The sequence below is a fragment of the Oncorhynchus clarkii genome, chromosome 4 (assembly GCF_045791955.1).
Source record: "Oncorhynchus clarkii lewisi isolate Uvic-CL-2024 chromosome 4, UVic_Ocla_1.0, whole genome shotgun sequence".
Lineage (NCBI taxonomy): Eukaryota > Metazoa > Chordata > Actinopteri > Salmoniformes > Salmonidae > Oncorhynchus > Oncorhynchus clarkii.
In genome coordinates, this window is record NC_092150.1 from 69,459,679 (window position 1) to 69,531,767 (window position 72,089).

At 42.4% G+C, this 72,089-nt stretch overlaps 1 protein-coding gene across 6 annotated transcripts; it reads right to left on the minus strand.

Moving 5' to 3' along the window:
• Positions 1–7,874: 7,874 nt before the first annotated feature.
• Positions 7,875–33,601, minus strand: LOC139407190 (vascular endothelial growth factor A-A-like). Of its 6 annotated transcripts, XM_071150744.1 has the most exons (8): positions 32,837–33,601; positions 31,098–31,144; positions 29,992–30,188; positions 25,934–26,010; positions 17,353–17,385; positions 12,341–12,415; positions 10,386–10,529; positions 7,875–10,136 (listed from the first exon to the last, which is right to left on the minus strand). In XM_071150744.1, the coding sequence occupies exons 2-8, from the start codon at positions 31,105–31,107 to the stop codon at positions 10,115–10,117; spliced, it is 558 nt and encodes a 185-aa protein (XP_071006845.1). In that variant the 5' UTR covers positions 31,108–31,144; positions 32,837–33,601; the 3' UTR covers positions 7,875–10,114. The 6 variants fall into 6 exon arrangements, with proteins under 6 accessions (XP_071006845.1, XP_071006847.1, XP_071006849.1 ...); XM_071150746.1 differs by lacking the exon at positions 12,341–12,415 and having other exon boundaries at positions 32,837–33,581; XM_071150748.1 differs by lacking the exon at positions 12,341–12,415 and having other exon boundaries at positions 31,102–31,144; positions 32,837–33,555.
• Between the last annotated feature and the right edge of the window lie 38,488 nt (positions 33,602–72,089).

The window sequence follows — 72,089 nt, forward strand, 5'->3', positions numbered from 1 at the left end:
TTTTTGTACTAGCTAACATGGTACAAAAATTAACCATGGCAGTACAATGAAAAAAATAATCCCCAAACATATGGAAGAAGGTACTATGGTCACATGAGACAAAAATGTAGCTTTTTGGCCATCAAGGAAAACACTATGTCTGGCGTTAACCCAACACCTATCATCACCCTGAGGACACCATTCCCATAGTGAAGCATGGTGGTGGCAGCATCAGGCTGTGGGAATGATTTGATATGGCCTAGTCAAAGCCCAGACTTCAATCCAATTGAGAATCTGTGGTAAGACCTTAAAGATTGCGGTACACCAGCGGAACCCATCCAACTTGAAGGAGCTGGAGCAGTTTTGCCTTGAGGAATGGGTAAAAATCCCAGTGGCTAGATGTGCCAAGCTTATAGAGACATACCCCAAGAAACTGTAACTGCAGCAAAAGGTGGCTCTATAAAGTATTGCCTTTGGGGGTGATAAATAGTTATGCACGCCCAAGTTCTGTTTTTTGTCTTATTTCTTGTTTGTTTCACAATATAAAATATTTTGCATCTTCAAAGTGGTAGGCATATTGTGAAAATCAAATAATACAACCCCCCCCAAAAAATATATTTTAATTCCAGGTTGTAAGGCAACAAAATAGGAAAAATGCCAAGGGGGGTGAATACAAGCCACTGTATGTGGAGGATAAGGGCTGCAGTAGGTATCTCAGATAGGAGGGAGTGTGGCCTAAGAGGGTTTTATAAATAAGCATCAACCAGTGGGTCTTGCGACAGGTATACAGAGATGACCAATTAACAGAGGAGTATAGAGTGCAGGGATGTGTCCTATAAGGAACATTGGTGGCAAATCTGATGGCCAAATGGTAAAGAACATCTAGTCGTTTGAAAGCACCCTTAATGGCCAATCTATAAATTACGTCTCTGTAATCTAGCATGGGTAAAATGGTCATCTGAATCAGGGTTAGTTTGGCAGGTGGAGTGAAAGAGGAGCGATTACGATAGAGGAAACCAAATCTAGATTTAACCCACTAGCAGCATGTGTGAAACATAAAATCAAGATACACTATGTATGTTGACACCCCTTCATTGACTGTGACAAACATTGGCAGTAGAATGGCCTCACTGAAGAGCTCAGTGACTTTCAATGTGGCACCGTCATAGGATACCACCTTTCCAACAGGTCAGTTCATTGAATTTCTACCCTGCTAGAGCTGCCCCAGTCAACTGTAAGTGCAGTTATTGTGAAGTGGAAATGCAACAACGGCTCAGCTTCAAAGAGGTAGGCCACACAAGCTCACTGAAAGGGACAGCTGAGTGCTAAAGCTCATAAAAATCATCTGTCCTTGGTTGCTACCGAGTTCCAAACTGCCTTTGGAAGCAATGTCAGATCAAGAACTGTTTGTTGGGAGCTTCATGAAATGGGTTTCCATGACCGAGCAGCCACACACAACCCTAAGATCACCATACACAATGCCAAGTGTCGGCTGGAGTGGTGTAAAGCTCGCCACCATTGGACTCTGGAGCAGTGGAAACGCCTTCTCTGGAGTGATAAAGCACTCTTCACCATCTGGCAGTCCGACGGACAAGTCTGTCTTTGGCTGACGCAAGGAGAACGCTACCTGCCCCAATGGATAGTTTTTCATGGTCTGGGCTAGGCCCCTTAGTTCCAGTGAAGGGAATTCTTAACACTACAGCATACAATGACATTCTAGACAATACTGTGCTTCCAACTTTGTGGGAACAGTTTGGGGAAGGCCCTTTCCTGTTTCAGCATGACAATGCCCCTGTTCACAAAGCGAGGTCCATACAGAAATGGTTTGTTGAGATCAGTGTGGATGAACTTGACCGGCCTGCACTGACCTCAACCCTATGTAACACCTTGAATTGGAACTCCGACTGTGAGCCAGGCCTAACCACCCAACATCAGTGCCCGACCTTACTAATGCTCTTGTGGCTGAATGGAAGCAAGTCCCCACAGCAATGTTCCAACATCTAGTGGAAAGCCTTCCCATAAGAGTGGAGGCTGTTATAGCAGCAAAGGGGGGACCAACTCCATATTAATGCCCAGGATTTTGGAATGAGATGTTCGACAAGCTGGTGTCCACATACTTTTGGTCATGTAGTGTAGTAAACCCGATCTATTATGACGGTCTGTGTCCCAATGTTTTTCAGTTAAAGTGACAAAACTATATAGTAATTTATGGTACTCACACAATGTAACATTGATTTATCGCTCTGTAATGGCAAGTCGTAGGCTTAGTACCCTCTTAAACCCCTTTAGCTCATAGTGAACAACCACAACACACATGGTTATTGTCTTCAACCTTAGGACCTGGATAGGGTATGGTGAGAATAATGAATGAGTCTGAAACCTTAGTTTATCTGGTGCTTCTCTCTTCAATACAGTTTTCAGTTGGCGCTCTCTCATTCAACTGGCTTGGCTAGTCTTATATAATTCTAAATAACTACATACAAAAAAAACTTTTCTCATGAATACATTTACCAGTAATTATCAACGTCTCCCTAACAACAGCAAGTTCCAATGTTTCCTTTTGTTTACACTGGCCTTGTTCGTAAATTCAGTCTGGATTGCCTTCCTGCGCTCAGTGTGCGTTCGTAAATTAAGAGCGTTGTGAGATTGTTTTTGTAAATTCAGAGCGATTTGCCCTCGGAGGGTTCAGAGCGCACACTGGACTCTCTGGCCCAGGAGTACGATTGATATTTTCGTAAATGTATCAGTTATTATGTGCTCGGGCACACACAGACGAGTGTTCTGAAATAGGATTAGATAGCCAGAGTGATTTTACGAACGCACCGTCTCTATGAACGTTTGTTGGTCCTATTGCCCTGACTAATCTGTTACATGTAAGGGATTACAGAAAAACGTAACTAGGATGTGATAAATTACCAGCAAACATTTTGTAATCAGATTACAGATACTTCTGAAAAACGAAATCATTACTTCGAGGATTACTTACTTTTAAATTCAGAAAGGATGTTTTCGAAAAAAAATATTTGACACTTCTCTGTTTTATCAATGACATTCAAATCAGCAGTGAAAAAGGCGCACATTTAAAATGATTCCACCTGAGCGAGTCTGACCACAAGTCAGAGACCAAGATGATGACACACCAAATGTGTTTGATGGATCGCGGGAAAATAGCAGGAATAGGCTTTTGTAGGCTACAGTCCAAACACTCACAATGGAGCAACTGCTGTCAGCATCCAAAGATGATCCAATTTGAATAAACGCGTGGAGGTAAGGATGACAACAGTGGTGTAGTCTACCGTGATACGGATATCACTTATTATTGATATCTATATAGCCACTGATGTGAATCACATGCTCTCTCATTTAGCTATTTGTGCCCTATACAGATTGTGGTTGTTGTGGATGGCTGTTCACAAGTCTAAATGTGTATTTCAACCCAATGATGGTTGAATTCAAGAAATTGAAGCTGCCTATCAATCATTGTTTTTTAGTTTTTTTTTTACCAGTGGACAGCCAGTGAAAATGCACTCTTGCAACAGCTAAATATTGCGGATCCAAGCCTACGGAATAAAAATTGTGATTTTATTGCTCAATCTAATTCATGCTGATCATAAAAAAATCCATAGGCCTAATGGACACATGCTCAAACTTTTGATAGTCTTAAAGGGGGCAATCTGTAATTGCTACATCCATTTTTGGATTTATAAATTATATATATCCATTGATTCTTGAAGAAAACAACTTATAAATGGCTCATGAGCTTACTTCAACTGTCATACTCCATGAGAACCCAACATATAAGCTTATAGACTGTTTTTTTTTTTACCAAAACAGTGGCCCTCAGCTTTTTACCAAAACAGAGGCGGGCCAAACATTTTGTTATTGTTTCATCTGTTGATTTGCCCTTTAAACAGCTGCATATTATCAAGATATCATATTGTCACCAACAAAACAATAGGCCTATAGCAAATGCAGCATATGACATTCATTTTTCACATGTAAATAGCACTTTCAGTAGTACTCAAAGCATGCCATTCCATGAGCAGAGCATTTAATTTTTAACTCGAATCAATGAGCTCAATCAGTCCTCTATGACAACAAAATCATAAACAACAGAGTAGGGCTGGCTAATAAGTCCTTGGTTTTGGCGTAAAGCTCAGGTAAAACAATTTGGATAATCTATACTTCCATATTTCAAAGTAGTATTCTTGAAGATCAAGGTGTGTAACATTTATTGGAATGACTAGAATTCTGATAAATCTTTACATTAAAAAACAAAGTCTAATTTAATCGTATTATTATATGTAGTAGAAAATGATGGGTTAGAAGCCTACATAACCAATCCATAAAGTAAAATTTAACATCCATATATGGCCAGCTATGTAAACTTTAACATTGATTTATCCTGCAATAGATGTCATTCAATTGGTAACATACATTTTTGTCTTATTCTAATGCCTCATAAGGGAAAAGTAATCTAAAAGTAACAGAATGTAATCCGATTATGTTACTGAGTTTGTGTAATCCAAAAGTTACGTTACGGATTACAATTTTGGACAGCTAACTAGTAACTTTAATGGATTACATTTAAAAAGTAACCTACCCATATACACAACCAAAAGTATGCGGACACCTGCTTGTGGAACATCTCATTCCAAATTCACGGGTGTTAATATGGCTTTAACAGCCTCCACCCTTCTGGGAAGGCTTTTCCACTAGATGTTGGAACATTGCTGCAGGGACTTGCTTCCATTCAGCCACAAGAGCATTAGTGAGGTCGGCAACTAATGTTGGGCGATTAGGCCTGGCTCGCAGTCGGCGTTCCAATTCATCCCAAAGGTTTTCGATAGGGTTGAGGTCAGGGCTCTATGTAGGCCAGTCAAGTTCTTCCACACAGATCGACAAACCATTTCTGTATGGACCTGGCTTTGTGCACGGGGGCATTGTCATGCTGAAACAGGAAAGGGCCTTCCCCAAACTGTTGCCACAAAGTTGGAAGCACAAAATCGTCTAGATAGTCATTGTATGCTGCAGCCTTAAGATTTCCCTTCACCTGAACTAAGGAGCCTAGCCCGGAACATGAAAAACAGCCCCAAACTATTATTCCTCCTCAACTAAACTTTACAGTTGGCACTATGCATTGGGGCAGATAGCGTTCTCCTGGCATCGGCTAAACCCAGATTTGTCCGTCACACTGCCAAATGGTGAAGCGTATTTCATCACTCCAGATAATGCGTTTGCACTGCTCCAGAGTCCAATGGCTGCAATCTTTACACCACTTCAGCCAACACTTTACATTGTGTATGGTGTTCTTAGACTTGTGTGTGGCTGCTAGGGCATGGGAAGTCACTTCTTGAAGCTCCCGACGAACAGTTATTGTGCTGACGTTGCTTCCAGAGGCAGTTTGGAACTCGGTAGTGAGTGTTGCAACTGAGGACAGACAATTTTTACGCGTTACGCGCTTCAGCACTCGGTGGTCTCGTTCAGTGAGCTTGTGTGGTCTACCACTTCACAGCTGAGCAGTTGTTGCTCCTAAACGTTTCCGCTTCACAATAACAGCACTTACAGTTGACTGGGACAGCTCTAGCCAGACAGAAATTTGACAAACTGACTTGTTGGAGAGGTGGCATCCTATGACAGTGTCATGTTGTCACTGAGGTCTTCTTTAAGGTAATTCTACTTACTGCCAGTGTTTGTCTATGGAGATTGCATGGCTGTGTGCTCAATTGTATACACCTGTCAACAATGGGTGTGGCTGAAATAGCCGAATCCACAAATTTGAAGGGGTGTTCATATACACTATTTTTACAAATGTATCTGACATTCTCCCACATTTCAGGTTGGCAACACAGGGAACCCAAACAAGTAAAAAACTGTATTGGTAATACATTAAGTACTTTCCCTTTTCCACAACTTCTATTTTTCTTTGATGATACAGATTAACTAGGACCAACAGTAGTAGCCTACCTCTGACTTTATCAGAAACTTGCCCACACTGGTATATAAACTCATCAATATAATACCAACCAACCTCTTTTGACCTTGGGGGATTTATTTATTTAATGCATTATACTGCCATTGTACTATGGTAATGCACAATTAATAAAGATTGTACCATACTGTAAAATATTACCATGGCATTGCATCATTTATACCATGGTATAAATCTGAATCATGGAAATGTACCAGGGTTTTAGCTTTGAAGTATGATGGTACTGCCATGCACCTAAATAATGCCATGGTATTGCATAATTTGGCATAGCTGTGGATTATGGAAATAGCATGGTTTAAACCTGCATTATACATTCTGCTATGGTTACGCACAATTATGAAGAATGGTACCAACAATTATTTAGGTACAATGCCATTACCATGGTAGTGCCATCATACTTCAAAGCTAAAATCACAGTACATTGCCATGGTTCAGACTATACCATGGTATAAGTGAAAGTACCATGGTATGAATGAAAGTACCATAGTAGTACCATCGTACATTTTTGTAAAGGAAACGGAATATTTTCTGTATTTCTGAAGAGTTACTAAAAGCAAGAAACCAGATATGTATAGACAACGTAGTAAAAGAACTATGCCTTGACTAAATGACAACAAAACAAAATAATGATGTAATTCTGGACATCCCATCATATTTTCCCTCCATTAGGGGGCTTGGATCACACATTAAACTATCCTTTATATAAATAATCCAATCTGTCACAGACTCACCATTGCTAAGCAACAGAGTAAAGTCCAGCGGGTCTGCTAGCTAACTTGTTATGCCACGTTTACATAGCTAGATAGGGGAGACAAACAGATGGCTAGCTCACTCACATCCCTTGATTCAAGAGAAAATCACAGATTTATTCGTTTACTGCATTCTTAAGGGTGTTAAACCATGCAAGGGCTATTTGGGATAAACTGGGTTTATGGTATATTTCATGAGTAGCATAAATTGTTGGGTTGAAGAAGTGTTTTCACACAACTTCATTAGCTAGCGCTCTGCGCTAATAGGTAATCAGGCGGGAAATGGTAACCTCTGGGACTAAGAGGGTGCCTGTTTAAAAACAAACATTGCCAAAGACCCAACAACCTCCCTGTAATCCGCATTTACAGAGGGATTAGGCTTTCTGGCCAACATGGGTTACTAAAATAATTAGCAGGGTTGGTTCAGAAGGTGTTATGCAAATGCTGGTGTAGTGGTTGTTGTTGGTAAGTGTATTGGATGTAATTGGTAGGTGTATTGGATGTAGTTGGTTGGTGGAGCGTATGTAGTTGATAAACTAGTAAGGTGGTGTATCAAAGCAGTTTTATATAAAAAAAACAATAGAATTTGTAAATAATATGCTTTACTACTTTACACTGTCACAGAAAAAAAACCATGCTATCATTGAAAAATAAACAATAAGTTCTAGGTAATTAGCCTAGTGGTTAAGAGTGTTGGGCCAGTAACCGAATGGTCACTGGTTAGAATCCCCTTAGCTGACTAGGCAAAAAATATGTCGATGTGCCCTTGAGCAAGTTGCTGGTTGCTTTGAATGTCTAATAAATGACTGAAATGTACTATTTTCATGAAATCATATACTCTTGAGATGGCAGTGCATTTGTAAAGTATTCAGACCCCTTGACTTTTTCCACATTTTGTTATGTTACACCCTTATTCTAAAATGGATTAAATACATTTTCCCCTCAATCTACACACAATACCCCATAATGACAAAGCGAAAACTGTTTTTTCATTTTTTTTTGCTAGTGTATTAAAAATAAAAATAGAAATAGCTTATTTTCATAACTATTCATACCCTTTGCTATGAGACTCAAAATTGAGTTCAGGTGCATCCTGTTTCCATTGATCATTTCCATTGAGCCTTTATGGTAGAGTAGCCAGACTGAAGCCACTCAGTAAAAGGCACTAGACAGCCTGCTTGGAGTTTGCCAAAAGGCACCTAAACACTCTCAGACCATGAGAAACAAGATTCTCTGGTCTGATGAAACCTAGATTAAACACTTTGGCCTGAATGCCAAGCATCACGCCTGGAGGAAACCTGGCACCATCCCTATGGTGAAGCATGGGGGTGGCAGCATCATGCTGTGGGGATGTTTTTCAGAGGCAGGGACTGGGAGACTAGCTGGATCGAGGGAAAGATGAACAGAGCACATTACTGAGAGATACTTGATGAAAACCAGCGCCAGAACGCTCAGGACCTCAGTCAGGGGAGATGGTTCACCTTCCAAGAGGACAACGACCCTAAGCACACAGCAAAGACAACACAGGAGCAGCTTCAGAACAAGTCAATTAATGTACTTGAGTGGCCCAGCCAGAGCCTGGACTTGAACCCGATCTAACATCTCTGGAGAGACCTGAAAATAGCTGTGCAGCGACGCTCCCCATCCAAACTGACAGAGCTTGAGAGGATCTGCAGAGAAGAATGGGAGAAACTGCCCAAATACAGGTGTGCCAAGCTTGTAGCATTGTACCCAATAAGACTCAAGGCTGTAATCACTGCCAAAGGTGATTTAACAAAGTACTGAGTAAAGGGTCTGAATACTTACGTAAAATGTGATTTCAGTTATTTTTTTATATATACACATTTGCAAACATTTCTAGAAACCTGTTTTTTGCTTTGTCATTATGGGATTGTGTCTGTAGATTGATAAGGGGGGAAAAAACTACTTAATTCATTTTAGAATAAGGCTGTAACGTAACAAACAATTTTTAAAGGTCAAGGGGTCTGAATACTTTCCGAATGTATTGCAGGTTGCTAGCTGTAATATAAACACAAAATGGAAGCATTGACTTGGTAGGCCGAGCTTTCTTTTAGCAAGGGTTTATTGTTATTTGCGTGGTGGAGCTTTAAGACAAGCATAAGCCTACTCTGCCTCTAAACACACACACACACACACACACGCGCACACACACACACACATGCGCACACACGAGCAGGGTGAAAATCACACGCAGCACCCCCACCATTTGAGGAATGTTTACATAAAGATTTTCTTTTCTTATAAAAGCCAAGAGCAGTGTCTCCTTGTAGCTAGGCAGAGAGGAGACGATAATGACATCACATAGCGGGGAGGGGGGAAACCCAAAAGAACATAACACTGTATATATAAATATTTCAAATTAAATACGGGTAGAGGACTGAATACTGAAAATACTCTAACATTATAAATTATCTATAGCGGACTATGACATAAGGGATATTAAGTATGTATGGTATATATACAGACAGCTTGCCATCGATACTATTGCATTCTGTATTGAGTTCAACCGCAGACAGGGTACCATCCCCCTCCCCTCCGAAAACAAATAAATAATTTAAGAAGCAGATTCAGGATTTCTCACTCTGAAGTGATCAGCACAGTTTGAGGCACAGTTTCTCAATGGAATCAAGCTACAGTATCAGTTGTTTCTAGAGGTTTCCATGTATATCAAAATCAATCATCAGTATCCCTTTAGAAGTATTAATGGCACTCCAAATCCAGTTCCACTGCTAGAAAGGGCAGCAAAAGACACAGTTCTAGCATTCCACAAGTTCTACACATCCGTTTTAGAACTTGCTTTCAGGTAAAAGAAATTGTCACAAAGGGACAGATCCCCATTTTCCCATTGGCTGTCCTGCCATTGCAATTGGGTTCCTGCAACGGGAGTCTAGGGGTCAGAACTTTCCATCCCTCCAAGAATATTCTCCCTTCTTCTCTTCCTCCTCTTTTCTGCTGATTTATGTACCACATAGCTAGGTTGTTGTTTCTGATTCGACACATAACCACTCATATATATCCAGTGAAGAATTTGCATAAATGAAATTACAACAAAACTGCAGTCCGGTCACATGCCAGTGAAATACAAAACCACACAGCTGTTTGCTTTTTTATAATGATGGGTTTTAGTTAGTTTTCTTTTAGCAGCAATAAAAAATGTGTACTTTTAGTATATACTTTAGTATATACAGATCTACATTGGGATGATTTTTCTGTCTGTTCATTTTCTTTCTCTTTCTCTCTCTGCTGTTTCTCAGTCAGTCCAGAGGAATGCTTTCCACAGAGAAAATGAGCTTAGAGTTTAAAGTTCAAAGTGCTGAGCTGTGAAACATCTTGTGAATATTCCATCATGTCATTTCATCTGAAGTTTGGCCTCTCATCTTCTTGGCTTGTCACATCTGGGAGACAAAGAGAAGTAAGACAGGCATTAAAAACAGAGATGTAGGGCTGTATGGTTGTATGAAACACACACTTGATCTCGTGCTCTGGGAACTGAGCGCCAATGTCTTGGTCAGGTTCTTGGCTAATGGTAGGCTCTTATGTGGTCAGGAAATGTCACCAAACACCATCTTGGTTACCATACCGAGCTATGAGGTGATAAAGAGTGATAAAACAAAAGTCCTCCTGACACCCACACACAAACACACCTGCAGGTCCTCTCGTTGAGCTCCAGGTAACGCGCCCGGCAGTGGGCATTGGAGTTTCTGCAGGAACACTGGCAGGTCAGAGGGTCCTGGATGAACCCCTGCTTCCTCCTCTCTGAACAGCCATCACAACATGGCTCGCACTGACTTTAGACAGACAGGCAGAGAGAGGAGAGGAAAAAGTGAAGGATGATGAAGAGGAGAGTGGAGGAGGAGAAAGAGATAGGAAGGATGTTTATTAGAATGGTGTTAATATGTAAACAACCTTGGAAGTGTTTTTCTGACAACCCACACATGCTGCAACTTCATACTCCCAGTGTCAGTGCCTGTGTGTGAATGTTCTCTATGTGTGGGTATGTAAAGGAGGAATTGTAGCATGTGACTGGAGGGTTGTACAAAAACGGACACTTTGCAAGCAGCAAAATTACCCCCAAAACCATTGCCCTCTCCCCAACTCATCCTATGTTGGCAGGGTGACCTCCTCCTACCGTCTCGTAGGGTGGTAGGGGGGAGTGATTCTTGATGATTGGCTTGCCCACATACAGTATGCATTGTTCCGGTTAGACATGCACCAGCAAGCTTTGGCAGTTACGTGAGGCTTACAACACAAAACACTGTCAAATTCAACACATCCCAAAACTCTCTTTTTACATAGTCAAATTAAACTCAGAGGTCGTCTTTGTGCGTAAAGATATGGGATTCGATTTTATTGAATTCAAATATTAAGTGTTGTTTTTCCCATACAGATGTATGATCTTAATATGATCACTCATTTGTTGCTGAGAATTTTCCTGCACAGCAGGAAGTGCAAACTTGCAGTGCGAGTTAAAATTTCAGAGTTGATTTGCCGTAACAAAAAAATGTATGAACCCATTAATTATAATCCACATTTCCTGTTGCTGCAGGATTATTTTCCTGCTGTAGCAAACTGGCTCAAGTTAAGATCCTACACCTGTAGACACAGATTAGATAGATAACCAGTAGATAAGAGAATAGATCTGGTTTAAATGACAAAGAACACTAGAGAGACTGTACCATTCTGTTTCCACACAGAGGGGTTGATAGTGGACCAAACCATTTTCACAGACAGACATTCCATTGAGAACTAAAGGCAAAGCAACGTGAACAGAACAACTCTATTATTTGACATTAAACCCATTTCAGAAACATGAGCAACTCTTTCTATTGAAAACTAAAAAAAAAATTGTTGAGACCAATGGAGACAAAGTGAACGCACAAATAGAATGGGCTAAACAACTTGTTGGTTTACATAACCCAGAAAGAAACAACAATGTGATTGTCATCTCTCATATGCTCACATTGCAAACAAAGCCCAGATATGGCAGACGGAACAGCAAAAACCTGTTTGGAGGGATGAAAAGAAACAGAAGAAGAAAGGGGGAAAGGGCGAGTATGAGACACAGCAAAGCGAGACAGACTCAACACTGATGTAGGCCTTGGATGATCCCCACAACAGATACCGGATTAGTTGAGATCGTCAGCAAAAAGCCATGCTGGTTTGTTCAGTTCTGTTATCTTTACCCTATCCCTCCATACTTTCCCTCCATCTCCCCTAGGGTTCCTTATCACCAGGGGGGTGGGGTGAGGGTGGCAGTGAGGTATGGAGGCAGGGTTATGGGTGAATCGCGTGAGTTGTAGTGATTTGAGGTTGAAGTCACCCCTAACCATAGATATAGGATCAGATGTTATTTATTATTCAGGGACGACTTCTACCTACTCCGGTGGGGTGGGGGTTCAGAAAAGCCTCATGCCAATTGATGCATGTGGTGGGATTGGGTGGTGGTGGTGGTATTGGGTGGAGTGGTGGGGCTGTGAAAAGTGAGTGAGCAAATTAATTAATTAAAAAGGGGCAAATTAACTCCTCCCAAATAAGCTTAATAATCAGAAGTGCCACACTCAAGTGCAGGTTGGGAGAGGAGAAGGCCGAGCTGACATACGCTTCACGATTCTTTTGGTCATGGTTTTTCTTTCGCTTTCTCTTTTGGCCTTTGCCCTTGCCTTTCCGGGGTTTTCTGGAAAAAAGAGAAAGAAGCACAACAACGCTGATACATCTGAGAGGAGGAGGAAAAGAGACACATATCAACCGAATAGAGAGTTCAGAGTTCAGTTAGTCAGTAAATCAAATCAATCGATCAATTGATCGTTCATTCACACAGAGGCTATAGGAGTGAGAAAATGGACTGAAATAGAATCAAATGGTCTCAATAAATCTAGTAAATAAGAATTGGACAAGTAAAGCCTTGTCCGAGCTAGAACGGCCCATGAATCTAGAAGTTAAAACTTTGTCACTGTTGTAGCTAAATAAATTATCAAAAGAACATGGGCTTCTAGACATTCTTAGACCAAAAAAGAAAGGGTTTCACAAGTTTAATATTTAAGTTTAGCTGTGTAAGCTGTTTTTTTTTGCCAAACACTCCCTCAGCTACACTTAACATTCCCAAATGGATACTGGACTATAGATGGGTTGGTTGTTTAGCAACAAAACCGGCACTTGTGCAACTATGGGGCAAAATGGACAGGGTTGGCTTAGATTGTTGACAACATGAAAATTATACTGAACAAAAATATAAACGCAACATGTAAAGCGTTGGTCCCATGTTTCATGAGCTGAAATAAAAGATCCCAGAAATGTTTAATATGCACAAAAAAATCTTATTTCTCTAAAATGTTGTGCACAAATTTATTTACATCCCTGTTAGTGAGCATTTCTACTTTACCAAGATAATCCATTCACCTGACAGGCATGACATATAAAGAAGCTGATTGAGCAGCATGGTCATTACACAGGTGCACCTGGTTCTGGGGACAATAAAAGACCACTCAAAAATGTACAGTTTTGTCACAACACAATGCCACAGATGTCTCAAATTGATGGGAGCCCGCAATTGGCATGCTGACTTTCGGAATGTCCACCAGAGCTGTTGCCAGAGAATTAAATGTTCATTTCTCTACCATGAGCCGCCTCCAACGTAGTTTTGGAGAATTTGAAAGTCTGTCCAACCGGCCTCACAACCGCAGACCACGTGTAACCACGCTAGCCCAGGACCTCCATATCCTGCTTCTTCACCTGAGGGATCATATGAGACCGAAGAATTTCGGAGAAACTGTCAGAAACCGTCTCAGGGAATGTCATCTGCATGCTCATCGTCCTCACCAGGGTCTTACCCTGACTGCAGTTTGGCGTCCGACGCGGGAAAATGCTCACCTTCGATGGCCACTGGCACGCTGAAGAAGTGTGCTCTTCACAGATAAATCCCGGTTTCAACTGTACCGGGCAGATGGCAGACAGCATGTATGGTGGCGGTGGGGTTATGGTATGGACAGGCATAAACTACGGACAATGAACACAATTGCATTTTATCAATGGAAATTTGAATGCACAGAGATATTGTGTCGAGATCCTGAGGCCCATTGTCGTGCCATTCATCTGGAAGCTGAAAATGTCCCTGTTCTTCCATGGCCTGCATACTCACCAGACATGTCACCCATTGAGCATGTTTGGGATGCTCTGGATCAACGTGTATAACAACGTGTTCCAGTTTCCACCAAAAACAACAACTTTGCATAGCTATTGAAGAGGAATGGGACACTATTCCACAGGCCACAATCAACAACCTGATCAACTCTAAGGAGATGTGCTGCACTCCATGAGGCAAATGCCATTTAAGCGTGCACATAGATAGGTTAGCTGATAATGTCATGAAAACTATTAGGGTTAGCCTAGTTCTCTTTCAACTAATCTGGGTCACCAGTCTTGGCTGATGGATCTCAACAAGCTCAATGCATAATTAGACGTTTTTGCACTTCTCAAAATTTCGAAGTTGTTCCAAACGTCACATTTTTAAGTGTTAATGTTTTGGATGGGCTTAAAATAACAAATGACGGTCCACCACTGGGAATAAACATGCAACCTTCTGATCCGGAGTCATAGGATGACAGCTATCCACCACCCCCGTCCACAACACCCTATCAAAACCCAAGCCTAATTGATGGTAATAGCGCCCACTGTTTCCCCTAGTGTCCGGTTTTGAAGGCATTTCCCGACACCCTCAGGAAACTGACAGGCGTCCAAATTCAAAGTCAATCTTGAGCAATCTGCCTGTTTAAGTTGTTTGATATAACAGTACAATGAGTTCCAGGTAGTCTATTCACTACCAGCAGATTTAACAGATGCAGGGTATATAACAAAATGTGACAAAGGAACATTTCCGTACAATGATTGGGTGAAGCTAGACTAGAGTTAGCTTCAATAGGATGACTGATCAAGTCCATTGATCTTCAGAGTTCTTTTGTACCATCATTAACACCACTGTGACTAACTACTAGAGGTCAACCAATTAAATCAGCATGGCCGATTAATTAGAGCCGATTTCAATTTTCATAACAATCGGTAATCAGCATTTTTGGACGCTGATTATGGCGGATTACAACGCAATCCACGAGGAGACTGCGTGGCAGGCTGACCACCTGTCAGCAAGGAGTCAAGGTAAGTAAGTTGCTAGCTAGCATTAAACTTATCTTACAAAAAACAATCTTCACATAATCACTAGTTAACTACACATGCTTGATGATATTACTAGTTTAACTAGCTTGTCCTGCGTTGCATATTATCAATGCGGTGCCTGTTCACTTATCATCGAATCACAGCCTACTTCGCCAAATGGGTGATGATTTAACAAGCTCATTCGTGAAAAAAAGAACTGTCGTTGCACCAATGTACCTAACCATAAACATCAATGCCTTTCGAAAAATCAATACACAAGTATATTTTTTTTAAACCTGCATGTTTAGTTAAAATAAAGTTATGTTAGCAGGCAATATTAACTAGGGAAATTGTGTCACTTCTCTTGCGTTCTGTGCAATCAGGGTCAGGGTATATGCAGCAGTTTGGGCCGCCTGGCTCATTGCGAACTGTGTGAAGACCATTTCTTTCTAACAAAGACCGTAAATAATTTGCCAGAATTTTAAATAATTATGACACAACATTGAAGGTTGTGCTATGTAACAGCAATATTTAGACTTATGGATGCCACCTGTTCGATAAAATACGGAACGGTTCTGTATTTCACTGAAAAAATAAACGTTTGGTTTTCGAAATTATAGTTTCCGGATTTGACCATATTATTATTATTTCTGTGTATTTATTAGATTATAATTAAGTCTATGATTTGATATTTGATAGAGCAGTCTGACTGAGCGGTGGTAGGAGGCAGCAGGCTCATAAGCATTCATTCAAACAGCACTTTCCTGCGTTTGCCAGCAGCTCTTCGCAATGCTTGAAGCACAGCGCTGTTTATGACTTCAAGCCTATCAACTCCCGAGATTAGGCTGGCAATACTATAGTGCCTATAAGAACATCCAATAGTCAAAGGTATATGAAATACAAATGGTATAGAGAGTAATAGTCTTATAATGACTACAACCTAAAACTTCTTAACTATTGAACTCATGTTAAAAGGAACCCCCTGCTTTCATATGTTCTCATATTCTGAGCAAGGCACTTACAATTTATCTTTTTTACATGGCACATATTGCACTTTTACTTTCTTCTCCAACACTGTGTTTTTGCATTACTTAAACCAAATTTAACATGTTTCATTATTTATTTGAGACTAAATAGATTTTTATTTACGTATTATATTAAGTTATAATAAAAGTGTTCATTCAATATTGTTGTAAATGTCATTATTACATATACATACACATTTATAAAAAAATGGCAGATTAATCAGTATTGTCTGTTTTTGGTCCTCCAATAATCGGTATCGGCTGTTTTTGGACCTCTAATAATAGGTATCGGCGTCGAAAAATCATAATCGTCAACAAGGCCATAGGGGGCCCTTGAAGCAGAGCTAAATTTAAAATGTGTATATATATTTTTTCTTACTGCAACCGCCAAGAGGCAGATATATTTTTATTTAAAAAGTTTCACAGTTAAATTACTTCTTCCTTAGGCTCATAAAAAAAGTGTGCACTTGCAAACGGGTGTACACATATGAAAACGGGAGGGGTGCCCTAGAAAATATCTAAGCCCCAGGGCCTACGATTTCTTAATCCAGCCCTGCCGTCACCACAGCATGGTCAGATGTAAAAGTTGAGCAAACAGTAAAGCACGGTAGCATCAAAAACAAGAGTTGAATGTCCCCTGGGGCATCTCAGTGTAGAAACATGGTGGCAGGGAGCACTAAAGCCATCAGCCTTCAGACTCATAAATGGTTAAAACAAGGTCAGTCAGATAGGGTCTCAGAAACAAACCCTTATCTATACCGCTGGACACATGACATATAAAACCTAAATACAACCAAAGATCCTGTAGGTTTAGGCAATAGGACAACTAGACAATCTCATGTAGAGGTGGAAAAATAAGTTGAACGAAAACAAGAAATCCATTAAAGCTAGACCCATAAACACACACAAAAAAATGGTTAAAGGGGGTTTCTAAAAACACACAGTTATATACACATCACAGGATCCTGTAAAACATAAGTAAAGGAATGAACCGAGACATACTTAAAGGCAGGTACAGAGAGAAGGAATGTAAACAGAGGAATTTAACAGAGGAATGTAAGGAGCAGCAGGTGTATATAAAACGACATTAGATGACAGGAGCAGAGGACATTGACCTCACCAGGTGTCACTTGTTCACCTGGGTGAAGCATTTTGGGGTTTTCCGTGTGGCTCACCTGAGAGCTCAAAGGGCCATGAAATTAGAATTAATAAAATGGATGTGATTCTTTGTGAGTCCCAGGAAGCTCATTGGATCGGTGCCACATGGTAGTGTGAGAGATAATTTGATATGCTGTGTGTAACAACACACATTTTAAGAGAGAAATGCTAAAAATGTGTGAGCACAGGAGAAAGAGAACAGTGAAACATAGAAGGAGAAAGACAATGACAAAGAGAAAGACATCGCTTCTCAAATCAACATAGTGCAAGAGTCTGTACTCACTTTTGTCTCTGTTCTTTCACTTCTTTCTTTGGCCTGAAAGATAGAAACAAACATGTTACCTTACAGCCCTTACCTTACTAATAAGCATGCACCCGTTAAGAAAATGACTGAAAGAACTGTTAAATCCCATTGCATTGATAAGGAATTGAAAAATGGTATGGTTGAGAAGGATGAGGCAAAAGGTATGCCATAAATCTGGCATTACAACCGATTGGCAAACATACTGCAATTTGAGAAATCTAAATAAAAAGAAAACTATACTATGAAACAAAAATAAATGCTATGAAGAATGACAGTAAAAAAAATTGGAGCACCTTAAATTACATTTTGGGCGAAAAGGCAAACTTGGCTCCATCATTCATTGAATCAGATGGCTTGTTCATCGCAAAACCCACTGATATTGCCAATTACTTTAATGATTTTTCCATTGGCAAGATTAGCAAAGTTAGGCATTACATGCCAGCAACAAACACTGACACTACACATCCTAGTATATCTGACCAAATTATGAACAAGCATTGTGCTTTTGAATTACGTAAAGTGAGTGTGGAAGAAGTATTATTGTCTATGAACATTTACAAGCTGGATGGAGGGTTACTGAGGATAATAGCAGACGATATTGCCACTCCTATTTGACATATCTTCAATGTAAGCCTACTTGATAGAGAGTGTGTGCCCTCAGGCCTGGAGGGAAGCAAAAGTCATTCCACTACCAAAGAATAGTAAAGCCCCCTTTACTGGCTCAAATAGCCAACCAATCAGCCTGTTAGCAACCCTTAGTAAACTTTTGGAAAAAAATTTGTCTTTGACCAGATACAATGCTATTTTAAAGTAAACAGACTTTCAGCACGCTTATAGGGAAGGACATTCAACAAGCACAGCACTTACACAAATGACTGATGATTGGCTGAGAGAAATTGATGATAAAAAGATAGTGGCGGCTGTTTTGTTAGACTTCAGTGCGGCTTTTGACATTATCGATCAATGTCTGCTGCTAGAAAAATGTATGTGTTAGGGCATTACACCCCATGCTATAGTGTGGATTAGAGGTCGATCGATTAATCGGAATGGCCGATTAATTAGGGCCGATTTCAAGTTTTCATAACAATCGGAAATCGGTATTTTTGGGCGCCGATTTCCGATTATTATTCTTATTTAAAAAAATATATATATATTTTTATACCTTTTATTTAACTTGGCAAGTCAGTTAATAACACATTCTTATTTTCAATGACTGCCTAGGAACTGTGGGTTAACTGCCTTGTTCAGAGGCAGAATGACCGATTTTCACCTTGTCAGCTCAGGGTTCCAATCTTGCAACCGCATAGTTAACTAGTCCAACGCTCTAACCATTGCACTCCACGAGTAGCCTGCCTGTTACACGAATGTAGTAGAAGCCAAGGTAAATTGCTAGCTAGCATTAAACTTATCTTATAAAAACAATCAATCATAATCACTAGTTATAACTACTGATCCCGTTTAGCAGGCAATGTTAACCAGGTGAAATTGTGTCCTTTCTCTTGCGTTCATTGCACGCAGGGTATATGCAAGTTTGGGCTGCCTGGCTCATTGCGAACTAATTTGCCAGAATTTTATGTAATTATGACATACATTGAAGGTTGTGCAATGTAACAAGAATATTTAGACTTAGGGATGCCACCCGTTAGATAAAATACCGAACGGTTCCGTATTTCACTGAAAGAATAAACGTTTTGTTTTCAAAATGAGTTTCCGGATTCGATCATATTAATGACCAAAGGCTCGTATTTCTGTGTGTTATTATGTTATAATTAAGTCTGATTTGATAGAGCAGTCTGACTGAGCAGCAGCAGGCCCGTAATCATTCATTCAAACAGCACTTTCGTGCGTTTTGCCAGCGCTGTTTATGACTTCAAGCCTATCGGCCTAATGGCTGGTGTAACCAATGTGAAATGGCTAGCTAGTTAGCTGGGTGTGCGCTAATACTGTTTCAAACATCACTCGCTTTTAGATTTGGAGTAGTTATTCCCCTTGCGCTGCAAGGGCCGCAGCTTTTGTGGAGAGATGGGTAACGATGCTTCGAGTGTGGCTGTTGTCGATGTGTCCCTGGTTCGAGCCCAGGTAGGGGCAAGGAGGGGGACGGAAGCTATACTGTTACACTGGCAATACTATAGTGCCTATAAGAACATCCAATAGTCAAAGGTATATGAAATACAAATGGTATAGAGAGAAATAGTCTTATAAATACTATATTAACTACAACCTAAAACCGCTTACCTTGGAATATTGAAGTCTCATGCTAAAAGGAACCACTAACTTTCATATGTTCTCATGTCCTGAGCAAGGAACTTTTTTTACATGGCACATATTTTACATGGCACACATTTTTACATGGCACATATTACTTTCTTCTCCAACACTTTGTTTTTTCATTATTTAAACCAAATTGAACATATTTCATTATTTATTTGAGGCTAAATTGATTTTATTGATGTTTTATATTAAGTTAAAATAAGTGTTAGTTCAGTATTGTTGTAATTGTCATTATTACAAATAAAACATTTGTATTTTTATTTATTTTTAAAATCGGCCGATTAATCGGTATCGGCTTTTTTGGTCATCAAATAATCGGTATTGGCGTTGAAAAATCATAATCGGTCGAACTCTAGTGTGGATAAAGATGTACATGTCTATACAGATGGTGCCATTTTACGGGCTCCTAACCATTGTGCTATTGTGTGTATTTTTTCACGTTATTTGTAACTTATTTTGTACACAATGTTTCTGCCACCGTCTCTTATGACCGACAAGAGCTTCTGGATATCAGGACAGCAGTTGCTCACCTCGTACTGGACAAAGATTTTTCTTTAACGAGTCTGATGCGAAGGATTTACTTCAGCCACCTGACAAGGACAAAATCCCCATCATTCGCATGAAGAAGAGACTGAGATATCGGGGATATAGGTCAGGGTTCCTTGTAAGGATCCGACGGGGAGTGAGTAATCCGCCTTTACCATCAGTCTTATTAGCCAACGTGCAATCATTGGATAATAAAATGGACGACCTCCGATCAAGACTATCCTACCAACGGGACATTAAAAACTGTAATATCTTATGTTCCACCGAGTCGTGGCTGAACGACGACATGGATAACATAGAGCTGCCTGGGTTTTCGGTCCATCGGCAAGATAGAACAGCTGCCTCTGGTAAAACAAGGGGTGGCGGTCTGTGTATATTTGTAAATAACAGCTGGTGCGTGAAATCTAATATTAAGGAAGTCTCGAGGTTTTGCTCGCCTGAGGTAGAGTATCTCATGATAAGCTGTAGACCACACTATTCACCTAGAGAGTTTATCTATATTTTCGTAGTTGTCCATTTACCACCACAAACCGATGCTGGCACGAAGACGGCACTCAACGAGCTGTATAAAGCCATACGCAAACAAGAAAATGCTCATCCAGAGGTGGCATTCCTAGAGGCTGGGGACTTGACTGCAGGGAAACTTATATCTGTTTGACCTAATTTCTACCAGCATGTTACATGTGCAACCAGAGGGAAAAAACACTAGACCAGCATTACTCCACACACAGAGACGAGTACAAAGCTCTGCCCTCGCCCTCCATTTGGCAAACCTGACCATAAACTATCCTCCTGATTCCTGCTTACAAGAGAACTTGTAAGTACCAGTGACTCAATCAATAAGGAAGTAGTCAGATGACAGATGCTAAGCTACAGGACTGTTTAGCTAGGACAGACTGGAATATGTTCGGGGATTCATCAGATGGCATTGAAGAGTACACCACATCAGTCACTGCCTTCATCAATAAGTGCATCGATGATGTCGTCCCCACAGTGACCGTACGTACATACCCCAACCAGAAGACATGAATTACAGGCAACATCCGCACTGAGCTAACGGCTAGAGCTGCCACTTTCAAGGAGTGGGAAAGAAATCCTGCTATTCCCTCCGACAAACCATCAAAAAGGCAAAGCGTCAATACAGGACTAAGATTAAATCGTATCACACCGTCTCTGACACCCGTCGGATGTGGCGGGGCTTGCAAACTATTACGGACTACAAAGGGAAACACAGCCGCGAGCTGCCCAGTGACACGAGCCTACCAGACGAGCTAAAAAAGTTCTATGCTCACTTCGAGGCAAGCAACACTGAAGCATGCGTGAGAGTATCAGCTGTTCCAGACCACTGTGTGATCACGCTCTCCGTAGCCGATGTGAGTAAGACCTTTAGGACTACCTGACATGATGACTCCTTGCTGTCCCCAGTCCACCTGGCCGTGCTGCTGCTCCAGTTTCAACTGACCTGAGCCCTAGGACCATGCCCCAGGACTACCTGACATGATGACTCCTTGCTGTCCCCAGTCCACCTGACCGTGCTGCTGCTCCAGTTTCAACTGTTCTGCCTTATTATTATTCGACCATGCTGGTCATTTATGAACATTTGAACATCTTGGCCATGTTCTGTTATAATCTCCACCCGGCACAGCCAGAAGATGACTGGCCACCCCACATAGCCTGGTTCCTCTCTAGGTTTCTTCCTAGGTTTTGGCCTTTCTAGGGAGTTTTTCCTAGCCACCGTGCTTCTACGCCTGCATTGCTTGCTGTTTGGGGTTTTAGGCTGGGTTTCTGTACAGCACTTTGAGATATCAGCTGATGTACAAAGGGCTATATAAATAAATTTGATTTGATTTTGATAAACAGGTCAACATTCACAAGGCCGCAGGGCAAGACGGATTACCAGGACGTGCACTCCGAGCATGAGCTGACCAATGGACAAGTGTCTTCACTGACATTTTCAAACTGTCCCTGACCGAGTCTGTAATACCAACATAGTCCATGTGCCCAAGAGCCCCAAAGTAACGTGCATAAATGACTATGGAACCGTAGCAGTCACATCTGTAGCCATGAAGTGCTTTGGAAGGCTGGTCATGGCTCACATCAACACCAACATCCCAGAAACCCTAGACCCACTCCAATTTGCATACCGTCCCAACAGATCCACAGTTGATGCAATCCCTACTGCACTTCACACTGCCCTTTCCCACCAGGACAAAAGGAACACATACATGAGAATGCTATTCATTACCCACAGCTCAGCTTTCAACACCATAGTGCCCTCAAAGCTTATCAAAAAGCTAAGGAACCCTGGGACTAAACACTTCTTCCCACTTCTGCAACTGGATCCTGGACTTCCTGACGGGCCGCCTCCAGGTGGTAAGAGTAGGTAACAACACATCTACCATGCTGATCCTCAACACGGGGAACCCTCAGGGGTGCGTACTCAGTCCCCTCCCGTACTCTGTTCACCCATGACTGCATGGCCAAGTATGAATCCAACACCATCATTAAGTTTGCCGACGAGACAACAGTGGCTGGCCTGATCACTGACAACGATGGGACAGCCTATAGGAAGGAGGTCAGAGATCTGGCAGTGTGGTACCAGGACAACAACCTCTCCCTCAACATGATCAAGACAAATTAGATGATTGTGGACTACAGGTAAAGGAGGACCGAGCATGCCCCCATTCTCATCGACAGGGCTGTAGTGGAGCAGGTTGAGAGCTTAAAGTTCCTTGGTGTTCAAATCACCAAAAATTATCAAGGTCCGAACACACCAAGACAATTGTGAAGAGGGCACGCCTATACCCCTCAGGAGACTGAAAACACTTGGCATGGGTCCTCAAGAAGTTCTACAGCTGCACCGTCGAGAGCATCTTGACTGGTTGCATCACTGCTTGGTAGGGAAACTGCTCACCCTCTGACCGCAAGGCACTACAGAGGGTAGTGTGTACAGCCCAGTACATCACTGGAACAAAGCTTCCTGCCATCCAGGACCTTTATGCCAGGCGGTGTCAGAGGAAGGCCCTAAAAATTGCCAAAGACTCCAGCCACAATAGTCATAGACTGTTCTCTCTGCTACCGCACAGCAGGTGGTACCGTATCGCCAAGACTAGGTCAAAAAGGCTTATTTTAACCGCTTCTAACCCCAAGCCATGAGACTCCTGAACAGCTAATCAAATGGCTACCCGAACTATTTGCATTACCCCCCCACCCCCCCCCCCACCCCCCATGTTTACGCTGCTGCTACTCTCTGTTTATTATCCATGCATAGTCACTTTACCTCTACCTACATTTACATATTATCTCAATCACCTCGACTAACCTGTGCGCCTGCACATTGACTCTGTACCGGTAGCCCCTGTATATAATCTCGCTATAGTTATTTTATTGGTTGCTCCTTCATTTTATTTTTCTTAAATGGCATTTTTGGTTAAGGGCTTGTAAGTAAGCATTTCACTGTAAGGTCCTGTTGTATTCGGCGCATGTGACAAATAAAATTTGATTTGAACAGAACACAGAGGGTGTTCTCTGATGGAAGCCTCTCCAACATAATCCGTAAATCCCTAGGGCAGCTGTCTAGGCCCCTTAACTTTTTAAAATCTCTACCAAAGAGTAAAGCCAGTGTGTCTATGTACGCGGATGACTCAACACTATACACATCAGCTACTACAATGACTGCAACACTTAACAAAGAGCTTCAGTTAGTTTCAGAATGGGTGGCAAGGAATAAGTTAGTCTTAAATATTTCAAAAACTAAAAGCATTGTATTTGGGACAAATAATTTACTAAACCCTAAATCTCAACTAAATCTTGTAATGAATAATGTGGAAATTGAGCAAGTTGAGGTGAATAAACTGCTCGGAGTAACCCTGAATTGTAAACTGTCATGGTCAAAATATATTGATACAACAGTAGCAAATATGGGGAGAAGACTGTCCATAATAAAGTTCTGCTCTGCCTTCTTAACAGCACTATGAACAAGGCAGGTCCTACAGGCCCTAGATGTCACACCTGGACTACTGCTCCGTTGTGTGGTCAGGTGCCACAAAGAGGGAGTTAGAATTGGCTCAGAACAGGGCAGCACGGCTGACCCTTAATACACGGGGAGCTAATATTTAATGACATGCATGTCAAACTCTCACGGCTCAAAGTGGAAAAGAGATTGACTTCATCACTACTTGTTTTGGTAAGAAGCATTGACAAGGTGAATGTACCGTGCTGTCTCTTTAAACTACTAGCACACAGCTCGGACACCCATGTATACCCCACAAGACATGCCACCAGAGGTCTCTTCACAATCCCCAAGTCCAGACCAGACTATGGGAAGCGCACAGAACTACATAGAGCCCTGACTACATGGGACTCTATTCCACATCAGGTACCTGACACAAGCAGTAGAGTCAGATTAAAATTAAAATAAAAACAGGTAAAAATACACCTTATGGAACACAGCGACTGAAGAGACACACAAAAGTACAGACACACGCATACGCACACAAGCGCTAGCACATGCACTCTACACACACGTACATTGTAATATTGTTGTATGGTGGTATTATACATTTTGTTTTGTAGATATGTAGTGGTGTAATAATGTCATATGATGTACTGTTTTTTATATTTGTTTTATATGTAATGTATGTGCCTTAATGTGTTTGGACCCAGGAAGACTACTGTTGCTGCTGCCTTGGCAACAGCTAATGGGGATCCATAATAAATACAAAATCTAGCCCACCGTTTGTTTCTTTGTAAACAGATTCAGATCATCAACAGTAGACAGATAGATAGACAGGATTCAGCTTGGGTGGCCCTGTAGCACTCTACTACTCTAGTGTTTTCCATCCCTGATCCCCAAGTAGTCATGACAAAGATGGCTTTCTCCCTGGCTTATCTCCTTGATTTGTTTTCACACACACACACACACACACACACACAATCTGATAACAATAGCCGATTCTCAATTCTATTTTGTTGCTCATTTCACTATAGCTGATTATGGAGCAACGAATCCTCTGGCTCACAGCTAATCCAGTGTGTACAGGAGGCCAAGAATTGTGAAACGTCACATTTCATTTCACAGTACTCTCAATTGGTTCGTAGAAAACCATGTAAAACATTGCAGTCTACTTATAAACTAGTTAGAGTCGTGAAAAGTGATTTACAAAAGAGTTCATTAATGGTTAACAAACAATGAATTAATGGTTTGAGCAGTTTATATGGTGGTTATGAAAAGGTGGAAAATTATACACACTGAATGTAGGCTAGAAATCTTTATAAAATGTTAAATAAATGAATAGCTATGGAGTTAAAAGAAAAGCTGATACATAGTTCATACCATATCACTGTTCTGTGACCTGCAAAGTATCTCAGAGTAGGAGTGCTGATCTATAGTAGGATCAGTTTTGCCTTAAGATGATAATGAATATGATAATATGGACAGGAGGGATCTGATCATAAATCAGCACCCCTACTCTGAGACACTTTGTGGATACAGGCCCTGATCAGTGCCCAGTGTGATTGTAGATGGCACCCGGAAGTAGGAACGGACTCTTAGTTATCTAACAGAGACAATCAATATCGCTGTTTACAGTAAATGCCCCTGAATTCCTCGTGGAAGACCTCCATATGCCCTGAACTGAGAAGAACACTGGAGTAGATAATAGGTAGGTGTGTGTGTGTGTGTGTGTGTGTGTGTGTGTGTACATGCAGCAAGTGTACAAAATAATACTTAAACACATCTTACCTGCATTCACACGCACTGTGTTCTGTAAAACTCATAAAGATATTATTTTCTTGCCTTTGGGGTTTTATTCTTTTTATCTGTGGAAACAAAAACAAGAGAAGACAGAGTCTAATATAGAACAGTCAAACATACTCACACAGACTCTCTCCTTTCCCACCATATACTAAAATATACTATACACACACACATATACTGTTTACACATTTCTATACAACGGGTGAGTCTAATGCTGATTGGTTAAAACCGCATTCCAGACGGTGTCTATTCCACAAGTTGTCACCAGCTAAATCTATGACGTTAAAATGCCTATTTACCCTGTTCCACTGTCTCATCAGCCCAGCCAGGCAACTTACAAACTTGATCTCCTCTATAAAAGCATCTAGACATTATCTCACATTTCTTTTAGACTAACACTTCGTTTTCAACAGCGGAGATTTGAAAAAAAAACTTCAATCTGTCTCTCCGACAATTGCAACATTGTTTCAATATTCAAATTTGCTCTCCCGCTGTCCCATAGTAATGAACGAGTCGGGACGAGAGACAGGCGGGCAACATTTCTTAGCAATGTCGAAATCAGGAATCAGCTATAATAATTTTTGGGGAAATATACAAAAAAATGTCAAATGAAAAAAGGTAAAAACGAAACGCAGATAATTTGCAGTCTTTCCAGCTTCAGTTTGAAGTGATTGTGTTACTGTAGCTGTGTTGTTGGCTAGCTCCACTGAACAACAGTGTCCTGACGAGTGAGCACATTTTCTATGCCAGGTGAAATTGAGTCTCATTAGCTCATTGTTATGGATATAGCCAAATAAATGTCAATAGAAAACAGCTTAAACAAATGCACATGCAGCTACGTTTCTGTTATTCTGGCTGCACTTTTTGACGTAACTGTAAGTTAGGCGTAGTTGGCTAGCAAGAAAGGGATAAGAACGTTGCTAGCCAGTATGGAACATTTAGATCGAATGACTGCGTTGCGTCCATAGATGCAAACAAAAAGACTGAACGACTGGGTTGCATCTCTAGCAACCCTAGATGTGTGTCGGACTATATCTTGTGGAAGGATGAAATAGTATGAATAAATTAATCAAAACGTTTTTTAATTAAAATGTGTCAATCATTATTTGAATATGTTGGTAACCCGTTGTATAAAAGTGATAATGCCCTCGAAGACAGTGTTTAGAGGATATATTAGCACGGTTTGCCGGCCCGAGAGGAAATCGGCTTCTCGGGCATTATCACTTAATTATACTATTGCATTGTTGAATACCTGTTTCTGATTGGCTTGAAGGGCATTCTAGAGCATGCATTATTTCCCTATAATGCACAGTATATTTGCGCAGTAGAATTCAATGGCTATAGTTCATTCATACATGTTCTATGTTTGAGCTACTTTTGAAAGAAAAAAATCTAATTGAAAACATGAATTGGCATTGTTGAATTCGATTTTCATAATGGCGCGCTAGGACTGATGGTTTGGTTAATTAAACTAGAAAGTCTGTGTACCACGGCAACTACTGTAGGTAGTTGCCAATATATTTGGTATATTTGCACGGTGGAATTCAATGGCTATAGTCAGAGATGGGGACTCGAGTCATGTGACTTAAATTTTGCGACTTAAGATTTTACTTGGCAAAAAAACAAAGAAACTCTTGACTTTGACTTGAGCATCTATGACTTGTGACTTATCGAGTCATACAGCGGAGTCCAAGTTAAGTCATCTCGCACACTATGTAAGCCTATCTGTCCTTCATATCGGAGTGCTGCAGGTTCTGTGCATTCTGTTCTGTGTCTTGAACAATCAGATTCATGGAAATCACAGGTTGCGCAGGCCAGGTACAAAGCACATCCTTTAGCAAAGCGCACGAGCAAAAACGTCACAGAAATGTTGCAGCAGCCTACACCTAAACTGTATGGGAAGAAAACGAGACAATATCTCAGTTTGATCAACTCGGCTACTGCATAGGCAACTACAGCCGGCAGCTGCATAGGCTACAGACAATGCTCCATGTCTCCTCTAGCCAGGATTCTGTAGCCTATTTATAGCCAATATATTTGTGTTAGGAGAAAATGTGAACTTGATCAAATTTGGTTTAGGCTATATTCAAACTTGGGCTGGCTGGCTGGGCTACCATGAACTTTTCAATCCAAAAGTATTAAATTAAATGAATCAAACACAGTACTGATTACATAAATAGACTGTGTGAGTTACTTTTAATTGCAGTTGCATAGGCCTATACAATGCAAACCTGCATAAAGCAAGCTCAACCCTGTGAGTTCTATTGTCCAATTGCAATGGTTGTGTCTGTGTAAAGGAAAGTATAGTTTTAAAATATAATTCGTATTAACAACAAGGTTGCTGCAGTCTAACAGGGTTTCCATCCTCCCAAATTTCTTTAAAACCATTTGACCTGTTTAGAAAATATCTGTATACCTAGGTGGCAGGTAGCCTAGTGGATAAGGGCATTGGGACAGTAACCGAAAGGTCGATGGTTCAAATCCCCAGGCCAACTAGGTGAAATATCTGCTGGTGCCCTTGAGCAAAGCACTTAACCCTAATTGCTCTGGATAAGAGTGTCTGCTAAATGACTAAAATGTTAATCTAGTCCCATTGCCCATACAAATAAATACCTTTTTACAACTACTAATTAATCACTTATTTATACCTGGTTTGGTTACCAGATTAGGAAAACTCTGGGCCCCAGGGAAAACCATTTGTCCCACTACACTGGGACCTAGTGCCACCTGTGCATTAAGCCATTATAGGTCCCAAAAATTGTTGCATTCGGTTTCAAAGACGATGTGGTAGTGGGGGGAAAAGGGATGCAGTTTGTAAAACATGTCAGTCCAAAATCACAGATGCATTGCAATGGCATAAAACACAACCATTGAGGACTCGAAACCCAAACTTAGGTTCTTGTGACTTGACTCGACCTGAGCTGAGCTGTGGAACTTGGGACTTTACTTGAGACTTGCCCATTATTACTTGGGACTTGACTCAAAACTCAAAGATTAAGACTTGAAACTTGCAAAATGGTGACTTCTATGTTTGAGCTGCATTTGAAAGCAAAAGTAAAATTGAAACATTATTGGCACTGTTGAATTTGATTTTCATAATGGCAAGCTAGGACTAATGGTTTAGTTAGCTAAACTAGCAAGTGTGTGTGTTTGGTTACCATGGCAACTACTGTAGCTAGCTACTTCAGTGGATGTCGAACACATTTATAGCGACAATGTGTCAAATTATAGCCATGGTTTAAAAGGGATAATCAACTTGGGCTCTATGTGTTCTCTGGAAAATAATGCAACTTCGTGGAAGCTTCCACGTTGTTCATTATTGTCCATAGAACGCGTAGCCCCTCGTTGATTATCCCTTACATATATCTACATACATAGACACACATAACATAAGGGTATATGGATTGTCAGAAAGAGGCTTGAGAGATTCCTGAAAGGGATGTTATAGCATGTGAGGATAGGGGGAGGTTAGAGGCTATGGATGTGGTGTCTCAATGTAAGAGGTAGGGGGATCCATATGCCCAGGGCATATGCCCAGGGCATGTTCAGGGCATATGGACTTCTACGATATTGATTGTCTCTGTTAGATAACTAAGAGTCCGTTCCTACTTCCGGGTGCCATCTACAATCACACTGAGCACTGATCAGGGCTTGTATCCACAAAGTGTCTCAGAGAGGCTATGGATGTGGATGTGGTGTCTCAATGCCTTAATCCATATCCACGTCGTCGGTGGCCGGAGAACAGTGGGTTAATATATGGGGTTAAAGTATAAAGGGCTCTCACCTCCATAGTGATGTTACTGTGTTGTGAGGGGACATGGGGGATAGAGGAAATAACACAAAGAGAAAGAAGTATGGGGTTACACCTCCATTATGTTATAAATGCCATTTTGGGGAGGTGTCCAGTCTAAATGTAAGAGGTAAGGGGTCAGAGGTCAGTATCTCACCTCCTTGGTGATGTAACTGGTATATGTAGAAGTAGGGTTGTAGAAGAAGCGTGAAGGAGATGTAAGGGTTAAAATATAAAATGCTCTGTCTCTCACCTCCATGGTCATGTTATGCGTGGAGGTTGGCGTGCACTCTAGCATCTCATCGTTGCAGCAGCCTGCGCAGCGCGTCAGCACCACACAGGATGGGATAAAGATATGTTCTACCTCCTCTGGGTACTCCTGTGCGATCTCTACCAGCAGCTCCCTGGGCTGACATAGGCTCTTATTGTACACCTCCATGAAGGATATCACTGAGGAGAGACATGCACATACATTTAGTATACCAAGAACCTATACACACATACTGCAAATGATCAACAAACACAGGGCTGTTGTGCACATTACAAAATATACATCTACTACATTAACTTCCCTTCAACAATCAGCATCTCCCACTGGGATCACCTATATACGAAAATGTATGTACGCATTACTGTAAGTCGCTATAGATAAAAGCATCTACTACAGTACATGCCATATGTACATTATATATTTTATTATCTCACCCATCAAGGTGTCTCTCTCATTTCCTCTCTCACTGTGGCTCTGGTATGCTTCTGTACTGACTCCCTCTTTCAATCCCTCTCTCAGCCCCACAAAGCTTGGTACCTTCTGCACTGAAGCACTAAAAACATTGTAGCCTGGGGCTGCACATGTTGGGAAAGACATTGAGACACCACAGACAGACAAAAACTCTGATTCCTCTTGGAGAGTAAAGGAGAAATGGGAAATCATAGCACACCCCCTGCAGTGTCCTATACCAGCCAAACCAAACATAGTATGAAACAATATCACATAACATTCAGCTTCTGATCGAAAGCAGCTCCTTTCCAAATATTTTGTGCAACTTATGCTTGTGTAAAGAACCCATGAGGGCCAGAGACTCAATTCCATTCTATAAAAACCTCACACAATATTTCAAATGGAATTCATGGATATTTTAAGTGAAAATTGACAACATTCTATTTGAAATGTGTTACAATGGCTTCAATGTTGGAGCCTAATTCAGCCAACCTGAGGACCTAGTGTAGTTACACTTCACTCCACTAGAAGGTGTGGGTCTCCCTGTGCTCTCAATGTGAACCACACAAACCCTGTTTCCTTGGCAGTTTGCCTTCGAGGGAGCCCAATGAAAGCCCTTTTCCCACGGTGCCTTACACCTACCGTCATGCGAAATCCTCCATCCTTCTTTCGGTATGTGGGCACTCTGCACGGGAGAAAGGAAAAGGGGCACACAAATTGAAGGTTAGATTTTCGAATGTCATATTCCAGTGCAGTTCACATTTACTTAAGTGTAACCAAAGAGGCTATGTGGTGCAGACACAATTTGACATTGGCGCTGTCAAAGATCAACCGGTTTGTTTGTTTTGTTTCAAAGCCAAGGCCTACATTGTCATTCACTGTGAAGATTGAAGAAGTTGTAAGCCTGTTTGCAAATGTTACCATTTAATTCTCTATGCGAGTGTAGGCTACGCAACACAACAGACCACACTTGTTAATTGTTGCTACAATGACCTGTATCCAGCCCACAGTTTGCGACATTTCTCCACAGTGGGGATTGCTGTCAAGCAGTCCTCCCACAGTGGTTGGCATCGATCCACTCATATGCACGTACGTACACAGGCACGCACACACATCATCATCATCATACACACACACACACTTGTGCAATTTCTGCCCAGGATTGCATGAGGCCTGGAGATTCATTACCAAGTGGCTTTCACTGAGGACTACTGAGTTTAGTTGGAACAATGCAAGCGCATAATATCTACCTCAACCTGTGACCGCTGCTACCAGTTCTCACAGTCTCACGTCAGAATTACACGTTAATCCATGTTTTAACCGTAAAATGTCAAATTTCAAAGTGTTTAAGGTTGTTTTGGCACTAATTCCAAATGTTTAAGGTTAGGCATCAACTTCGAATGGTTAAGGTTTGGGATAGGCTTAAAAAATATTAAATCGCTGGATTCAAACTTGCAATATTTGTAATCAGAGGTAGATGCTTATGCCCATCCACAACACTGAAACCTACTTGAAGGTATTCATTGAAAATTAGGATTTGTTCTTATTAACTGACTTGCCTAGTTAAATAAAGGTAAAAAGAAAAAGGTAACAACACTCACTGTTTGCCCTAGTGGCCAGTTTCCACATCATTTCCTGACTTCCTCTGACATGGACAGACATTGAATACTGACTTGTATCATGGGTGACTTGGTTGGACCATTTTCACCCCAACCTGAAAAGTCTCCTAAAGAGCTATGTTGGTTGGGGGTATTATCATAAAAACTTTTGCCCAAGGGTCATGTGGAGGCTTCAACATGTTGATTAATGATTTGCAAACCAGTATAGACCTACATCATTGTCTACCTTTTAATTAGTTAAAGTAATGTTAAAGCCTTAATAAGATATGAAGCCAATGCACTATTTTTCAGAAATGTTAATTTAAGATGTCGTTGGGTAGTGGTATTCCGATAGTGCCTATTAATATGAAACTGTAGGATCGAATGTGAAGGCAGCGAACCTGCTGCCATATCTCTGCAAATTCAAAATGCTGCTGCGCCTTTAAAAGCGTAATAATATCGCCAAGGTGGTTCTGAGCAGGCCCGCAATCACCAGTCTAGACTAAAGTTTATAACATTCCTTCAAAAACATTAGATAAGCCTATTCCACCTCTGAACGACAAACACACCACACAGTAAATAAATGAAGTTGGAACAGTGTCAGATTTGCTATTTAGATATATCCGATACCACGAAACATTTTGAGGTTGTTAAAACATGAGCAATGACCTAACAAGGGGAGCGACAAGGACGACCTACACTTGACCATATTTCACAAATATAATCCATTTCTTGACGTCCATTTAGAGACCCTGGGTCTGTTATGATACATCATTTACCTTGACAGCTGACAAATACAGAAGTGTCAGGAGAAACAAGGTTATCAAACTGTCAACGAAGTTCATGATTGAAATTCCAAATGCAAATGTCGATTTAAAATCCATGCGGGTCGTCTTGCGATTTCTTCCAAAGCATTTGTCAAATTTAAAACCGTAGGTTAATAACAAAATGTAAGAACTGTTAGAACTTCTGTTAATGGGGGACGGGGGGTTGCAGTGGCGTCAAATCCATTTTGGTCTCACGGTCGGAGCAGGCAAGACACCTGAGCAGAAATCCCTTGAGCATAGCGACTTTCAGCTGTTGCCAATAATTTTTAAGATATCCAGAAACATGAAAATCCAGGACGCGTATCTTCTCACATCGTTCTGAAGTAGACCTTTATTTTTTTCAAATAAAATTGCAATCCACATTACAGAAGTGATTCCATAGGTCTACTTGGTGTACCAGGGGTCTCCAAATGCGTGTCCATTGGAAAAGGGGAACATGCGACTACAGAAACTCCCACTCCTACTGTATGTCAACCCCAGAATTGTGCTTACAATAACATTCAAAGAATATACTCTGTTTTACGAGATCTGTCAAAACTTCCAAACATGACATAAAATGCAGTTTAATTTCGCGTTCTCCTGGTTTGAGTGATCCCAGCTCTCATCTACCCTACTGTCGCTAACGCATCAACGTAAAATAGTTTTGGAGGTCTACAACTTGTCCCCCTGGTTCCGTCTCTCGAGCGGCGAATATACTGTCGAATTGTCGTACAGCACAGAGGGATTGGAAGCCCAGGGTGAGAATTTCAATTGCATTGGCTACTCCTCGGGTCCTCTCTCCTCACCTCCTTCGCCAAACCCATTGGGTGAGAAAGTCAGAGGTCCCTCCTCTCTGACATTCTCTTCCAATGGATTTTCAGAAGGAGGCGAGGAGCTAGGAGAGGACGCAAGGAGATTGAAATTGAGAAAAGTACCGAAAGTGGTTCATTGGCTAAAAGGAGGGGTGGGCGTGGTTACCCAATCTTGACAGATGTGTGAGGTCAGATCGCAGTGCTCTGATACTGACCGCTTGTGCAGTGAGATTCATCAATCAAACCTTGACAATGGCCGTGTGGATCAAATCCGTAATATATCGTGGGTAAATTCAGACTGACTGACTAACAAATAATAATGAGTATTAAGATGCCCGACTGTAGAGTCAGTCAGGCTAAAATGTTGAACAAGCCCTTTAACCATAGGCTGAGCTTGGGTTTCAAGTTTGGGAAAGCAAATTTTCGTATAAAAAAATGCACCTTTATAATAAAGCATTCCATGCATCTTTGCATTTGCAGACTTCTAGCCTAGTATTCTTAATGTGATAATTTGATTGGAAAGTCATAATGTAGGCTAATAATATAACTCAATCACTGAATCACAAAAAAATATTGTTCAATGCAGGGTGTCGTGGCATAGAGTAGGCCTAGGCTATCTCAGATACATTTATTCTCTTTTCTTTGTACAGGAAGATGTTCTCCTTTTAGAAACATATTTAATGCAATTCTACTGCAATTATTTTACTGGAGATATTACCAGAATCTTTTTTAATATGACAAAAATTTCAGGATAGCCTACTCTGAAGACACTGATAAAGTTCAATACAAATGAAATGATCTGATCCATATAATAGGTCTACGAAAAGGGGAGACACAAATACTGTCACTTCCTGATCTGTTTCACCTGTCTTTGTGATTGTCTCCACCCCCTCCAGGTGTCCCCCCATTATCCCCTGTGTATTTATACCTGTGTTCTCTGTTTGTCTGTTGCCATTTCGTTTTGTTCGTCAAACCTACCAGTGTTTGTTTTCCTGCTCCTGCCTGTTTTCCTGCTCCTGTTTTTTAGTCCTTCTCATTTTTTGGACCGTTCTGCCTGCCCTGACCCTGAGACTGCCTGCTGTTTTGAACCTTAACCTACCATTCTGGATTATTGACCCCTGCCTGCCCTGACCCTGAGACTGCCTGCCGTTCTTGACCCTTTATGCCTTCTCTGGATTATTGACCCATGACCTGTCATTTGCCTGCCTCTGTTGTTAGGAATAAACTTTTGTTTCTTCAACTCTGTCTGCATCTGGGTCATACCTCAAACGTGATAGTACGAACTTGCCATGACTGACCCAACAGTCTCGGACCAGCTCCGCAGCGCCATCTCCTCCCAAGGAGCCACCATTGGAAGGCACAAGAAGTTCCTTCGCGGGCTTATGAAAGTGTTCCAGACCTTGACCGAACACTTGCTGGAGCAATTCCGTGGCTTGTCTGTCAGGCAGGCTACCACGACGGTAACCTCCCAGCCCCTCAGTAACTCGGCTATTAGTAGCGCCGCCTTCCTGGTCACCCCAGTGTCCTGAGAACCCCGCTTACCACCTCTGGAGCACTACGGTGGAGATTCTGGGACCTGCCGGGCCTTTCTCTCCCAGTGATCGCTCATTTTCGAGCTGCGGCCTGCTTCGTTCCCCTCAGACTGTACATCATTACTCTGATGTCCGGGAGGGCACTTGCCTGGGCCACGGCAGTGTGGGAGCAACAATCCGCGGTCTGCCTCAGTCTGGAGGTGTTCAGGGAGGAAGTTCAGAAGATATTTGATTCTCTGGTGGGCCATACCCAGACATTTTCCTCTCCCCTTACTCGCATTCCTTTTCATGCCATGTTGCTGTGGGGGAAACAGTCAAAATCTCTCCGGGTACTCCTCAACTCTGGGGCTGATGAGAGCTTTATGGATGCTACCCTGGCTTCCGTGCTGGATATTCCCACTCATTCCCACCTCTCCATTCCCATGGACGTTAGAGCACTGGACGTGCGTTCTATTTGCCGGGTCACCCACAATACCACCCCCATAAACCTAAGTGTGTCAGGGAACCACAGTGAGACGATCCAGTTCCTGCTCATTAAGTCTCCTCAGGTTCCCGTGGTGTTGGGGTTCTCCTGGCTCCAGGGACACAATCCCTTCATTGACTGGTCTGCCGATGCTATCATGGGCTGGAGCCCATTCTGCCACACCCACTGCCTGAAGTCAATGCAGCCTGTTCCGGGACGTCTTCCTGGGGCCTCGGAGGCTACCCCGGGCCAATCCGCCATTCCCGCGGAGTACTAGGACCTCCGGGAGGTGTTCAGTTAGGCCCTGGCCACTTCGCTGCCACCACACTGACCCTATGACTGAGGGATTGATCTCCTTCCAGGCACCCCTCCACCCTGGGGATGACTGTACTCTCTGTCGGGTCCAGAGGCAAAGGCTATGGAGACGTACATTGTCAACTCATTGCGTCCGTGCATCCACTACAGAGGTCTCAACGACATCACGGTGAATAACCGCTACCTCTCATCTCATCGGCCTTCGAGCCACTCCAGGGGACCACCGTGTTCTCCAAGCTGGGCCTATGGAACGCCTACCACCTGGTGCGGATGCGGGAGGGGGACAAGTGGAAGACTGCCTTCAACACAGCCAGCGGCCACTACAAGTACCTGGTCACGCCCTTTGGTTTTACCAACGCCCCTGCTGTGTTCCAGGCTCTGGTTATTGGTGTTCTCATGTTGAACAAGTTCGTCTTCATCTACCTCGATGACATCCCTGTCTTCTCCCACTCCACCAAAGAACACGTGCTCCACGTCCGACAGGTTCTCCAACACCTCCTGGAGAACCAGCTTTTTGTAAAAGCTGAGAAGTGCGACTTCCATCGCTCAACCATCCCCTTTCTGGGTTACATCATCGCATGCTGGGAGCGTACAGATGGATCCTAAGAAGGTGAGAGCGGTGGTGGATTGGCCCCAGACCACGTCCAGAGTCCAGCTGCAGCGGTTCCTGGGCTTCGCCAACTTTTATCACCGCTTTATGCGGGGCTACAGCACCCTGGCTTCCCCACTGTCTGCACTCACCTCTCCCAAAATTCTGTTCACGTGGTCTCCAGCTGCTGATCGAGTGTTACGGGATCTCAAACACCTCTTCACCAAAGCTCCCATCTTGGTTCATCCTGATCCATCCCACCAGTTCGTGGTGGAGGCCGATGCTTCTGATGTTGGAGTGGGGCCTGCCCTGACCCTGAGACTGCTTGCCGTTTTGTACCTTACCCCACCGTTCTGGATCATACCTCAAACGTGATAAATGTAATATGACATCCATCTAACCTGGAGGAGGAAATTATTGTCCAAAAACAAACAAGTGGCACTGACCCAATGATAAAGATAATGAATATGCTCAATTATGTTGAAATTGTTGATATCTGATAGACAGAGTTTTCATTGTCTTCTCTTTACAGCAAGAGCCATTTGCTTCAAAACTGTTTTTCCGTGATTGTATTTTTAAATATTGCGATAAGCCTGGCTGGGTCTCTCGGCTTTTCTCTCTGACAGTTGCAACTCAACATTCATCTATTTGGCAATTGACGCACGCGCTGCTGAAATTGCAGGCCCTTTGGACTGCGATTTAAAACATTCCACACTTTCGCTAACTATCATTCGTGGCAAAATCAAGCTTTCTGGTGTAGTAGCCGATTTTGAATGATTTTATTTCGGTATAGTTAGGAGTAAGCGAATTACTCTATCATTTTGACATTTAATTAAATTTACTTTAGGGAAAGGTTAGCTTTGCCTAGCCTTATGGATGCGCCACTTATGCCTTTGACTTTGTAATTTTAATGTAGCAGATGTAAAATAAACATCTGAGAGGGGTCCCTACTTCTGAGAGGGGTCCCTACATCTGAGAGGGGTCCCCACTTTAGGGGAAAAGAAAAGTGTATTGAAAAAATATATAAATGAAACATGCAACAAAGATTTTACTGAGTTACAGTTCACATAATAAAATCAGTCAATTGAAATCAATTCATTTGGCCCTAATCTATGGATTTCACATGACTGGGAATACAGATACGATTCTGTTGATCACAAAAAAAAGTTAGGGGCGTGGATCAGAAAACCAAACAGTGTCTAGTATTACCACATGCAACGTGCAACGCAACATGCCCCATGCAACGCAACATATCTCCTTCGCATAGAGTTGATCAGGCTGTTGATTTTGGCCTGTGGAATGTTGTACCACTCCTCTTCAATGGCTGTGCGAAGTTTCTGGATATTGGCGGGAACTAGAAAACGCTGTTGTACACGTCGATCCAGAGCATCCTGAACATGCTCAATGTGTGACATGTCTGATGAGTATGCAGGCCTGTGCATTCCTTTCCCTTTCAAATTACCATCTATTAAATGCCACTGTGTTCATTGTCTGTAGCTTATGCCTGCCCATAACTCCATCGTCACCACGGGGGACTTTGTTCACAACGTTGACATCAGCTAACCGCTCACCCACACGACACCATATATGCTGTCTGCCATCTGCAGGGATTCATCCATGCAGGTATTCATCCATGATTCATCCACAGGGATTCATCCATGAAGAGCACACTTCTTCTGGGTGCCAGTGGCCTATCAAAGGTGAGCATTTGCCCACTGAAATCGGTTACGACGCTGAACTGCAGTCAGGAGGTCAATACCCTGGGGAGGACAACGAGCACGCAGACGATTTCTGACAGTTTGTGCATCCACAGTTCTGCACATCCACAGTTTCATCAGCATTCCGGGTGGCTCGTCTTAGACGATTCCACAGGTGTAAAAACCGAATGTGGAGGTTCTAGGCTGGCATGGTTACACATGGTTTGCGGTTGTGCCAGCTTGTTGGACGTACTACCACTTTCTCTAAAACAACATTGGAGGTAGCTTATGGTAGAGAAATTAACATTAAATCTCTGGCAACAGCTCTGGTGGACAGTCCTGCAGTCAGCATGCAAATTGCACGCTCCCTCAAAACTTGAGACATCTGTGGCATTGCGTTGAGTGGCCCTTTATTGTACCCAGCACAAGGTGCACCTGTGTAATGATAATGCTGTTTAATCAGCTTCTTGATATGCCACACCTGTCAGGTGGATGGATTATATTGACAAATGAGAAATGCTCACTGACAGGGATGCAAACAAATTTGTGCAAAACATTTGAAAGAAATAAGCTTTTTGTGTGTATGGAATGTTTCTGGGATCTTTTATTTCAGCTCATTAAGAATGGGACCAACACATTACATGTTGCATTTATATTTTTGATGAGATTAGGTTGAAGATACTGTATCCTTTAAGACCGGATATTTACAGTTTCAATACCTCAGCCAAGAGTGCTTTGGTGGGTGGTTTCATCCCCCCTCCTCTCCCCTGTAACTATTCCCCAGGTCATTGCTGTAAATGAGAATGTGTTCTCAGTCAACTTACCTGGTAAAATAAGGGTTAAATACAAATAAATAAAAAATATCCTCAGGCTACTGTAAAAGTCTAAATGGTCTTTGTTGCTATGATTTACTATTTTGTTGTGTGCTGTGTGTGTTGCAATATACCCTGAAGAGAAATAGGCTATATTACATTATAATAAACTGTGAAACTGCTGTTTCCTCAATAATCAATAAGAACACAACTGACAGTAGTAGCCTATTAATTTACTTTATTCAGTTCTAAAAGTTATTACCACAACTATCATCCCCATAATAAACTACATATATAAAAGTCGAATTACGCACAGAACGATTCCCAGTGAGGATGGAATATGCCACCATGCCCATCATAAATAAAGGAATGCATTGTGTTGGCAATCTGTAATGTATGATATTATCCAATAAGCATTCGATGTGGCCATTTGCCTATATACGGTGATTCAATTTTGAAAATCAGTTATGTATCTTTGCGCACAAAACATTAAAAACCATCTGGAAGCGCCTGCAACCGATGAATTCCCCAGTCGAACTACAATGTTGCCTGGACAGCGGGAACCGTTTAACCGAATCTGAACTTGGGAGTGAGCGTGTGTGTCCACCGCAACGTACAGGTGGTGTGTGTTCGTGCATTCGGGAACACCACCAGGCCTGCTCGTTCCAATGCGCGCAGTCTGGGCATGTGAGCGGTGGTCAGCCCGGCCGACTGGCGGTGGCCAGCGTCACTGTGCGTTGTCATGGAAAGTTGGAACGTGCGTGTCGTGGCTTCCCCTTTTCACCAGTTTGAAAGAGGGAGATAAAACGATTCTCAGTTTTCCCTCGAAGCTAGCTTGCAGCAGGTGCCAACAGATCACCTGACAGGCGGACAGATGGACTGACCGGCCTTTTAAAATATCTCAGCACCGAACGTGCGCGACACCACAGCTGTTGAATGAGGAGAGGAAAAAAGGGAAACAATTTCTCGCTGTGATGGTGATATTTCTCTCCATAGGTTACAGCTCTCCCTTTTCCAATTACAATTCTCAATGTAAGGATATGGATCAAAACATTGTGACAACTTTCTCATGATCATCTGACCTTTTCTGAGTCGAGACATCAGGCATTTATCTATACCCCCTTTCATTAAAATCAATATATTGACATGGTTAGATGTATGCCCAATTTCACATGAATGCAGTTATGCCCTCTGCTCGTGATGTGTGGTACTACAGGCTTGAACTGCAAGCATGTATGCAGAACATACAGTACAAACGGATTATTAACTAGATTCAGCCACGGGCCATTTTTTTCTTGAGCAGATGGTCAGGGCGCCAGAACATAATTACAAATCATATGTAGACTGCAAATTGACAGCAAGAAGCCCAACGAGATACAATATTTGACTAAAACATAATAATTTCAAACTTCCAGTTTTATACGATCACATACTGTATGTCTCTCTATTATGTACTTTGGAACAGATTCCCAACATCTAAATCACTTGGAGCTGATTTGCTGGTGTTTATTTTTTTGCTCAGAAAACAAGGGGGGGGGGGAATAAAATCACCCACCAGTTGGGGAAGCCTGCAGCACAGTAAGCCACTGTTGCCTCCGCTGCTTTGACAGACTGACTGACATAGAGGAGGTCTATGGTAAAGATAAGAATGTAGTGACATAACTCAGCCATCTGGCGATATGTTGGACCCACCTATACGGAGGATGGCAGGGGACAAATAGAGAGGGGTAAAGAAGAATGATGGGAAAAAAAGGGAAACAAATATATATATATATATATATATATGAGAGTGAGATGCAAAGAGTTAAGAGAATAATATAGTTGAGTGGGAGAGAGTTGGAAAGGGATTTGGCAATCATGTAACTTGAGCAGGGCTGAGGAGAGTTCTTTAGCTCGGAACTCATCCATAGTTTAATTGAAGAATAACACACAGGTTCATCAGCTGTGTCACTAAGCTCCTGTTTCTGCTGACTCAGTGCGTGTGTGTGTAAGGGTATGTATGTGCAAGAATGTAGATGACGAGTGTGTATCCTATTTTATGTTGACATTTTGAGAATTTGTGTGTCACACACACGCACACATGGTCGACTTAATGAGATCTCAACTCCCACAGTTAGCATAGAAAACAACTTCGCCCAGAAACACACACACACACACACACACACACACACACACACACACACACACTCTAATTCAGTGTACAGTGCATTCGGAAAGTATTCTGACCCCTTGACTTTTTCCACATTTTGTTACGTTAAAGCCTTATTCTAAAACAGATTAAATCGTTTTTACCCCTCATCATACCATACAGAATGTGGCATAATGACAAAGAGAAAACAGTTATTTTTTGTCCAAATGTATATATATATATATATGTAAATAACATAAATATCTCATTTACATAAGTATTCAGTCCCTTTTACTCAGTACTTTATTGAAGCACATTTGCTAGCGATTACAGCCTCAAGTTTTATGACGCTATAAGCTCTATCAGGTCAGGTTGCTGCACAGCTGTTTTCAAGTTTCTCTAGAGATGTTCTATCGGGTTCAAGTCCGGGTTCTGGCTGGGCCACTTAATGATATTCAGAGACCTGTCCCGAAGCCACTACTGCGTTGTCTTGGCTGTGTGCTTAGGGTCATTGTTCTGTTGGAAGGTGAACCTTCGCCCCAGTCTGAGGTCCTGGGCGCTCCGGAGCAGGTTTACATCAAGGAACTTTCTGTAACTTGCGCCGTTCATCTTTCCCTCAAGCCTGACTTGTCTCCCAGTCACTGCCGCTGAAAAACATCCCCACAGCGTGATGCTGCAATCACCATGCTTGACCGTAAGGATGGTGCAGGGTTTCCTCCAGACGTGACGCTTGGCATTCAGGTCAAATAGTTCAATCTTGCTTTCATCAGACCAGAAAATGTTGTTTCTCATGGTCTGAGGGTCCTTTAGGTGCCCTTTGGCAAACTCCAAGCGGACTGTCATGTCCCTTTTACAGAGGAGTGGCTTCCGCCTGTCATGTCCTGACATTAGTTCCTTTTTTATGTCTCTGGGGTGGTCATTCTATGTTTTTGTTCTAGGTTTTGTATTTCTGTGTTTGGCCTGGTATGGCTCCCAATCAGAGGCAGCTGTCGATCGTTGTCTCTGATTGAGAACCATACTTAGGTAGCCTGTTTTCCCACTATGATTTGTGGGTAGTTATTTTCTGTTTAGTGTGTGTTGCACCTGACGGAGCTGTTTCGGTTGTTCTCTTTTGTTACTTTGTATTTAGTGTTCAGTTCAGTTTATTAAAATGATGAACACTTACCACACTGCACCTTGGTCCTCACTTTCTTCTCCTGACAACAGCCTTTACACCATCTGGCCACTCTACCATAAAGGCCTGATTGGTGGAGTGCTGCAGAGGTGGTTGTCCTTCTGGAAGGTTCTTCCATCTCCACAGAGGAACTCTGGAGCTCTGTCAGAGTGACCATTGGGTTCTTGGTCACCTCCCTGACCAAGGTCCTTCTCCCCCGATTGCTCAGTTTGGCCAGGCGGCCAGCCCTAGGAAGAGTCTTGGTGGTCACAAACTTCTTCCATTTAAGAATGAGGGAGTCCTCTGTGTTATTGGGGACCTGCAATGCTGCATACAATTTTTGGTACCCTTCCCCAGATCTGTGCCTCGATACAATCCTGTCTCGGAGCTCTACGGACAATTCCTTCAAACTCATGGCTTAGGTTTTGCTCTGACATGCACCATCAACTGTGGGACCTTATATAGGTGTGTGCCTTTCCAAATCATGTCGAATCAATTGAATTTACTACAGGTGGGACTCCAATCAAGTTGTAGAAACATCAAGGATGATCATTGGAAACAGGATGCACTTGAGCTCAATTTCAAGTCTCATAGCAAAGGTTCTGAATACCTATGTAAATAAGGTATTTCAGTTTTTTATTTTTAATGCATTTGCAAAAAAATCTAAAAACATGTATTCGCTTTGTCATTATTGTCACGCCCTGACCAGAGAGCCCTCGGTTCTCTATGGTGTTTAGGTCAGAGCGTGACTTGGGGCGTTATCTAGTTTATAGATTTCTCGGTTGGTGGTTTGTGTGGTTCCCAATTAGAGGCAGCTGGTAATCGTTGCCTCTAATTGGGGATCATATTTAGGTAGGCTTTTTCCCCACCTGCATTTGTGGGATATTGTGTTTGTGCACCACGTAGTCACGTTTCGTTTATTGTTTTTGCCTTAAGTTTCACTTTTTAAATAAATATGTTCCCGTTCTTACGACAACCGTGACAATTATGGGATATTGTGTGTAGATTGATGATGACATTTTTTCAAATCCATTTCAGATTAAGGAAACCTCCCACAATAGGTACCTGTTCTTCTCTGTCGTAACCTGTTGATTCCATTTGTCCAATGGCCTCAGGATCCCGTCACGGTATCTCTGTGCATTCAAATTGCCATCGATAAAATGCAATTGTGTTTGTTCTCCGTAGTTTATGCCTGCCCATACCATAACCCCACCACCACCATGGGGCACTCTATTCATAACACTGACACCAGCAAAAAGCTTGCCCACACACTATGTCTGCCATCTGCCCGGTACAGTTGAAACCGAGATTCACCCGTTAAGAGCACACTTATCTAGCGTGCCAGAGGCCATTGAAGGTGAGCATTTGCCCTCTGAAGTCGGTTACAAAACCGAACTGCAGTCAGGTCAAGACCCTGGTGAGGATGACGAACACGCAGATGAGCTTCCCTGAGACGGTTTCTGACAGTTTGTGCAGAAATTCTTTGGTTGTGCAAACGCAGTTTCACCAGCTCTCTGGGTAGATGGTCTCAGATGATCCCGCAGGTGAAGAAGCAGGATGTGGAGATCCTGGGCGGTTACATGTAGTCTGCTGTTGTGAGGCCGGTTGGACGTACTGCCATATTTTTTCAAACGTCGTTGGAGGCGGCTTATGGTAGAGAAATGGACTTTAAGTTCTCTAGCAACAGCTCTGGTGGACATTCCTGCAGTCCGCATGCCAATTGCACGCTCCCTTAAAATGTGAGAAATCTGTGGCATTGTTATAACGGCTCTCCTCTTCGTCTGATGATGAGGAATAGGAATCATCGGACCAACATGCAGCGTGGTAAGTGTTCATAGTAAATTTAATTAAATAAACTGAACACTGAATGACAAAAAACAACAAAGAAAGTGAACGACCCAAAACAGTCCTGCAAGGTGAAAAAACACAAAACAGGAAACAAGTACCCACCAACACAGGTGGGAACAGGCTACCTAAGTATGGTTCTCAATCAGAGACAACGATTAACAGCTGCCTCTGATTGGGAACCATACCAGGCCAAACACATAGAAATACAACACACAGAACAAAACATAGAATGGAAAACATAGAATGCCCACCCCAACTCACGCCCTGACCAAACCAAAATAAAGATAAAAAAGGAACTAAGGTCAGGACGTGACACATTTTAGATTGGCCTTTTATTGTCCCCAGCACAAGGTGCACCTGTGTACGGATAATGCTATTTAATCAGCTTCTTGATATGCCAAACCTGGATGGATTATCTTGGCAAAGGAGAAATGCTCACCAACATGGAAGTAAACAAATGTATGCGCAAAATTGAGAGAAATAAGCTTTTTGTGTATAAAACATTTCTGGGATCTTTTATTTCAGCTCATGAAACATGGGATCATATATTTTTGTTCAGTGTACTTCAGTGTAATGTAATAATAGTAGACGGCACTACTGTAAATGAACACCTTCACCTAAATTTAGGCCTACCTCAGTGACTAAACTGTAAAACTCCTTCCTGTTTGCCCTCCCTTTTAAAAGTCTCTCGGTCTCAAATCTCGATGAAGATGATGGCAATGGATGAGATTCGACCTTGATCGGTCCGGTTTTGACTGTATGTCTTTATCCGTTTCAGCACAGAAAATAACTTCTCGAGGTCTCCCGAGTGGCGCAGTGGTCTAAGCCACTGCATTGCAGTGCTAGCTGTGCCACTAGAGTTCGAGGTCAGGCTCTGTCGCAGCTGATCGTGACCGGGAGACCCATGGGGCTGCGCAAAATTGGCCCAGCGTCGTCCGGGTTAGGGGAGGGTTTGGCCAGCAGGGATATCCTTGTCCCATCGTGCATTAGCGACTCCTGTGGCGGGCCTGGCGCAGTGCACGCTGACACGGTTGCCAGGTGAACAGTGTTTCCTCCGACACATTGGTGCGGCTGGCTTCCAGGTTAAGTGGGTATTGTGTCAAGAGTCAGTGTGGCTTGGTTGGGTTATGTTTCAGAGGCTGCACGGCTCTGGACCTTCTCCTCTCCCGAGTCTGTACGGGAGTTGCAGCGATGAAACAAGACTGTAACTACCAATTGGACACCACGAAATTGTGGAGAAAAAGGGCTAAAAAACCCCACAAATGTACAAATATAAGAAAATGACTTCTCAATGGATTCTGTTGTGGCTGGTATAGTGAGGACCAGCTGCAGTAACTTTGTCGACTTGGGGACAGTCTGCGTCAGGTCATACTGGAACAAAAAGCTGAGGAGCTATCCAGGTGATTTGTCTTGTACCATTTGTGAACTGTAGAATCTGACAAGATTAGCCTTAAGTCTAACAAAATCGAAGTACTTTACATTGACAAGCTGTCGTTTGCTGGTGTCAAATGTTTGTGACATAGTTTTGAATTTTTTGCATTCAACTAAGCCAAAGAAATTAAGTTCACCAAAGTTGTCAAACTTGGCTTTCAACTGAACATTGATATTGTCCAGTATGTTGTCGCAGATTCAGTCTCTCTACTTTGGTAGGCTTTTTATTACGAGTTTTGCTTTCTGCCAGGCCCAGTTCATTGCATTTCTGCTCGAATCGCTCATAGAAACTCATAGAATCAGTCTTGCCGTTCCAGTGCTTTCATTGTGTCTCTGATACGAGTACGGCAAAAACCTATGTCCAAAAGACAATATGTGTGGGCATAGGCAGATGTTGCAATTGGAGGATACATTTTATGCATATTCTAAAATAATATTGAATAGACTATATCTCTCGTTACAAAAATATAGCACTACACCACTGCTTGCAAACTTTTTTTTCTTCTTTTTTTCCCCATGTGGTTTCTTCCTTCACAGACTCCATAAAATTGTGACCTCTTCCTAAATAAATGGTCACATGATATATTTTGTGTATGATTTCCTAGAAACAAGGGGTGGCTCAACTAACCCTTTGGCTCAACTTACTCCACTCTCATCTGCTGTGCCCCAAGCATATTTCCTCTAATACTGTAAACAAAGAATTGTGTAAGAATGCAACTTTATCACAAAGAGCGTTCTTTTACAGAGAGCGGGAATGTCTCATAGCTGTTTCACCTAAATCCAAATTAAAACATGTCTCTCCTTCTTTCTCGCTCTCTTCTCCTTTTTTCGATTATGGCTGAGAAGTGAACAATCACTCCTTGGCAGTGGTTGTGTGTGTGAGGGTAAGCCCTTGGTATGTCTGTGGAATGGACTGATGGAGAATGAAACGTGTTTGTGAGTGCAATATCTAAAGTACCACTCCCTCCAGTAATCTTATATATATTAAACTGAATGAACCTTCAGCTACAGCCCTGATAACATTTACAGACCAACACCACGTGAGAGACAAGGTGTGTATGTGTGTGTGTGTGTGTGTATACTGTACCAATGTGTACAGTAAGTGCACCTACAAGCATGAATGACTGAGGTTTTTTTTGTATATGTGTTGGTGACTGTGTCACACAATACTATGAGTATTGTAGACTGAATGGCGGGGGGGGTGTATTTCAGGTCAGGATGTCCTGAGAGAGAGAGAGAGAGAGAGAGAGAGAGAGAGAGAGAGAAAGACGCTTTCAAGGCTGAATCAATTAACAAAACAACAACAAAAATCACAAAAACGTACTTTCACAAAAAATTGCTTCCTCTCCACCCTTAAACTGACCACTATAGAAACAAATTATCTCAAACCCCAGAACATCTCGAATTCCAAACCTCCGTCTATCTTTACTGTTTATTCTCCTTAACTGTTCTCTATCATATTCTATAGCATGTCTCTTCGTCTGTACTGTGTGTAGTGAACATTCAGAGGGATCTTCCCATTCCTGTCCCGTAACAGCCAGCTACAAAAGTTTCTGTTCAATCTCTGCTCCCTAAACAGGACTGACAGAGTCTTGGACACCAAGCACAGCAGATGAATTCAGTCATTACAGACAGCCATTCTATGAATCATCGGCCAAACCACTCTTAGCGTTTTGACCTTTCTCCTGGGACAGCTGTGGAGAGCGTGCCATGGAGAGGAAGCGCACGTCTTCATGACCGCCGACAAACTTTAGGGGATCCCCCCTGCCTCATCCATCCTTTGGAATAACTGAGAAGAGGACCAAGAGATCAAATGCCAAATGGGAAATACAGTATCTCTCGAGCTTGTTCCATCCTTCTCACTCACCCTCACTTTCTCTCTCCTTCCCTCCCTCTCTCCCTCTCGCTCGCTCACTCTCTAACCCCCTCTCTACCTCTGTTTCCATCCATATTCTTAGCATATTTCCAGTAAGTGAGTGAGTTCATGGGCCTTGTTATTTTTACAGTTTAGTTTAGAGAGTTCAGTGGCTTAGAGAGGAAGACAAACAAAGTGAAAGTGAAAGGAAAGGGAAGAGAATATACTCAAACCTGACAAAGTGTCAGCCATACTTCACCGTAAAGAAGTAGACTACATAGCATTGAACATGCATACCCATAAAACAGATGTAACAGGTGTTGGTGTCTCACACAAGAGGTGAGAGTTCAATCAGTGACCGCTTCTAACTGCCTTAGATAGCAAAAGCCCTCAGGCACATGGAAATATGATATATACAGTGCCTTCGGAAAGTATTCAGACCCCTTGACTTTTTCCACATTTTGTTATGGGACAGTCTTATTCTAAAATGGATTAAATAAATACAAATCCTCAGCAATCTACACACAATACCCCATGACAAAGCGAAAACAGGTTTTTAGAAATGTTTGCACACACACCTGTCTATATAAGGTCCCACAGTTGACAGTGCATGTCAGAGCAAAAATCGAGCCACGAGGTTAAAGGAATTACCTGTAGAGCTCTGAGACAGGATTGTGTCGAGGCACAGATCTGGGGAAGGATACCAAAAAATGTCTGCAGTGTCCCTAAGAACACTGTCACGACTTCCGCTAAAGTTGGTCATTCTCCTTGTTTAACCCTCTGTTCCCCCATGTTTTTTTCGTGAGTGATTGTTTGTTTGTAATACGGCCTGTCATGACCCCACTATTTCGTGGCAACAGAGGGCTCTCAAGGGATGGCCACGAAAGTGCTCAGGGAGGTGTGTAGGGGTTTCCATCGGTGCGACTACGGTGTCCAGACAAGGTCTCCACCGTGCGCATCCCCTCAGAATATGCCGATTTGGCTATCGCCTTCTGTAAGAAGAAGGCAACTCAAATACCACTCCATCGACGGGGCGATTGTGCGATAAATCTCCTGGTAGATGCAGCACTTCCCCAGGAGTCACGTGTATCCTCTGTCACAGGAGGAGACGGTGGCTATGGAAACATATGTCTCCGAATCCCTGGGGCAGGGATACAGTCAGCCCTCCACTTCACCTGCCTCCTTGAGATTATTTTTTGTGAAGAAGAAGGATGGAGGTCTACGCCCGTGTATTGACTATCGAGGTATCAACCAGATCACTGTGAGGTACAGCTACCCGCTGCCTCTCATCGCCAGTGCGATCGAGTCAATGCACGAGGCGCGCTTCTTCACAAAATTGGATCTCAGGAGCGCTTACAACCTGGTGCATATCCGGGAGGGGGACGAGTGGAAGATGGCATTTAGTACCACCTCGGGGCACTATGAGTACCTTGTCATGCCGTATGGGTTGATGAATGCTCCATCAGTCTTCCAGGCCTTTGTTGACGAGATTTTCCGGGACTTGCACAGGCAGGGTGTAGTGGTATATATCGACGACATTCTGATATACTCCGTTACACGTGCCGAGCATGTGTCCCTGGTGTGCAGGGCGCTTGGTCGACTGTTGGAGCATGACCTGTACGTCAAGGCTGAGAAATGTCAGTTCTTCCAACAGTCCGTCTCCTTCCTAGGGTACCGTATTTCCACGTCAGGGGTGGAGATGGAGAGTGACCACATTTCAGCCCTACGTAATTGGCCAACTCCCACCACGGTAAAAGATGTGCAGCGGTTCCTAGGGTTTGCCAACTACTACCGGAGGTTTATCCGGGGCTTTGGTCATGTAGCGGCTCCCATTACCTCACTGCTGAAGAGGGGACCGGAGCGACTGCAGTGGTCGGCTGAGGCGGGCAAGGCTTTTGGTCACCTGAGGGCTCTGTTTACCTCGGCTCCCGTGCTGGCTCATCCGGATCCCTCTTTGGCGTTCATAGTGGAGGTGGACGCGTCCGAGGCTGGGATAGGAGCCGTGCTCTCTCAGCGCTCAGGGTACGCCACCGAAGCTCCGCCCCTTTGCCTTGTTTTCGAAGAAGCTCAGCCCGGGAGAACTATGATGTGGTGGACCGGGAGCTGTTGGTTGTCATCAAGGCTCTGAAGGCGTGGAGACATTGGCTTGAGGGGGCGAGACACCCTTTTCTCATCTGGACTGACCACCGCAATCTGGAATACATCTGGGCGGCGAGGAGACTGAACCCTCGCCAGGCAAGGTGGGCCATGTTTTTTACCCGTTGTGTGTTCACCCTGTCCTACCGACCAGATTCCCAGAAAGCTAAGGCAGACGCACTGTCCCAGATATATGACACAGAGGAGCGGTCCATGGATCACACTCCCATAGTCCCGGCCTCGTGCCTGGTGGCACCAGTGTTGTGGGAGCTGAACGCGGACATCGAGCGGGAGTTACGTACAGAGCCCACTCCTCTCCAGTGTCCAGCTGGGCGTCTGTACGTTCCGTCTGCTGTCCGCAACCGGTTGATCTATTTAGCCCACACATCACCCTCCTCTGGTCATCCTGGCATCGGTCGGACGGTGCGCTGTCTTAGTGGGAAGTACTGGTGGTCCACCTTGGCCAAGGATGTGAGGGTTTATGTTTCCTCCTGCTTGGTGTGCGCCTAGTGCAAGATTCCCAGGCACCTGCACAGAGGGAAGTTTCAACCCTTACCCGTTCCACAACAGCCGTGGTCGCACCTGTTGGTGGACTTCCTGACGGATCTTCCTCCCTCACTGGGCAACAACACAATCCTGGACGTTGTGGATCGGTTTTCTAAGTCCTGCCGTCTCCTCCCTTTGCCCGGTCACCCTACGGTCCTACAGACTGTGGAGGCCCTGTTCACTCACGTCTTCTGGCACTACGGGGTGCCTGAGGACATAGTCTCTGATCGGGGTCCCCAGTTCACGTCCAGGGTCTGGAGGGCATTTATAGAACGTCTGGGGGTCTCGGTCAGCCTCACATCAGGTTTTCACCCCGAGAGTAACAGGCATGTGGAGAGAGTAAACCAGGATGTGGTTAGGTTTCTGTGGTCATATTGCTAGGACCGGCCGGGGGAATGGGCTGCGTTCATCCCCTGGGCAGAGATGGCCCAAAACTCACTCCGCCACTCCTCCACTAACCTCTCCCACTTCCAGTGCATACTGGGGTATCAGCCGGTTCTGGCACCTTGGAATCAGAGCCAGATCGAGACTCCTGCAGTGGACGAATGGTTTAAGCGCTCGGAGGAGACCTGGGACGTCACCCATGTGCACCTGCAATTGGCCGTGAGGCGGCAGAAGGCGAGCGCTGACCGCCACCGCAGTGAGGCCCCGGTGTTCGCAGGTCTGCCTCTCAATCCGAAACCTGCCCCTCCACCTGCCCTGCCGGAAGCTGGACCCACGGTTTGTGGGGCCATTCAAAGTCCTGAGGAGACTGAACGAGGTATGCTACAGGTTACAGCTTCCCCCAGATTACCGTATTTATCCCTTGTTCCATGTGTCTCTCCTCAGGCCGGTGGTGGCTGGTCCACTCCAGGGGTCTGAGGTGCGGGAGGTTCCTCCGCCCCCTCTGGACATCGAGGGGGCCCCGGCGTATGCTGTTCAAGCCATCCTGGACTCGAGGCGTCGGGCGAGGGGCCTTCAGTACCTCATGGATTGGAAGGGGTACGGTCAGGAGGAGAGATGCTGGGTTCCGGTGGAGGACGTCTTGGACCCTTCGTTGCTGCGGGAGTTCCACCGTGTCCATCCGTAACGCCCTGCGCCTCGTCCTCCGGGTCATCGCCGAGGTCGGTGTCTGTGCGCTGCTGGAGCCGCGCGTCAAGGGGGGGTACTGTCACGACTTCCGCCGAAGTCGGCCCCTCTCCTTTTTCGGGCGGCGATGGCTAGAAGGCCGGTGACGTCGACCTCCGATCGCCGCCCGATCCACTTTTCATTTTCCATTTGTTTTGTCCTTGTCTTACACACCCGGTTTCAATCCCCCAATTACTTGTTCATTATTTCACCCTCTGTTCCCCCATGTTTTTTTTGTGAGTGATTGTTTGTTTGTAATATGGCTAGCCAAACTGAGCGATCGGGGAGAAGGGCCTTGAACTCTGACAGAGGTCTAGAGTTCCTCTGTGGAGAACAACCATCTCTGCAGCACTCCACCAGTCAGGCCTTTTTGGTAGAGTGGCCAGACGGAAGCCAGTCCTCTGTAAAAGGCACATGACAGCCCGCTTGGAGTTAGCCAAAAGGCACCTAAAGACACCTAAAGACACCTTCTCTGGTCTGATGAAACCAAGATTTAACTCTTTGGCCTGAATGCCAAGCATCTGGAGGAAACCTGGCGCAATCCCTACGGTGAAGCACGGTGGTGGCAGCATCATGTTGTGGGGATGTTTTTCAGCAGCAGGGACTGGGAGACTAGTCAGGATCGAGGCAAAGATGAATGGAGCAATGTACAGAGAGATCCTTGATGGAAACCTGCTCCAGAGCGCTCAGGACCTCAGACTTGGGCAAATGTTCACCTCCCAACAGGACAACAAGCCTAAGCACATAGCCAAGACAACTTTAGGAGTGGCTTCAGGTCAAGTCTCTGAATGGCCTTGAGTGGCCCAGACAGAACCCGTCTCTGGAGAGAGCTGAAAATAGCTGACAGAGCTTGAGAGGATCTACAGATAAGAATGCGAGAAACTCCCTAAATGCAAGTGTGCCAAGCTTGTAGCATCATACCCAAGAAGTCACGCGGCTGTAGTCTCTGCCAAAGCATAGCTGCTTCAACAAAGTACTGAGTAAAGGGTCTGAACACTTATATAAATGTTATATTTTACATTTTTATTTTTAATACATTTGCACTTTTTAAAATAAAAAACAGTTTTTGCTTTGTCATTATGGGGTATTGTGTGTAGATTGATGATGAAAAAAAACAATTTAATCAATTTTATAATAAAACTGTAAAGTAACAAAATGTGGAAAAAGTCAAGGGGTCTGAATACTTTCAAAGTACATAAACCCTATGTAAAACAATGTACATTCAGTATACCTTATTTAAAATAAATCCCTTATTGTTCAATTGATTTGTGATTTAATCTAGCCCAGTATTTCCCCTGCCACGACTTTGGGTAGGGTAGACTAGCTTTGCTGACCCAAATTTAATCTTCTCTCTTATGGGAACATCTCAGTGTTGTCTAAGACCCATGTGTGATGTTGTTCGGGAACTCTCTGTGGCAAACACACTCTCCATACCGATGCCATTCTTGTACACTTGAAAAGACGCATGCACACAGGCATGCTCGTTTTACTATCCTTGTTGGCACCAAACAATTGATTCCTGTTACTAATCCTATTTTCCCTGACCACTGTTACTATTGCACTTCCATTCTGACCTTGCAAACATCCAGTGCTGTCAGGGGAGAAAACAACACTCTTCGCTTTGAAGACAAACCTTGCAGTCATGTGATTAGTCAAATTCTAATGATCCTAAAAATAGTTTCACTCCTCTTTATCCCAGGCTTGACCATGCCAATTTGCCTTACAGAGTGGAGATCAAAAGGTGAAACTCACTGAAATAATACATTTGATGACACAGTGGTAGCAATACATGGTTTCAACATCTTCAGAAGAGATGTTCAGAGTAATATTCCTATACATCTTAGAGAGGATCTCATGTCAAATGCAATTGAAGTAATATGGTTTATGGCTACAGGTTCACCTGCTTCACTTAAAGTCCCTTCTTGTGGGGAGCTGCTATAGACCCCCAAGTGCTAACAGTCTGTATCTGGATAATATATGTGAAATGCTTGATGTACAGTATGTGATATCAACAGAGCGGTATATTTGACCTAAATATTGACTGGCTTTCATCAAGCTGCCCACTCAAGAAAAAGCTTCAAACTGTAACTAGTGCCTACATCCTGGCTCAGGTTATTAGTCAACCGACCAGGGTATTTACAAACAGCAAAGGAATGAAATCATCCACATCTAATTATCATGTCTATACTAAAGCTGCAGAAATCTGCTTTAAAGCAGTATCTAAATCCATCGGGTGTACTGAAGTTCCAAAGGCTGGGCCTAATATAGTGTATAGGAGGTCAAACAATACGTTTTGTAATGATTTCTATGTTGAACATCTGACAAATATTTGCGAGCCTGTGGTCTGTAATTGGGAGCAACAAGATGCTGCACTTGACACATTTATGAAATTGATTATTCCTGTTACTAATAAGCATGCAGCCATGAAGAAAATGACTGTACAACTTTTCCTTCCCTGCGGATTGATGAGGAATTCAAAAACTGTATGGTTGAGAGGGATGAGGCAAAAGGAATGGCAAATAAGTGTGAACAAAAATAAGAAGAAACTGTATTTTGAAACAAATATAAATGATAGTAAAAAGCTTGGGAGCACCTTAAATCATTTTTTGGCTAAAAAGGCGAATTCAGCTCCATCATTAATTGAATCAGATGGCTCATTCATCACAAAACCCACTGATATTGCCAACTACTTGAATTACTTTTTATTGTCAAGATTAGCAAACTTAAGCATTACTTGCCACCAACAAATTCTGAACCTTAACATCCATGCATTACTGACCTAATTATTCTGTAGAGTGTGGAAGAGGTGAAACAATTATTGTTGTCTATCAACAATGACAAGCCACCTGGATCTGACAACTTGGATGGAAAATTACAGAGGATAATAGCGGACTATATTGCTACTCCTATTTGCCTCTCTTCAATCTAAGTCTTCGGGAAAGTGTGCCCTCAAGCCTGGAGGGAAGTAAAAGTCATTCCGCTCCTCAAGAATAGCAAAGCAACCTTTTACTGGCTCAAACAGCTGACAAATCACCCTGTTACCAACCATTTGTAAACCTTTGGAAAAAATTGTGGCTTACAAATATTATGGGAGCCGTTTTGTTAGACTTCAATGCAGCTTTTGACATTATCGATCATGATCTGCTGCTGGAAAAACGTGTGTGTTATGGCTTTACATCCATCCCCTACTATATTGTGGATCGAGAGTTACGTATATAACAGAACACAGTGGGTGTTCTTTAAAGAAGCCTCTCCAACATAATCCAGGTAGAGTCAGGCATTCACCAGGGCAGCTGTTTAGGCCCCATACTTTTTTCAATCTTTACTAATGACCTGCCACTATGTTTGCTGAAGACTCAACACTATACACGTCAGTTACCACAGCAAGTGAAATCCCAGCAACACTTAACAAAGAGCTGCAGTCAGTTTAAGAATGGGTGGCAAGAAATAATTTTGTTCTAAATATATCAAAAACTAAAAGTGGTGCATTTGGGATATTTGCTAAACACTTAACCCTAAATCTCAATTAAATCTTGTAATGAATAATGTGGAAATTGAGCAAGTTGAGGAGACTAAACTGCTTGGAGTGATACTGGATCATAAACTGTCATGGTCAAAACATATTGATGCAGCAGTAGTACATCACGGGGGACAAGCTTACTGCCATCCAGGACCTCTATACCAGTTGGTGTCAGAGGAAGGCCCTAAAAATGGTCAAAGACTGCAGCCACCCTGGTCATAGACTGTTCTCACTGCTATCGCACGGCAAGTGGTACCGGAGCTCCAAGCCTAGATACAAAAGGCTCTGCCGTGACGTGACTATCATTAATCTGATGACTATCATTATTTTAACTATGTTAAATTGAAAATAAGAATTTGTTCTTAACTGACTTGCCTAGTTAAATAAAGGTAAAATTAATCATTACATGAATCATGTAACAATTAACTCACTAGGAATTTGGGGCACCACGGGAAGTTGTTTAACGAGTTACTGTCTCCTGACTTAAATTCTGAAGATATATAGATATCTCTTACATCAAGAACAGTCAATTATGAATTATTACCTCATCAGTCTCATTCTGAACGTTGCATAATCATAAACAGCAATACACAAATTGGCAAAATGATTTACTTACTAACTAACTAAATAATAACACAGAAAACACATACACACATACACAAAATAAAAGTCCCTAGTGGACGGACACGATATGATAGCTTGTTACACAGTGGAAAGATAAGAGGGAGAGACAAAGAGAGTTAACGTATCATACATTATATATTTTGTACCTTTATTTAGTCAGTTAAGAACAAATTCTTATTTGCAATGACGGCCTACCGGGGACAGTGGGTTAACTGCCTTGTTCAGGGGCAGAACAACAGACTTTTTATTTGTCAGCTTGGGGATTCAATCCTGCAACCTTTCAATAACTGGCCCAACGCTCTAACTGCTAAGCTACCTACTGCGCTGTACATACATTTGGAAACTACGCTCACAGTAACCAGAATACTTAGCACCCTAACCACCGCTCATTCGAATTAGAAATGCAATATGTATTTACCCGCAGCTGTCTTTCTCTATCTTCTCTCTTTTGAAACTAATAGATCCGTCTATGGGTAGTGGCTTGATGTAAGCTCTGGTTGTTCACCAGAGGTCACAATGTCCTTCTTAGTTGTAGAGCTTCTCTGGTCTTGGAGTGTTCGTTAGAATAGATACTTCAGACGTACCAACGGTTGTATCAGAGGGGATTTTCTTCTTTCCCCCCCTCGTGTCAAGGATCACTTTTTCATGCACAGCTGCAGACTGTGAATGTTCTGATCTTGTCTTTACCTTCTTCACTCGTGTTGAGAATTTCAAAGCTTCTAACCATTCTGTACATTGGCTGGTCTATAGAGTTTAAACAATTTTCAGCCGTGTAGTCACCGCTCCACGCTGTCTGGTCTCAGTAAATAGTTTCCAACCATTTCAACGTGTGGACCACAGCCTTACGTCTTTTTGGTCTTATATTTTTAACCATTTGTGAGATCCGGTTTACACCGTCCGTCTGCTTGGTCTGTATGTTAATTCTTAGCAAGTCCTTTTAAGCACTCTGGCAAAAAGGGCATTCCATCATGCTGACAAGCTCTGAGCTCACTTATGCGTGGCAACTGACTGGGTACAAGTTTGTATGATAAACAATTATCTAATTTAGAAGGCTAAAATCACATTGATATCTTCACAAAAGTATTCTCATGTTTAATCATATATTTTAAACCACATTTAGATGTAAACGTGATACATAGGACGCTTACACTTTCAAAGTTACAGTTACTTTGTCATACCATCCTTAATGACGTCACAAAATAATAAACCATATGACAGGATTATTCTTTAGATCCCCACGGACCATTAATAACATTCCTATTTTATGAATATTGTTCCAAAGTTTATTATTTGGTTGTTAAGAGTTTTTGGCTGCAAAAGTCTATCTGTAACACTCACACTGTCCCCCCATACAAAAAAAACTCTTCACCTGCTTAATAATTAAGGATCTGCTTAACTTGGACAGATTTTGGGCAGAGATCTAGTATGGCTCTTGTTTCACCTCCCTCTCTCTGGTATGGTTCAGTTCAGTCTACAACTGTGTTCCCAGAAAACAGGGGATGTCCTAAGAACATACAGTGACAATCCTAATAGGTCCCTTTAGAAGCACTGTTTGTTTGGGTGTGTGTCCCGAACATTGCCAGAGAGCTGTGAATGGATCAGTGGTTCACCCATCAGGGCCTTGTCAACAGTACCAAGGGGTGATGTTTAATGAAACTAGGCTGTGCGTGTCAATGGTAGAATGTGCTAATTCATTTTTTGGGCAGAACGTTTCTTTATGACCATCAGGTGTCGACCCTCAGTTGACGTCCCTGGAACAAGCCGGGGACGTGAACTACACAAAAACCTCCAGGGGACCATGACAGAACGTCCTTACAACTTTAGGTGACCATTTTGAGATGTTTCGGGGACGTCCTAATGATTCATTTCAGTTTGCAGGGTTATATCTATAAAAAATATTGCATATCAGTTGAGATTTTAGTAGTAGTTTCCTAAAACAATTTAGCATGCAAAAGCACACGCACTCACAAACACACTTTCTCTCCCTCTCGTTACGTAATTCTTACAGACAGACAGACTCACTAACTGACTGATTCACTGACGGAATGACTCACTGACTTGGTGATTCACTTACTGACTGGAATTGTGGCTGTGTATTGGCGTGTCAAGTGTGTCATTTGAAAGTCTTGATATTACTGCTACAGTCAGGTTTAGAGCTAGGATTCAGGAATTTGGTTTGGTGTGTTGTCTGCAATTATTGAAGCAGGACACTTGATATGCACGAAAAAAAAGAGAGAGTGAATATGACATGAATGGTTAAAGTTATTACACTATTCATGAACAAAAAAAGACCCACTTCATAATGTAATAGTGAACACGTAATGTAACAATTATTACGTTATGTGCAAAATGTTATTACGTTATGCGTTCAGCATGTGTTACATTATTGGCAATTTATTACATTATCAGCATTTCTTACATTATAAAATCACACGTTATTACATTATTAGCAGCTATTACATTACTGCCATTTTATTACATTTTCAGTTGATACACACCTGTCCCCATCCCCCCAACAGAGACAGAACTCCAGATTATGCCCCTCATCAGCACCTTCTCAAACACAAACTCCTTCACACAAAACTCAAAGATACATTCACCCACACACAACATACACTGCATATACAAAACATTAAGAATACCTGCTCATTCTATGACAAAGACTGACCAGAGGAATCCAGGTGAAGCTATGATCCCTTGTTTATGTAACTTGTTGAATCCATTTCAATCAGTGTAGATGAAGTGTAGGAGACAGGTTAAATAAGGATTTTTAAGTCTTGAGACAATTGAGACATGGTTTGTGTATGTGTGCCATTCAGAGGGTGACAAAATATTTAAGCGCCTTTGAACAGGGTATGGCAGTAGGTGGCAAGTGCACCGGTTTGTGTCAATAACTGCAATGTTTCTGGCTTTTTCACAGTCAACAGTTTCCTGTGTGGATCATAACTTGACACAGCTATGGGAAGTATTGGTGACAACATGGGCCAGCATCCCTGTGGAAAGCTTTCGACACCTTGTAGAGTCTATGGCCTGACATATTGAGGCTGTTCAGAGGGCAAAAGGCAGGGGTGCTACTCAATATTAGGAAAGTGAACCTTATGTTTGGGATACTCAGTGTACATTCCCCCACTCCACGACTTCAGACCTGTATCAGCCTACCTCAGAAACCCCAATCTGAAGAACCCAAATTTTCCTACACTCCCAGTCAAACACTTTCAAACCCACCCCACATCACAGATCTGGAGATGATAGCCTTCTGTGCCTTATTCCAGAGAAGAGTGGCTGAATCCAGGTGGATTGCCCAAACTTGGTTTGATTGGTAAGGAATAGTATACAGCCTTGACCTATAAGGGTTGGTGGGGGCCAAATTAGGAGAGCCAGAGAGGATAGCAACATGAGGAGGATGTTCAGATTTAATTTTTATTTTTCGCCTTGTCTTGTCTTTTATTTTCATTAAATGTTCTTATATTAACACTTATTTTTACAAACAACTCTTAATGCCTAAATCCCTTTATCCCTTGATATGATTTTCCATCATTTGCTACATTATTTGCTTATTCAAAGATGTATCTATTAATTTATTGATCCAGCTTGCATGCTTTATTATTATTATTGTTGTTATTATATTTTCTACTTGTTTACCATCAGCAATTTATCAATACTTGTCTTCCTCTCATTGCTGTCTTCCTCTCATTGAACCATCGCATGTGACCCCTCTGAGCTCTCGACCTCCATTGATCCCTCAGGCAAATGACCGCTCAATGTTCTCCCACCCTGTCCAGACCGGACGGACTTGCAATATGCAGACAGAGCAGGAAGTTAAACCTTATGGGGATCGGCAAAATGTCCCCTCGTCTTAATTTTCCTTGTTTTGCTATCCTTGTGAGGACTTCAGGGACCAGATTCAAAAAATATATCTTACACAAAACTTTAAAAGCTTCTCAAGAAAATAAAAAAGCAATACTGAAACATTCATATGAAGTTTGTGAGTCAATTAAACATGTTTACTGCTTTCATTCGCTTATTTTCTCACTTCCACTAGTTTAAGACAAGGGTTTAGCTATCTTCGAATTAAGAAAACCTTTTTTTAAGAATCTAATTTATTCTTAACTATTTTCTTAAGAAAAAACATAGGAAAAAATGTAAGAACATTTTCAATAACTTTTTTGAAGAATAGCAACTTTTCGTAAGTTCCTTATCAATTTTATGTTATGGAAAAAATTGTGCTTCAGAAGAAATGTGTTCTTAAGAAGGTTTTGTGAATCCAGCCCCTGGTCCCCACAAGAATAGTAAAAAAAACACACAAAAAACACACACACATGAACACACACACCTTATCGGTACCCTTCACCACAAATATGCTATTAGCCATTTCCAGGTTTGACCTCAGATACAGTCCAGATAATGTATCTGAGTTTTAACAACTGGTTCCTAACCTTGAATCTCTCTTATGGTGGACTCAATGGTTGACTTACAAATTGACCCTAGACCTGTAGTCAATGACCTTCGTTCTCATGACATTCAGAGTTGGGTACAATTCCATTTCAATTAATTTAATCGAGGAGAAAAACTGGGCTCTAGTTATAGACTCTCACCTGGTCAAGAAAAACTCCTGGCCCTTCTAATGATAACTGAAATTATTTTTGTTTACAATTGAATGAATATAATTGTTTTTACAGTGCCTTTGGAAAGTATTCAGAATCCCTTGACTTTTTCCACATTTGTTACATTACAGCCTTATTCTAACATGGATCAAATATTTTTTCCCCCTCATCAATCTACACACAATACCCCATAATGACAAAGTGAAAACAGGTTTTGAGAAATATTTACAAATGTGTTAAAAATAAAAACAGAAATACTTTATTTACATAATTACTCAGAACCTTCGCTATGAGACTCAAAATTGAGCTCAGGTGCATCTTGTTTCTATTGACCATCCTTGAGATGTTTATACAACTTGATTGGAGTCCACCGGTGGTCAATTCAATTGATTGGACATGATTGGAAAGGCACACACCTGTCTATATAAGGTCCCATAGTTGACGGTACATGTCAGAGCAAAAACCAAGCCACGAGGTCAAAATAATTGTCTGTAGAGCTCTGAGACAGGATTGTGTCGAGGCACAGATCTGGGGAAGGGTACCAAAACATTTCTGCCGCATTTAAGGTCCCCAAGAACACAGTCCCTCCATCATTCTAAAATGGAAGAAGTTTGGAACCACCAAGACTCTTCCTAGAGCTGGCCACCCAGCCAAACTGAGCAATCGGGGAGGGCCTTGGTCAGGGAGGTGACCAATAACCTGATGGTCACTCTGACAGAGCTCTAAAGTTCCTCTTTGGAGATGGGAGAAACTTTCAGAAGGACAACCATCTCTGCAGCACTCCATCAAATAGGGCTTTATGGTAGAGTGGCCAGACGGAAGCCACTCCTCAATAAAACGCACATGACAGCCCGCTTGGAGTTTGCCAAAAGGCACCTTCAGACTCTCAGACCATGAGAAACAAGATTCTCTTTGGCCTGAATGCCAAGCATCAGGTCTGGAGGAAATCTGGCACCATCCCTACAGTAAAGCACTGTGATGGCAGCACCATGCTGTGGGGATGTTTTTCAGCGGCAGAGCCTGGGACACAAACATTGACAACACAAACATTGGCACAGACACGTCTGCTCACACACACACACACACACACACACACACACACACACACACACACACACACACACACACACACACACACACACACACACACACACACACACACCATAATAAATACAGCAAAAGAAATACAATACTGGAGGACTAATCAGGATTGAGGCAAAGATGAATGGAGCAAATCCTTGATGAAAACCTACTCCAGATCTCTCAGGACCTCAGACTGGGGTGAAGGTTCACCTTCCAACAAGACAACGACCCAAAGCACACAGCCAAGACAAAGCAGGAGTGGCTTCGGGACAAGTCTCTGAATGTTCGAGTGGCCCAGCCAGAGCCCGGACTTGAACCCGATCAAACATTTTCTGAGAGACCTGAAAATAGCTGTGCAGCAACGCTCCCCATCCAACCTGACAGAGCCTGAGAGGATTTGCAGAGAAGAACGGGAGAAACTCCCCAAATACAGGTGTGCTACGCTTGTAGCGTCATACCCAAGTAGACTCAATGCTGTAATCGCTGCCAAAGGTGCTTCAACAAAGTACTGAGTAAAGGGTCTGAATACTTATGCAAATGTGATTTCAGTTTCTTTTTTTAATACATTTGCAAAAATGTATACATTTATTTTTTTGCTTTGTCATTCTGGGTTTATTGTGTATAGATTGATGAGGAAAAAGGCAAAGTATAGTGTCATACTGTAAGCTCTTTTGAAGCATGCTAATCCTCGTTGAACTCATTCTACAAATATTTACTTAACTGCCATTGAAAGCACCTTGCCCTTACAATGCAACACTGGCAGCCATTTCACCATAAAAACCATGTTTATATATTTGACTATAAACTTTATAACATGAAACACTGCAATAACCCTGGTCTTGGGTCGATGTACAGTATAATGTCATAACAGATTGTAAAACTGAAGTGCTGTTGTAGTAACAGTATTGCTGTATTGGGTTTACATACTCTGTGTGTTGTTTGAACATGTTTATTCTGTATTCAGCTTTGATTTGAATAGGCGTGGGCTATGCTATGAAAGCTGAAATTCCTTCTTCAAAGTCATAGAAATGTACCAGGTAGTGAGAGAGGCAGGTAATATATACACCCCCCCCCCCTGTCTAGAGAAAACCATTCAATGTATTCCTGAGTGTGAGATTAAAACACACACACACACACAAACCAATGCTCAGAAGCACCGCATACACACACACACAGACATGCAGGCAACAGTCCAAAACACAGACCAAGGGGCACGCCTGAACACAATAAGATCTGCCAAATGTTTGAGCGGCATAAATGCTCGGTTAGAGAGGGATGTCTCCAATTAGGCCTTTATTTACATTGTGCCGCTTGACAGCACTGGGACTGACAAACATGCAGGCATGCACACACGCACACATACAAGAGGGAGAAAATGTGATATTGCCACTTTCCTCCTTCTTACATGGCTCTGTTTTAGCTGTTAATGACACACCACTTCTCCCTCACAGCAAGAAGTTCTGCCGCACAACCATAAACACACTGTCATACATCCTGCACTTAGCACTGGATCTGTCATTTAACTATAGAGCACCCCACAATTATGAATGAACATGTCACCACTCAATTAGTTAGCCAGAAGTTGTGAATGAAATATTACTTGGTACACGCCAGTATTAATCCCTATGTTAGGTCTATGTGAATCCTACTGATATAGTGCTTTCGGAAAGAATTTGTTAAGTTACAGCCTTATTCTAAAATGTATTAACTTGTTTTTTTCCCTCATCAATCTACACACAATAACCCATAATGACAAAGCAAAAACAGGTTTTAATCCATTTTAGCACGTTTAAAAAAACTTAAACAACATAAATATTACATTTACATAACTGTTCAGACCCTTTACCCAGTACAGTTTTGGCAGGAACTACAGCCTTGAGTCTTCTTGGGTATGATGCTACTGTCACGCCTGACCTTAGAGAGACTTTTTATTTCTCTATTTGGTTAGGTCGGGGTGTAATTTGGGTGGGCATTCTAGTTTTCCTATCTCTTTGTTGGCCGGGTATGGTTCCCAATCAGAGTCTATCGTTGTCTCTAATTGGGGATCATACTTAGGCAGCCTTTTTTCCCACCTTAGTTTGTGTTATCTTGATTTTGTATAGTTGCTGTGTAGCCTGCAGAACTTTACGTTCGTTTGATATTTTGTTGTTTTTCGGTTTCATTTTAATAAAAGTAAGATGTTTGCCTACCAACGCTGCACCTTGGTCCAATCCTTCAAACAACGAACGTAACAGCTACAAGCTTGGCAGACCTGTATTTGGAGAGTTTTCCCCATTCTTCACTGCAGATCCTCTCAAGCTCTGTCAGGTTGGATGGGTAGTGTTGCTGCACAGCTATTTTCAGGTCTCTCCAGAAATGTTCGATCGGGTTCAATTCCGGGCTCTGACTAGGCCATTCAAGGACATTCAGAGACCTGTCCCGAAGCTACTCCTGCATTGACTTGGCTGTGTGTTAAGGGTTGTTGTCCTGTTGGAAGGTGAACCATCGCCCCAGTCTTAGGTCCTGAGTGCTCTGGAGTAAGTTTAAATCAAGGACCTCTCTGTACTTTGCTCCATTCATCTTTGCCTTGATCCTGACGAGTCTTCCAGTCCCTGCCTCTGAAAAATGATTCTACCACCACCGTGCTTCACCATAGGCATGGTACCAGTTTTCCTCCAGATGTGACGCTTGGCATTCAGGCCAAAGACTTCAATCTTGGTTTCATCAGACCAGAGAATCTTGTTTCTTATGGTCTGAGAGCCCTTTAGGTACCTTTTTGGCAAACTCCAAGTTGGCTGTCATGTGCCAATTACTGAGGAGTGGCTTCCGTCTGGCCACTCTACCATAAAGGCTTGGTTGGAGTGCTACAGAGATGGTTGTCCTTCTGGAAGGTTCTCCTACCTCCACAGAGGAACTCTAGAGCTCTGTCAGAGTGACCATCAGGTTTTTGGTCACCTCCAAGACCAAGGCCCTTCTCCCCTGATTGTTCAGTTTGGTTGGGCGGCCAGCTCTTGGATGAGTCTTGGTGGTTCCTGTCACGGATCCCTCCGGAACTGTGTCATTACGCATACCTGGTCCTTTTTCCCATTGATTAGTAATTGTATAAGTGTGCCGTTTGTTCACCATTGTCCTGTCGATTATTGTTACAATGTCCATTGGTCGTGTGAGTACCTGTGCGGTATTGTTTTGGCTTTCGTGCCGCTTATATTGTGCAGATGATTACGTGTTTCGTCCCGTGTGGGATCATTGTGCATTGTGTATGTTCCGGGTCTTGCACCGGTGTATTTATTCGAGGTACTCCTCGCTCTTTTGTTTGGGATTCAACCCTGTGTTTTGTATACGTATTTGTTTGGTCTTCGTCCCCGTGCCTTTCCATGACACGCTGTATTTTGGGTCAATAATAACCCTCATTATGGATTCCTGTGCCTGTCTTCCGATCCCTTTATACCAACGTGACAGTTCCAAACTTATTTCATTTAAGAATGATACAGGGCACTGTGTTCTTGGGGACCTTCAATGCTGTTTTGTTACCCTTCCCCAGATCTGTGCTCATCCATATATTTATATATTCTTAATTTCATTCCTTTACTTAGTGTGGTGTGTATTGTTGTGAAATTGTTAGATATTACTTGCAAGATATTACTGCACTGTTGAAGCTAGAAACAAAAGCATTTTGCTCCACCCACAATAACATCTGCTAAACATGTGTATGTGACCAATGGCATTTGATTTAATTTGACACAATCCTGTCTCTGAGCTCTGCGGACAATTCCTTCGACCTCATGGCTTGGTTTTTGCTGTGACATGTACTGTCAACTGTGGGAACTTTTATAGACAGTTATATGCCTTTCTAAATCATGTCCAATCAATTGCATTTACCACAGGAAAATATCTTATCAATGGAAACAGGATGCACTTAAGCCCAATTTCGAGTTTCATAGCAAAGGATCTGAATACTTATGTAAATAAGGTATTTCTGTTTTTAATAAATTGCTGCAATTTCAAAAAACCTGTTTTCACTTTGTCATTATGGGGTATTGTGTGTAGATTGCTGACAAAATGTTTTTATTTAATCCATTTTAGAATAAGACTAAATTATGAAAAAGTCAAAGGTTCTGAATACTTTCTGAAGGCACTGTATATGGGTAATCTCATTCATCTGTTGGTGCAGTGTCATTGACAATGAGTCACTCTCCCCTGCCTTGGTTGTCTTTAATGTAATGCCGAGCCTAATTGATTAGGACAAGTACAAACAAGGTCTAATTGGTGACTTGTAGGCTATCGGCTACTCTCCCTCTCTATCTCACACACACAACATATACATGCACGCAAGTAAATACACACACACACACACACACACACACAGGACAATAAGGGAATTTAATCCTCTTTTAGACGGCATTCCCCCATTGTGGACATGGACACACTTCATTAAGAGCTTCACTTTGGAGGGAGAGAATTCCAACATCTACCACTAACTGCTAACACCTTGGTGTACACACACTAGCTCTCTCCTCCTGTTACACACAGAAGCCCCATTTATACCTAGTTCTAACTTGGGTCCTTTGTCCAGAACTTGTCCACATTCTGATTGTGGCCCAGATTTTTAGACAGGTTTAAACAACTAAAAGACACATTGTGATCTGTCTGTGATCAGATTATCCTGCCCACCTCCAGGGGTAGTCAGACACGCATTGTACAGATCTGGATAGAGAAACCATTTAAATCATACTTTTTCCACCATCTAAAATCATTGACAAGTGGCACCATTGACTGATTACGTCAATATGTAATCTGGTCACAATGCAGCCACAGTGGATGGATTACAGAAACATTTTAATACCAAGTGTAGACACATTTCTGGAAATATGGGCAGAATCAGAATGTAGACAAGATTAGGACAAAGGACCCATGTTAGTAGCAGTTATAAATGGGGCATTGGGTGGTATATGTTGCTTTGTTTGTATGCTTTAGAGATATTTTATTTACATTTTTTATTTCACCTTTATTTAACCAGGTAGGCTAGTTGAGAACAAGTTCTCATTTACAACTGCGATCTGACCAAGATAAAGCAAAGCAGTGAGACAAAAACATCAACAACAAATACAAAGTGAGTGTAACATCTTAGTACAAAAGTCACCAACTACTCCTTGTTTGTTTCCCCTGGCCTAAAAACCCATATATGGGACACAGGCAACAGTATGGCTTACATAGAAATATACAGTGCCTTGCAAAATAATTCATCCTCCTTGGCGTTTTTCCTATTTTGTTGCATTACAACCTGTAATTTAAATGTTTTTTTTATTTGGATTTCATGCAATGGACATACACAAAATAGTCCAAATTGGTGAAGTGAAATGAAAAAAATAACTTGTTTAAAAACATTCGTACAAATAAAAAACTGAAAAGCAATGCGTGCATATGTATTCACCCCTTTGCTATGAAGCCCCTAAATAAGATCTGATGCAACCAATTACCTTCAGAAGTGACATAATTAGTTAAATAAAGTCCACCTGTGTACAATCTAAGTGTCACATGATCTGTCATATGAACTCAGTATTTATACACCTGTTCTGACAGGCCCCAGAGTCTGGAACACCACTAAGCAAGGGGCACCACGCACACCAAGGAGCTCTCCAAATAGGTAAGGGACAAAGTTTTGAGGAAGTACAGATCAAGGTTGGGTTATAAACTTTGAACATCCCACGGAGCACCATTAAATCCATTATTAAAAAATTGAAAGAATATGGCACCACAACAAACCTGCCAAGAGAGGGCCACCCACCAAAACTCAATCACCTGGCAAGGAGGGCATTAATCAGAGGCAGCAAAGAGACCAAAGACAATCATGAAGGAGCTGCAAAGCTCCACAGCGGAGATTGGAGTATCTGTCCATGGGACCAGTTAGCTGTACACTCCACATTGCTGGGCTTTACGGAAGAGTGGCCAGAAAAAAAAAACCCAAAAATCAATTTTAATTCCAGGTTGTAATGCAACAAAATAGGAAAAATGTGAAGGGGGGTGAATACCTTCGCAAGCCACTGTAACATGTAGAATATGGACAATCAATTTTGCTTAGGAGATCACTGCTTCTCTAGTTGCTCTACGGTGATTCCTCATCAAACTACAACAAAAAAAGTATATATTTTTAGATTTTCACTCATTAATTATTTCTCAATTGTGCTTTAAGACACAAATGTCAAAAATATGTCAACAATCCTTCCTCCAAAGGACCCTTCTATGGATTACATTTAGTGAAAAAAAAGAAGTATTTTCTAGTTCTATGCTCACCTCCTACTCTAATCACATCCTTCTCATAGACTAGACACCCCCACCTCCTTGCTCCAGTGAACCGATCCATTAGCATGGTTAAGGAGCCTGACCCATTGACCCCCATAGGAATAATGGACCAACCCCCTGACATAGTCGATTTACTGATGTCCTGTGAGAGCGGGAAGGAGAGAGAGTTATTTATCTGGTGGTTTGAGTGGCTTGATTTCCAGTGATTCACTTACTGCAACATTTGATTACTATGAAGGAAGTAAAAACCAATGAGGTTTCCCATAAAAAAAAGTGATGCTGCAATAGGTTTTGATCTACTGACTGGAAAATGGTTAGGCTCACTAGTAGAGAAAGGAAGTTATTCTCTGAATATGAGAGAGCAGTTTTGTGCCTGACATTCTATAACACATAACTGGTGAAAAATATTTTTCTGAAGACATTTTTATGGAGGCCTTACTTCACTTCTGTGTGGAATGCTGTAATTTGTACCACATACAAATATCCCTAGGAAAACTGAAAAATGAAAGAGCGAGAGAGATAGAAAGTATCCTCCTAGAGCAGGCCTGGGCAAAGGCCGACCCCGGCCCGCGACCTGATTCAATAAGGCCAGCGGAATCATGCTCAGATCACATAAAGAATTTGCGATAGTAAAGTTTTGAAAAACGTATTTGTTATTCAACTTAAAAGCCCAACGAATACTTGCCTTTGTGTAATGATTTAACTCCCACCGCTTGTGGGACATTTATTTTGAAGCCACATATAAATAACACCTGCACGAGGACAGATAGTGACTGACAGGCTGACACACATGTAACAGTTACAAATAGTGGCTAGCTAGAAATTGTGCAAAAATGACCCGCTAAGTAGAAGCCAACAATCTCACCCACCTTCTGACACTACTAGTTTGTTCCCTATCAGATGACCAGCGAGAGAAGTATACACTACCATGAAAAAGTTTGGGGTCACTTAGAAATGTCTTTGTTTTCCATGAAAACATACATGAAATTAGTTGCAAAATGAATAGGAAATATAGTGAGGACGTTGACAAGGTTATAAATAATGATTTTTAATTTAAATTATAATTGTGTCCTTCAAACTTTTGCTTTCGTCAGAGAATCCTCCATTTGCCGCAATTATAGCCTCACTTTTTTTCCAGTTTTCCACTGTCTAGTGTCTGTGTTCTTTTGTCCATCTTAATCTTTCTTTTTATTGGCCAGTCTGAGATATGGCTTTTTCTTTGCAACTCTGCCTAAAAGGCCAGTATCCCGGAATCGCCTCTTCACTGTTGACATTGAGACTGGTGTTTTGCGGGAACTATTTAATGAAGCTGCCAATTGAGGATTTGTGAGGCGTATGTTTCTCAAACTAGATACTCTAATGTACTTGTCCTCTTGCTCAGTTGTGCACTGGGGCCTCCCACTCCTATTTCTATTCTGGTTAGAGCCAGTTTGCGCTGTTCTGTGAAGGGAGTAGTACACAGTGTTGTACCAGATCTTCAGTTTCTTGGCAATTTCTCGCATGGAATAGCCTTCACTTCTCAGAACAGACTGACGAGTTTCAGAAGAAAGTTCTTTGTTTCTGGCCATTTGAGCCTGTAATTGAACCCACAAATGCTGATGCTCCAGATACTCAACTAGTCTAAAGAAGGCCAGTTTTATTGCTTCTTTAATCAGCACAACAGTTTTCAGCTGTGCTAACTTAATTGCAAAAAGGTTTTCTAATGATCAATTAGCCTTTTAAAATGATAAACTCGGATTAGCTAATACAATGTGCCATTAGAACACAGGAGTGATGGTTGCTGATAATGGGCCTCTGTACGCCTATGTAGATATTCCATAAGAAATCAGCCGTTTACAACATGTACAACATTAACAATGTCTACACTGTATTTCTGATCAAAAATGTGCTTTTCTTTCAAAAACAAGGACATTTATAAGTGACCCCAAACTTTTGAATGGTAGTGTATGTGTATTAGCACAGATCTTTGTGTGATATGTGAGCGTAGGAGCAGTGTGTGGTGTGTATTGTCTTTCAGGCCACTAATTTGCCCTGTCTGTGTTAGCATAGCTCATTGTGGTGTGACTGAGGCTACAGTCGGGGTTTGGCCGGGGTAAGCCGTCATTGTAAATAAGAATTTGTTCTTAACTGACTTGCCTCGTTAAAAAAAAATACAGCCTGGCAATGAAACCCTACAACCGCCCAGGGAGCCAGCTTTCCTCAAAGCCTGACAGACTGCTTTACGAGGTGCAGAGTCTTGCTAGGTGGGCATACTCACTGGGGAGTTTGCTGAAAGTGACACAATACACCTCACATATGCCCTAACCACTTTAATTTATACAGAGCTATTTAGAAAAAAGCTGGATACGCTGTTTTTGTTCGAGGATGAAGCTGTGGGTATAATACTACAGAAGTAAATCAAAGAAGGAGAGATTCTAAGAAAGTGGCAAATACAGGGTGGAACTCTGACCCTGTTGGAGGGTTATTTATGTGGACAGGGTGAGGGGTCACAGCAAGGTTATGAGGAGGTTGATATCTGGTGTTGACAGATAAGTTTGACATCCAGTCCCCATAGATCTGTGGTGTCGGCGTGATGATGGAAAGTTATGCTTGTAGCATCCTTAACTTTGCCTATTCAAAATGCATTGGCTGAGGTGGGCCAATGTTGGATGTTTTGACTCAGAGTACTGTAGTTCTGCAGTGTTGCTACATCATTGATGTCATTTCAGGTAAAGGGATACAGTATCATTCACGTCACACTCTCCAATTCTCACACATCTAATTAGTCTCACTTCCTCTCCCACTGTCTGCTTGCCCAAATTGCACAACCTTTCTTTCTTTTATCCCTTCTGCCTCTCTCACTCCCTGTTCTGCCTCTCTCACTCCCTGTTCCCCCTCTCTTTGTCTATCAGCCAAATTCCAAAAATATGCTGTCTCTATCGGTTTGCCTTGTGTATCTCTCTGGTTTTACCCCTTTCTCCATCTTCTCACCCTTTCACTTTCTCCCTATTACACAACTTTCTCTGCCCCTTCTATCAGTTGCTCTCTCCCTGTCTCTCTCTCATTGAATTACTGTCCTCTTCAGTTCCTCTGTCTGGCTGCCAGACACCTGCGACATATAATCAACTCTCTCTCCCTCAGGGTAGGGTTGTAAATCTGAGCGAGAGGAAGAGAGAGAGAGAGTGCTGTTAAGTGTCTTATCTCCCCTATATCAGCCATCTGTGGTGTTGACTACTCAGACATGCTTTTAACGAGAGCACCCCATTACAGAACACAGTCTGAGTATGTGTGGTCTACTAGGAAACTTTAACATTAGTTGATGGGTCATTTATAACAAAACCTTTTGATAGTACCAATCATTTCAATGACTATTTCACTAGTAAAGTGGGAAAACTCAGAATTGAAATCACAACATTGAACAGTGAACAATCATATTTTTTCATAAAGATATGATAATGAAAGAGAAGAATTGCTCTTTTGAATTTGGTCAATGCAAGCTTCTTTAAAATCAGACATATACAGTGCAGTGTTCCTCAGGGCAGTTGCCTTGGGCCATTACTCTTCTCTATGTTTTACAAATGATTTTCCACTGGTCTTACACAAAGCCAGAATGACTATGTATGCAGATGATTCCACACTCTTACATGTCAGTGCCCAAAGCCAGTAAGCACACTGAAATTCTAAATAAGGTGTTACAGTCAGAATGGGGGATTAACTATAAACTATAAGCTAAAAGCATTGTATTTGGTTCAAAACATTCTCTAAGACTTAAACCTCAACTGGAGTTGTACATAAAGGGTGTGACCATTGAACAAGCTGAGGAAGCTAAACTCCTAGGTATAACATTGGCTGGTCAATTATCATAGTCAAGTCATATTGACAAAGTTGTTGTAGAGATGGGGAGGGGTGTGGCTGACCTCGCCTTCTGGATGAAAGAGGTGTGAACAGGCAGTGGCTTGGGTGGTTGTTGTCCTTGATTATCTTTTTGGCCTTCCTGTGACATCGGGTGCTGTAGGTGTCATGGAGGGCAGGTAGTGTACCCCCGGTAATGCGTTGTGCAGACCGCACCACCCTCTGGAGAGCCTTGCAGTTGAGGGCGGTGCAGTTGCCATATCAGGCTGTGATACAGCACAACAGGATGCCCTCGATTGTGCATCTGTAAAGGTTTGTCAGGGTTTTGAGTGACGTGCCAAATTTCTTCAGCCTCGTGAGGTAGACGAGGTACTGTTGCGCCTTCTTCACCACACTGTCTGCATGGGTGGACCATTTCAGTTTGTCTGTGATGTGTATGCCCAGGAACATAAAACTTTCCACCTTCTCAACTGCTGTCCCTTCGATGTGTCTAGGGGGGTGCTCCTTCTGCTGTTTCCTGAAGTCCACGATCATCTCCTTTGTTTTGTTGACATTGAGTGAGAGGTTGTTTTCCTGACACTACACTCTGAGTGCCCTCACGTCCTCCCTGTAGGCTGGCTCGTCATTGTTAGTGATCAAGCCCACTACTGTTGTGTCGTCTGCAAACTTGATAATTGAGTTGGAGGCGTGAATGGCCACGCAGTTGTGGGTGAACAGGGAGTACAGAACTAACATCAACAACATGCATGCCAGTCGTTCCTGGTTGAGAGTTGACGAGAGATTAACTGCTCCTCTTCAAGTTTTATGACAGATAAGCCCCATTCAATACCAAGCTTCAAACCAGCTAAACAATTCCCAGCT

Coding starts and splice junctions, on each gene's coding strand:
- LOC139407190 (XM_071150742.1), bottom strand. CDS start 30,831: ATGGAATTGAGTCTCTGGCCCTCATGGGTTCTTTACACAAGCATAAGT. Junction 26,011..29,991: donor CGCATAACATGACCATGGAG/GTGAGAGACAGA, acceptor TTGTTTCCACAG/ATAAAAAGAATAAAACCCCA. Junction 10,137..10,385: donor CTCAACGAGAGGACCTGCAG/GTGTGTTTGTGT, acceptor TTTGTCTCCCAG/ATGTGACAAGCCAAGAAGAT.